The sequence below is a fragment of the Impatiens glandulifera genome, chromosome 4, assembly GCF_907164915.1.
Source record: "Impatiens glandulifera chromosome 4, dImpGla2.1, whole genome shotgun sequence".
Taxonomy (NCBI): domain Eukaryota; kingdom Viridiplantae; phylum Streptophyta; class Magnoliopsida; order Ericales; family Balsaminaceae; genus Impatiens; species Impatiens glandulifera.
This window is the reverse complement of record NC_061865.1, coordinates 7,554,541-7,626,629: the sequence shown is the minus strand read 5'-3', so window position 1 is coordinate 7,626,629 and position 72,089 is coordinate 7,554,541. Positions and strand designations below refer to the sequence as shown.

The window sequence follows — 72,089 nt, the reverse complement described above, 5'->3', positions numbered from 1 at the left end:
AATCTTTGAAAAATTAGAGATAAAATCTGTTCTTATCATGTTCGTTGGATGAAGCATAGACGCTCATCTGATAGTTGTAGGGTTCGTTGCACTGAATTCTTCTGATTTCGGCTCTTTTTACTCCATTTTCAACTTACCGAATATTTTTAATAAATATGACATTTATTTTGCTCATTTATTTTATTTTATTTTGTATATTTTTGGAGTTTAATAAATAATTTATTTGGGATAAAATAGATAAACATTTATCCTAAATTATTTATTTTAATTTTTCTTGACTTTTTAAATTTTATTTGAGTTAAAATGTATAAATATTTATTTCAAATTTTGTTTGTAACCATTATCTTAATAAATTAGGATTTAATTATTACAATAATTAATTCAATTAATTATTTAATCATGTTTTAATTTATAAATTAGGATAGGTAAAATTATAATAATTACAATTATGTTTTTGTTAGCTAGTGTAATTTTTCTTTCCAAGTGTGTATTTCCTAACTATAATATTAATAACAAACTTAACTAGAAACACAACCTCATTTATATTTTCAAACACTTGAATATCTCATTCGAATGAAAACATGGAAAGACAAATATTTATTTTGTTGTTGAATTAATCTTAAAGATTTGATTAATATTAAAATTGAACAATTAGTGTCAAGATTTGTTTTTTTTAAACTGAAAAGTAAATCAAAATTCTTTTTTTTTGTTCTAACAAAATCTGCATTAATGCTTGTTCTACAAGAGTTTCCTCTAATTATTTTATTTTCCTTTAATCCCGAATTTCATTATTGATTTGTTTGAATCAACAATTTCTGAATTACAAAAATTTTAAAATTTTATTATATTTTATTTTTTTTACCAGATCAAACTATAATTCACAAACTATCACTGAGCTTAACATCCAACATTCTTAAGACCAAAATCCAATTTGAATTTTCAATTTCAAATACCAGTTAGAAATTATTTTTCCCTAATTTGGTTATTTAAATCAATTCATTCTTTGATTTCAAATTTTGATAATCACTCATACTTTCGAAATCATAATTTACAACATAATTCAATTTTTATGTCATTCTAATATTTGATTATCAAATTTAATTAAATTATGAGTTATTGAAGTAGAATTAAATATAAACTTGAATGGAAGTGTCAAATTTATCAGTTTAACAAAATAATAGTAGTCCATAGTTAGTACCAAACTGATTTTTATCCATCACAATACCAAATTCATTTCAATTATAAGATATTTTTAATAATATAAACTAAATATTTTAACTTCATAATTTATTACAAATAAAATGTAATAAACTTTTTTGAATTTTTGAATAAGATTAATAATTTAAATCTGTATATAATATCTATTTATAATCTTAAAATTAAAATAATTCTTAATAATATATTTAGCCCATTCTCTATATAAAATGAATGCAAGGGAAAAAAAATTCACCGGAGAAGAGATCAACCAAACAAAACAGAAAAACATGCTCATGATCGATTTATTAAGTTTTAATTAACAAATAAAACTAATTTAAACACGATATCGATGAACTAAAGAAAGAATTGGGTCAAATTTAATTACTATATTCACTTAAATTGCTAGCGTAAGATATGATAATTACAAGAGTTCAATATAAATAACATAATATATAAATCTAACAAAGACACAATAAACATTTTAAGTGGAGTACTCTATTGAGAGAAACCAATTGATAATCGATCAAAATATGACTATTAACCTAATCATTAAACACCTATAAGGTCTCTAAGTTCTCTCACTACGAATACGTCTCGCAAGTTGAATATCTTTAGGCGTAATAGTCACCCGTTTGACGTGGATGTCGTAGAGATTAATGTCTTCAAATAGACTAACTAAATAAGCTTCAACTGCCTCCTGAAGAAAAACTATGACAGAGCATGGAAATCTCATATCTGTATTAAAGTCTCACGGACAAATATTTGGAATGAAAGTTTACGGATCAAAAACTTCATATTCTTTTGGTACTTATGGATCTCTCTCAAAGCAACTGTTCCTGTCGAAACTTGTGAGGCATCTTCACACCTCCGATAGCTGGAGAAGATTTATAGCTGCCTTCATCGCTAGTTACTTCCTCAACTTCTTGTCTTCAGTCGATTTCCTAGCGAGGTCTGTTTTGTGCGCGTCATTAGAATAAATGAGAGATAATATGTAGAAATAAAAAACTTTGTAAATGAGTGAGAGAAATTAAATAAATGAGAAATAATATAAAGAAAACTGAAGAATTATTGTGAATATGAAAAGTCTACAATATAATGATGTATTAGAGAATTATGTTTTTTTTTATTAACTTTTGGGCCATAAGATATATACATATACACATATACATACACACATATACATACACATATACATGTACATATACATGTACATATACATATACATATACATATACACATAGAGAGGAGCCAGGATTTCACATCTACCCGGGCTAAAAATATTTTCACAAAAACTAATATATACAACACAATGATTTTTAAATAGTCCACTATATATTAAAAATATTAACTGTTTAAGAACAACGAAACAAAGTATAAAATTAGCTCATCGTCAAATATCACGTTCATCATCAACAATAGAACGATCAATTTCATTTGTTTGAGCTGACTGTAACTCGATAATGCGTTTTGAAGATGATGTAATAATATTGATAATAGTCGTTAGATTCGAAAAGAAAAGACATATAGAGATCTCCTATCAGCTGCGATCGTCGATGAGCAAAGCAATGCACATCATATCATACGCATAAGAACAATCTTTAAGAAATAAAGCATGCAAACCATTAAAAGTACCACTCATATTGCTAGCACCATTATATCTCTGACCTCGCATATTATTAGTTTCTAGATTATATATAGTGAAGACATTATATATTTTTTTTATTGAGTGTTATAGTTGTTGTATCATAAACTTACAGAATTGAAATTATACAAATCCGGTAAGAGAATAAATTTCAATTTAAGTCGACATAATGTGGTCTTCAATTTTAGCTTTACAAATTATAGAGACATAATGATTAGTGAGAAAAAAATTAAATTTTCAAAGTAACTATAATAGTTAGAAATATATTTTTTAATTAAGCTGAATAAATTATATATAGTTTAATGGTAGGTAACTATTTTTAATTAGAAATGAATAAGTTGGATGTTTTTTAATTAGGAAGGGATTGATTATATATTATTTAGTGGGTTATTTATTTAAGAATTAATAAATTAAAATTTTCTTTAATTATGAATAAATATAATATATAATATATTAGTATTGATTAGTTGAATTTTTATTTATTTATTTAAGACTTAATAAATTAGATTTAGATTAGTTAGATATAATAAATATATTATAGAATATATTAGTTAGATAGATTAAATGTTTAAAAAGAATATATATTATATTAATTAGCACGTGGGCCTCCGGGCTATTAGGTAGAAATTATTAATTAAATAGTTAGATAATTATTATATTACATAATATTAGAGTACTATAGACACAAGTCTCTCCGGGCTACAGTCTGGTTGTAGTTGTTAATGGTTCCGTCTCTGCGTACACGTACACAGCGGTGGAGCTACGCTAGGGTGGGCTCCAGTCCCATCTAAATTAAAATCCTAAAAGAAAATGTTTTATATATTTGTTTTATATGTGAGTCTTAGCCCAGTTGGCCATTTTTTTTTTGGAAAAACGACTTAGCGTCATTTCATTAAAAATTCCCAAAAACGAAAAAAAAACCACGAATTTAAGAGATCATTCTAGACAGGCCTATAATGATTTTGAAGTCATAACATTCTGAATAAAAGCTAAAAACGTAAATGAATTATCTGTTTATAATGCTTTCAATTTTAGTGAGTTTAAAACACGGTAAATTCCAGTTCCTGCAGATATTCCAGTTCTGCTCCGTGCTTGGAATTCCTCTCCACGTTCCCGTGAGGGCGCTGCAATCCGATACAATATCTTTCCATAACTCGTCAATGCTTCTGCGGGTTCTATCATATACCCTTGCATTCCGTTCTTGCCAAATGTTATACACCACTACTCCAAAGCCGCACTTGAACACGCTTGTTGCAAATCTATTTCCCTTGGCTTTGAGTAGTGCCACTTCTTTGATTTCATTCCATTCGCTCGGGAAACTGATCAGCTCCAGGCTTTTATAGAATCTGTCCCAAAACTCCGAAGCAATACAACAGCTCTCGAATAGGTGATCTATGGTTTCTTCATTTCCTATGCATAGAAGACAGCTCGCGTCCGGGATGCTCATATACTTACTGATACGATCACGTGTGTTGAGTCTTTCCCAGAAGGCGAGCCATAGGATGAACTGGTGTCGAGGGATAATCTTCGTTGACCATACAAGAGGAGCCCATTCTACTTTCTGCGCCTTTTCCCGGATTACCTCCCATATTTTCTTCAATACCAGCTTCCCATTGTCCTCAGCTTTCCATTCATGAATATCCGGTCTGTCGTGTAGTTGTATGTTACTTATATGATCAAGTATCCTCTTTCCTTCTGGAATTCTTCTCAAGAGCAAGTTCCAATTCCCGTATTTGATGTCTCTGATTTTCGCTTTTGCGCAGTCCCTTCTGATACGAGTATTTTGAAACTGCTCCTTGTCGATGATGGGCTGGTTTTCAAACCAAGGGTCGTGCCAGAATAGAGTGCCTTTCCCGTCCCCTAGTCGGATGTCATAAAGATCTGCAATATCGCTTCTTAGTTTAAGAATCTTTTTTAGAGACCAGCTCATACCTTCGTGAATTTTGCAGGTCCAGATGCTGGTTTCGTGTTCCATAAATCTCGTATGCACCCATTTGATCCATAGTGACTCCTGATTGCGCTCCAAAGCCCACAGATGCTTGAAGGTTAGAGCCTTGTTCCACTCGATACAGTTCTTCAAGTCGATGCCTCCCTCGTCCTTCGGTTTGCATAACCATTTGACTTTCTTTCGTCCTCTTCCACCAGTTGGCCATGTTATTGAAATGTGAATATGAGGTGAGGTGATCAAACCCTGGCCTCACCTTTAACTTATTTTATTTTATAATATATAAATAAATAAGATTTATTTATATATAAAATTTTGTAAATCATATAATAATATTATTTATTTTAAAACTATATTTATATAATAATTATACATTATTTTTTATTTATTTCAATATAATTAATAATACAAATTATTTATAAGGGTAAAATATAAAAATTAAAATAATAATAATAGTGTTTTATATTTCTTAATTTTAAACTATTTCAAAATTTTATAAGAAAATATAAATTTATATTAATAAACAAGTTAAAATAAAGAATTTGATATCCCTACTCAAGAACTTAACAAATCTCTTAAAATTGATGTTGATGTAAGTTCTCTTAAACTTGATCCAACATTACGTATTCCGATATGGAAATATCCTTTTAATCAAAAGGATGAAATTAGACGAGCTTATATCAAGATGGGGTCATATCAACCTACTAAGGATGAGTACCCACCGACCAAATTTGGAAATCAAAATCGACGATTCCAAAGTCATTGGTTTAAGAAATTTACTTGGTTAGAATACTCTCCTTTGAAAGATGCTGCCTTTTGTTTTCCATGTTTCTTGTTTTAACATAAGAACCCCAAAAACCTACATTTACAATAGATGGATTCAAATATTGAAAGCGAGTTAATGATGAGGATAGATGCTCTTTTGTTATGCATATAGGATATAATATTTCACCACATAATAGAGTAGTTGAATATCTTGATAATCTAATGAATATCCTTATCATATGGACAAAGTACTAAATGCACAGTCTTCAGATGAAAAATAAAATAACAGATTACGGCTTACATCAACTATTGAAAGCACTCGGTGGCTCACTTTGCAAGCGTGTGCATTGAGAGGGCATGGTGAGTTTCCATCTTTTAATAATCGTGGAAATTTTATTGAAAAAAAGCGGAACATGGAAATTTAAATCTGAGATGCAAGTTGGAGTCAGCCCCAGGTAATTTTTCATCCTGGCTCCGCCCCTGCACGTACACGTACACGTACACGTACACGCACACGTACACGTACGTGCACACGTACGCGTACGCGTACATGCACACGCACACGCACACGCACACGCACACGCACACGCACACGCACACGTACACGTACACGTACACATACACATACAAATACGCATACGCATACAAATACGCATACGCATACGCATACGCATACGCATACACATACGCATACACACAAATACACACACGCATACACACAAATACACACACACATACACACGCATACGCATACGCATACGCATACGCATACGCATACGCATACGCATACGCATACGCATACGCATACGCATACGCATACGCATACGCATACGCATACGCATACGCATACGCATACGCATACGCATACGCATACGCATACGCATACGCATACGCATACGCATACGCATACGCATACGCATACACATACATTTGTACGTATACACACACATGTACGTATACACACATGTACGTATACACACATATACGTATACATATATATATACATATATTATTAAACTCGAAAAAGCTCGATAAACATTAAGCCAATATTATATGAGCTCGACTCGAATATTAAACAAATCGGTTCGAGTTTGACTCGAACTCACTAAAAGTCAAACTTTGACTAAGTGACTTGCGAGCAGCTTACCGACGACTTGACTCATTTGCAGCATTTGCAACCCTATATTTCAGTATTATTATTATGTATAAACCATAAAGTATATATTTATGTTTCCTCTTCTTACTTTTATGTTTTGTCATTTTTTTATATTTTCTGTCATGTTTATACAATTTGTGCTTAAGTAATTCTATTATTCTTTATTATAAATAAAACAATTAAAAAATATATTATGTATATCAATTTTTTTAGTTGATAATAGGTTAGAATTAGAATTGAAATTAAAATTTTGTTTTATTGAAATTAATCACTCAATCTCTTAAACTAACTATCACCACTATAATATTTTTGTTGAGAATATAAGGTTAAAAGTGAAAAAAAATGATAATTTAATTAATAAATTTTTATTATTAGAAAAAGGAAAATAAAAATAAAAGTAGTGTAAAGATGGGAATTGATTTCTAAAGTATTTATTTAGGACTGATTTAAAAAATTGTATTCTCAAACTTATTAATCAAATACTTGTTATTTCTATCATTTGATTTATTCCTAAACCACTCAATCAAACTCCCCTAAATCACTGTGATATTACCTTAATATATATTGCATTCAGATTTTATACAACTTTTAAACATTTTGACACTACTATATATTTAAATTTCATCTATTGACTAGTCTTATCTATATTTCATCATGACTAGCAATTTTTTCTACCCTACAATAATTTTAGTTTTGTATGTCTTGCTACAATTTTCAACCGCTCTTATAACAAAACCAACCAAACTAATAGGTTTTTCTACCCATCTTATCCATCGAGATTCATTTGAATCGCCATTGTACGATTCATTGATTAACCAAAGTAACATTGTAGAAAGAGTCATCATTCGCTCTAGTTCCCGTTTATCTTATATCAAGTCTCTATTAAAGCTCCCCAACAATAACACAAAAGAAATTTCTTCCCTAGACTCAAGAATTATGGGAATTAGAGGGGATTATCTCATGGAGATTTCAATTGGCACACCACCTGTCATGCAATGGGCAATTCTTGACATTGCTAGCGACATCGTGTGGACTCAATGCCTGAAATGTGTCAAATGTTTCAAACAGACTCAACCCAAATTTAATCCGATAAAATCATCGTCTTATCAACCAATTCGATGTGGTGCAAAGACATGCAAACAATTGGGCAATGATATTAATTGTATTGGTTCATCGAGCAATTGCAAATATCGATTAGAATACCGAGACGACTCATACAGCTTCGGAGAACTGGCCACGGAAACTTTTAAATTGGGAAACACTTACCTCCCAGGAATGGTTTATGTGTGCTCAAATTACAACGTTGGCTTGTTCGAAAAAACCAATGCTGGCATTGTAGGGCTTGGAAATGGGCCACACTCATTAATTAGTCGGCTCAACCCTAGCATCGGTGGTAAATTCTCGTACTGCCTAACCGATCCTTCTAAAGGAAATGCAAGAAGCAAGATAAACTTCGGAAATAACGCAAATGTGTCTAGCTCTAGCAGGGGTTCAATCTCCACCCCGTTGGTCTTAATGGAAACTCCAGACTTTTATTACATCACATTGGAAGCTATCAGCATCAAAAATATGAGATTTCCCTTCACTGGAGTAACTAAAATATTATCATTGAAAGGTAACAAGTTTAGTGCTCACAAGGGTAATGTCATGATAGACACGGGCACAACACTAACCTATTTGCATGATGATATGTACTATGAATTGGAAAAAGAACTAATAAGCAGTATTCAAGATAGGTCAATTCCTTCACAAAGCAATCTAAAACTTTGTTATAAGAACAGGAAGAACTTTCAATTTCCGACGATCATTTTCCATTTTTCGAAAGGTGCTAACTTGGCTTTGCAGATGAAAAATACTATCATTCAAGATAGAGGCCAATCGTGTCTTGCGATACTCCCAACTAATGATACTCTAGCTATACTGGGTAACATATTACAAATGGACCACATGATTGGATTTGATCTTATGAGACGAAAAGTTTCTTTTCGGCTAAATTATTGCTAAGGGAAATAACTAGTAATTGCTACTCATATTTATTAAATGTTGGAAAATAAAACTTCAATTTGAATAATTATTTTATATGTATTAATAAACTATAATACCATAACATAAAGAAATTTAAAACATCTTTGTTTCGAAACGGATATATAACGTCTGTATGCAAATTTCGAGTTTATATTTGGTTGGTTTATTTTGCTTGGTGTAGGGGTCTCTAGACGAAACTACACAATTAAAAAAAAATATATATTCTCTATTGTATAGAATATAAATAATGTTTAGAGTAATGTTTTTTTTTAAATTATAATATTTATATAATTTATTTTATTAAAATTAAATTAAAAAATTATTTATATTAATTATTAAAATAATATTATTTTATTTTTATAAATAATTAATTAGATAACACATAAGATAAACTAAATATTAAAAAATATTAGCAATCATATATGCCTTTAGAGATTTCACAAATTTGTAATTATTACAAAATATAAGGAGATTAATACTATTATATTTTGTTTGTTCTATAATTATTAAAAATATGAATAGATTAGGTTTTATAAACTCTTATAATAAATAGATTAAATAATAGATAAAAATTAGACAAAGAAAAAAAGTATATAAAAATATAACATATGGAAAAGTAAATAAAAAAAATGTATTTTTGTTTTATAAAATGAATATTAAAAACCATTTTTAAACTTACTTAGATATGTTTATATCACATCCATACTCAACTACACTACATTATACCTAATTACACCAATTTTCATATCAAAAAATAAAAAAATAATCACATTTAGTAGTTATTTCATTTTTATGTGAGACCAAGATTTAACTTGAACTTTAGACACACAAATGTTTTTAAAAAAAAAAATCCATTAAAAAATAAATAAAAATAACTGAAATATTTTAAATTTAAAATGTTTTTTCATAATTTATTTGTCCTCTAATTTTATATATATATATATATAATAATAATAATACTTAATTTTTAAAATGTCCGAATTGTCGGATCAAAAACTGTGGTTAATTTGAATATATATATGAGAGTAAATGGATACTAGGTTAAGAATGTGGGTCGACCCGTCCATAAACTTAAAATGGTTAAAAATAAAATTAAAAATGTTATAGGTATGTTTCGAATTTGTAACATAACAAAAACAAGTACAACTTTTTAACCAACTAGGCTAATAAGACTTTATATTAAAATTCAACACCAAATTTGATAAATGCGGGACATTCTTAACGATATAAGTTCAATTTTTAAACTAACTAATATATATTAATTTTTAAAGTGTCCGGATTGCCGGGTCAAAAGCTGTAGTTAATTTTTATCCGTTGGCAACGCACGTAAATTTTCCTAGTTGTTTTAATTTTGTAATTAGAACTTTTTAAAATAGTCTAATATTGAGATATTTTTTTACAATTTAATAATTAAATATTTTTAAATTAAAGTTATTTTAAATTAGTTGAAATTTTGTTCAAACTTTTGTTTTATGTTGTTATTTAGAAAACTTAATCTCATTGTTGGAATAATAGTATATTGGATTCCCATCTTAATGAAAAAACTTAAAGAGTAAATAAATATATAAAAAGGCAAAACAAATTAACACAATAACACACAATTATTCACGGTGTAAAACCTCTTAAAATCAAGGAGTAAAATTATGAGACTAAAGTTCAAAAACAATATCCATCATAACCAAATGTTCAGCTTCTTTTTTTAGTCATTCATTTACCGAATCTAACATCAGAATGTCTTTATCAATAAGTAGTATGTTATCCACATATAAGACTAAACAAATTATTTTACTCCAACTAAACTTCTTGTAAACACAAGGATCCTCTTCTTATCTAATGAAATTAAACTTTTTATTATTTTCATCAAATCAAAAGTTTCACTCCTTAATGTTTGCTTAAGTCCATAAATGGACTTCTTAAACTTACATATTGTACGCATTTTTTCTATCTTCTTTCCTCCTAAAAAAATTACCTCGTCTTTAAGGGCAGTTCGTGCGATTCGGAAATTATCGATCCCATACCTTACCATCCTCACATGCTCCCGCGGTAGAAGATGATGATTTTTTTTGGTAGGTTTGACCCGTGCACTGTTTTTTAAGAGAAAATGTTTTTCGTGTGTTAAGGCGAGCTATGTTAAAGAATCCATTGATTTACATTTCTCTGCATCCCGTAAAAGGTGGAAAGGGATGAGGAACCAAAAATAGAGTTTTTTAACATATGCCTTTTGGATTTGCCTGTACATGTTTTAAATCGATCCATTCACAAATGTATCGATTTAATGGACTTTAGAGTCGCCACTTTAGTTTTCTTCTCATAGAAACTATAGAAAAGAAAATTAGAGATTCGTTTAAAAGTCAAGTGTTTGGTTACGTATTAAGAAAAGGCCTATGACGATATGTCATCTACGTCTATCTTCACAAACAGTCTCTACTCATAAGTATTTGACCAATTGATGTTTGAATGATTGTTATGTTTTTTGTTCTGAGTTCTAAACACTTTTTTGTTTGTGTGAGAAAATCTTAATCATTTTTCAAATGGGTTAATCCTATTCACAAGGCATAAACAAGGTTAGAGCGATAACAGAGTGTGGGACACGACTCCCGAGAAAAAATGATCACAATTAGAAAAGATGAGGATTCGAAATAGAAAACAAGAAGAAATAATAAATTAATCAAAAGTTCCGAGTGTTTCCCCTTTGAAATTTTTGGGGTTGAGAAAGACTCTGAATACAACACACATTAAAACGAGTTATTTTAAAAAATGATTCCCAAAATTCTCGAAACTTCACATGATGATCAGAAATAACGTAATAAAATTACTCGATTCTATATTTAAATAAAAGACAAATATATATATATATATTTAAATCTCTTACGATAAATGTAGCAACACTTGCTCCATTTATAACACGCAAGTCTATATCTCTTTCTTCACTTGGCTTTTAATAAAGTGAAGAAAGTAAGATCACGAATTTGACCATGCATGACACTTGTGCATCAGAAAGAAATAAAAATAATTTCCCGAACGAATTTTTCTTTCCTACACATGACCACAAAAATCTCACGATACAAAAATTTCCCGAACATGACCATTTTCCCAAATAAATACTTTTTTCTCTTCTTCTTCACATGGCCATATTCGGGACAAAAATCACTCGAACATGCTATTTTCCCGTATTTTTTTCTCTCTTCTATATATGTGGATTCATGACTTTATATTCGTTATAACTTCAGTTTTTAAATCATTTCTCAGTATAGAATAATATATAATATATTATTATTCCAAACACAATGGGTTAAACGCCCAAACAAGTCTCAATATTCTCGGTCGTCTAACTTTTTTTTTTCCGATCGGCTAAAGAAAAACACGTTGGTCGCATTAAGAACACCCCTTTTCATCCTAAAATTCGATTTAATGGACCGTTAATTTTTTCGTTTCTCAACAAAAATAGGAGTTCAAGTCACCGAAGTGATTACCAAACCTACAACAATCATTATCGACTACCGAAACACATATTCGAACATTAACAAGAATAATATTCATTAAAAACCGAAACCTGTACAAACTAATATTTGATTTTTTATTTTTATTTTTGAAAATATCAATGAAATGAAATGAAACATATACAATAATACTTATATCAACTCCAAAAACATGTTTAGATACTCCAAAAACAGAGCTACTCGTGAGCTATTCGAATCTCAACTCGGTAAAAAGATCGTTCGAGCTCGTTCGTTAGTCTTAACGAGTTGAGCTCAGGCTCGTTTAAAAACTCGAAAATTTAAACGAGCCGAGCTTGAGCCTCTCGATATTTGTCTTATAAGCTCGCGAACATGTTCATTTATAGGCTCGCTTATGGGCTCACGAACATGTTCGTTTATAGGCTCACGAACACGTTCGTTTATAATATTGTTTAAATATTTGTAAATCATTAAAAAATATTTAAATATATATATATTTTAAAATAGTTAATATTATTACATGATTATATATATGATCTGATTAGAAAGCTCTCATATCTCTCTTACGTTTAGCCAATGTCATATCCTTTATTTTATTGTCTAGTGTTAAATATTTATTTATTGGTAATCATATTATGAAATGGAAATAAGGAATGTTAATGATGTGTTATATATATGCTGTAGGTATAATGATTTTGCGATAGTAATATACAATGGTAAGACGTTGCTAGAGGAGAGCAAAATGTTTTTTTTTTGATAATATATAGTGTCTTGGCCTTTTTTTAAGTATACACTGCAACTAAAGCAAAATGCTTTATGTTATTGGATGACAGTAAAATACTTTTGATAATATTTTTTGTGTTATGGCCTTTTTAGAAATATTCTAAAACTAAAGCAAAATGTTTTTTTTTATGTTATTGACTAGTGTTATCATTTTGAAGGTTTAATTACACTATGAAAAGTATATTTATAATTCTAATTTTAATATTTCATTCATAATTTATAAATTTAACTTTTATACAGCCATGTAAACAATCTTTCACTACACGAGCTCTAGAGGAGTTCGAGCTTTTTAAAAGAGCTCTAAACGAGTCGAGTACGAGCGGCTAGTGAGCTCAACTAAATTCATACGAACCGAGCTCGAGCTCGATTGTAATTGCTCAAAACGAGCTCGATCCCGAATATATATTAGACGAGCCGAGCTCGAGCCTAACACTATTTGACTCGGCTCAATTACATCCCTATTCTCTGAGTTGTTGTTCAAGAACTCAATAAAAACAAGGCTCGTCTGTTTGAGAAAGAATGAGACAATTTTAACCAAGTATAGAGTTTTATATATCGAATAATCAAAGAAATGATGAACATAGAAGAACCCAAGTCAAACAAAGCTCTCAAGAAAAAATAATAATAATAAACTTGAAGCTTTAACAATGGTAACCAAAATTTTTAAATATGCTCCTTATTCCCTCTAAAACATTCACAATGCCATATCATTCTCTTTCTCATTCATTTTCCAAATTCTCTCTCAACCACTCCTCTATTATTATAATTGTTTACGGGAGAATTTGAATACAGTTTTCGACTTGTTTTTCGAGTTTAAGTTTAAACTCGAAAATCAAACCGAAAACCAAATTTATTTTTTATTATTTATTTTTATTATATCATATATAATTTATTACATATAATTATATTTAATTAACATGGGTCTTCTAATATATCCATAATATTCTTAACCAGCTCAATAAAACCCTAATCTCTCATTTTTCCTTTCCCTTTCTTCTAGTCGTCCAACTTCCAGCCGTTCACATTCCCGTCTTTCTGATTTTTTCGGTTGCTCACCTCATCTCTAACTCTAAGATTTTCTAAAATTCTTTCACATATCAAACTATCTCACCAGTAATATATTGATAATTGCTAACATTGACTTACTTCTGTGGTTTAACTGCGAAACATTAAAGATTGGTAAGTCACTAAGAATAATTTTGGTGATTTTTATTTTTTTTGTATTGTTTTAGACTTAGTAAATAAAATCTCTATAATTCAAATTTGAATTTAGTTTGAATTCCAATAATTCAAATTTAAAATTGATTTTGCAATAAAATTTTAAAAAAATGAATTTGGTTTGAATTCGAATTATTTGAATTCGAATTGAAAAATCGAATTCGAATTTGGTTCGGTTTTAATATAATTTATTTGAATTCGTTTCAATTTTCGATATGGCTAAAATTAAAAAATTCGAATAACCCAAACTGAGGAACTCGACAATCCGAAAACTAAAACGATGAGCCCTCTCAACAAATGAAAACTCAACCAAATGAAGAAAAGATAAATGTAAGGGGATCCAAATGAAATATTTGTTCAATACCTCTCCAATAAACAAATGATTAATAAAAGCTACTCAAATTTGAGTTCAAAATTGGTAAAAATAGTTTTTTTTTTGTTTTTCTCATCAAAACTTAGTTGTTGTAATGAATAAAAAAATTTGGAATTAATTTTAAAGAACAAATTATTCCATTTATCTTATAATTATATATGTATGTAATTTATAATTTTAATTACTCAAACATAAGATTCAAATTATTCATAATCTAGTTTAGCGGTAAAAAGAGTTGGATATCCTATCTTACTTGAGATCCTGAATTCGAGCTGTCCTGACTAATTAGTTAAATGTGTTTGTTAATTGGTTAAAGGTACTAACTAATTGGTTAAATGTGTTTGTTAATTCGTTAAATCTGTTTGTGGGCTTTACACTCCGAAGGAGGGGTAAAACTTAGCGTTCTAAAAAGAATTTATATAAAAAGATAAAATAAAAAATCAAAAAGTTTGATTTGAAAGGAATCACAAATTAATAATATATTTAATGGAAGGTTGTTTAGTAATTGCTAAAATTTTAAAATATAATTTTCATAAGTAATTTTTTTTTTTAATTCAAAAGTCTAGTACCTATGATCTTTTAAATGCGACTTTACCGTTTTCGGTACTTTTAGGTTCAAATACAATTTTATAAAATAAAACATAACATAAACTATATTATATATTAAGGCCAAATGTCTTTTAAATGTTTATAACTTTCATTTACCTAAAACAATACAAACCGATAAGAAAATCATAATTTTTAAAAGAAATTAAATAATTGATTTTCTATAATTTAAGATTAATTATCTTATAAATTTGATATCAGAATTGATCTCAATCTAAAAACGAACCACACATTTGCATGACTATAAATACCATAAATAACATTCATAAATTTAAAATTTATTAATTTCTTATCTTTTATATCATAAATCTTCATTTATTTATTTATTAAACCCAAATATTTTGGCTAAATTAATTATTAAGTATGGGAGGCTTTGATGATTCTGAGTTTTTTGAATGTGTTTGTTGAAATATTTAATGGGTAAATGTTGAGAAATAATATTTATAACTTATTTTGTATTTATATATTATTTTAATAATTCTGATGCAGTTTTTGGGTGAAAGTAAAAAATCACTTTTTTTTCTTACAAGAAATGATACTTTTCATGAGATTGGTATGAATGGCCACAAAAGAGGGCATATGAGAAAAGACTCAAACTAGCTCAAATATATAAATAAATTATTTTTATAATCTGTAAAAGTAATATTTATTAAATATTTGGACAATCAAAATATTTTTTTATAAGGAAATCAATAATACATTTTATATGTTTTATTTGAAATACTATACAAATTTTATTTAATGTTTGTAGCTAATTTTCTTTAGAGTTATTCACTCGTACGTGGAAAAAGTCCCCATCATCCAACATAATTGAGAAACATGTCAAAGTCTCACTATTAATTATGTCGAAATCACAAAACCACTCAATATATCGCGAGATAGTTAGATTCAATTTACGACTTATTCTTAACATTATAATATAAAAATTAATTTGGTTTGAAAATTTCAAGTATGTCAAGTCAAATGTTTGTTTTTCTATTATATTATTTCCCTCCTTTTGATCATTTTAAATGAATAAACTATAAGTCACTTTTCTAAAAATAAATAAATAAATAATTTATTTTCATTTTTTTAACTTTTGAAAAAATTAATAAAAAAAACTTATTAAAAAGTTTGAAATACCTTGTAGTCATATTTTCCACCTTTTAATTCAAAACGTTTTAAATAAGAATACTTCCACGTTAAAGTTGTGATAATCAAAATGACAATAAGAGTTTAAGTGCATTATATTAAATTATATTAAATGTTGCTCGAACATTGAAAATAGTTAAACAAATTCAAGATTTCATTAAATAATGGGTCAATTGTTATTTGAAAAATAAACTTGCTTAGGTTTTATCATATGAGATTCAAATTGAACTCATATTGCCGGCCAAATATGGGTCTCCTTAATTAACTGAGCTTAAATTAGTGATTAACTAATGATTTTCAAAATTCTACTAATCAATTTTATTTTATGATTCTTGCATACTGATATGTATTATAATTTAAGTTCCAATTTTGAAGAAGGTTTTCAATGTTGTATATTTATGCATAAGTTTAAGTTATCATTTAAGACTGTGAACTTGATTTCAGTATTATTATTACATTTAACAATAAGGAAGGTATTTATGTTTTTTTTCTTCTTATTTTCATGTTTTGTTATTTTTTCCCTCAGTTTTGTATCGTTGTGTGCTTATACTTATTATAAATAAAACATTTATAAATATATTACATAAATCAACTCCTTTTTATCTTGACTAACATTATTTTAAAATGTGAGAGGCGTTCAATTTAAATGCTAATGTTTGGTTTGATAGAGGTATACCAAATTTAATTTATTTTTAAAATAATTATGATAATTCTATACCATTTTTTATACACCAAAACTATTTTAAGGTAATAGTTTGATTAATAAACTTTTATTATTAAAAAAAGGAAAATAAATAAAAGTAGTGTAAAGTTGGGAATTGATTTCTAAACTCAACCCTAGGATTGAGTTTTTATAATTCACCCTAATATTACCTTAATTTATATTGCATTCAGAATTTATACATGTTAGCTTTGACTATTGGATCTTTCTAAGAACAACTATGAAGATATGAAACTTTGGAAAATAGATATTTGCTAAAGAAGAAAAAGTCTTGAAAAAACTTGAGTGTTGTATATTCAACATTTACAACCAATCCTTATATAGGAGTAATTAGCCTAGAACCCTAAATTACTTATACATATAGGCCCAAGCCCATTAATAATTAAATATACCTTAATAGTATAAAAGTCAATATAATAATATAATATATTATATTGTATAATATAATAATATATCAATATAATATATTATTATATTATATACACTAACATAATAAAGGCCAACAACTTTATATTTTCTGACAATCAATGCTTAAACTCACAATCTCCCCCATAAGCTTGATTTGGTTCGAGATACTTCACGCCGAGCATCTCTCGCATCTCTGCAAATTTGACTCTTGCTAGTGCCTTAGTGAGAATGTCTGCACGCTGCTCTCTAGTGCCTACAAACTCTACAACGATCTGTTGATTCTTGACGCATTCACGGATGAAGTGGAACCGAATGTCGATGTGTTTTCTGCGTTCATGAAACACCGAGTTCTTCATTAATTTTATTGCAGATTTGTTGTCGACATAGAGGGTTACCGGCCTCAGCTCGCATCCGAGCACCTCGCTCAACAAGTTTCTTAGCCAAAGTCTTTGGCACGACGCTGCAGTAGCTGCCATAAACTCCGCCTCACATGAAGATAAAACAACAGTTCGTTGTTTCTGAGATTGCCACGTGATCAGATTCCCGTTGAGATAAAACACCATCCCTCTAGTACTTTTTTTGTCATCTGTGTCACCGGCTAGGTCGCTGTCAGTAAAACCAACGAGTTCTTCAACTTCTCGTCCTCTTCTTAACTGAATCCCATAATTCATCGTTCCCTTCACGTAACGAAGAATGTCTTTTACGGCCTGTTGGTGTAGAGTGGCAAGTTTCTCCATGTATCGACTCGCTATGTCAACTACATAAGAGATATCCGGTCGAGTGTGTGTCAAGTACCTAAGACACCCGATGATACGCCAATACTCCTTCGGATCCACTAAGCTTCCTTCCACATCCTTTCTGAGCTGCATCTTTGCTTTCATAGGATACTTGCTCGAGTTACAATCCTCCATTAAAAACTGTTTCAACATCTTCTTCGCATAAGCTTCCTGCTTTATCTTAATGCTATCTTTCTTCTGGTCCACCTCGATACCAAGAATTAACCTGACTGTGTAATGTTTCGTCACCGGTGCAAAGTTCTCCTCAAAATCATTACATTGCTTCTGCACATAGCCTTTTGCTACCAATCTAGCTTTGTGCTTGAAGATGTTGCCTTCGCAGTCTCTTTTCAACTTGAAAAACCACTTTAACTCGATGGTCTTGTGACCGGGTGGTAAGTTGGTGAGCTCCCATGTCTTATTCTTCCTGATAGATTCGAGCTCTTTGTTCATGGCTTCATTCCACGACTCTTCGACTACCACCTTGTGATATGTTATTGGCTCATCGGTGGTGAAGAATAACAATCATCAAGATCCATCTCTACTAGTGGTGCCTCCACATAGACATCTCGTAGGATTCCGAACTCCACGGGATTTTGTACGAGCTTGTTGTTGTTGTTGCACCACTCCCACTTCTTCTCCTCCTCGAATATAGAGTCTCTGCTCACATAGATTTCCCCGTAAGATGAATTAGGAAACTTGTGCGCCTTGTTTCCGTCTTCAAACTTCACATTTCCGGTAATTTTCTCGTCGAGCTCATTGAGCTTCTCTCGATGGCCCTTCCTATGGTTGTTTGCTCCATTGTCAAGGTACCACACATTAGTGTGATTACACTCATCGCCACTTGCGAGGAGTTTCTCCATGACTTTCTCTTCACTGAACAACACCACATCTGGTTCCTCCTTGGACGGTTCTTGCATAAACTCTTCAAGGTTTGTCTTCTCGTCTCCCTCAGCAAACATTAATACTGGCTCCTCGTCATAGAAGCTAGCGAGGTTTGCATCATCTTCTTCGGGCAAAGCTTTCGTCACTACCTCAGAAAACATTAATGATGGCTCCTCATCATAGAAGCTAGTGAGGTTTGCCTCACCGTCAGACCTATTGTTAGGACACTTAGACGCGTAATGCCCATACTTTTGACAAGCGTAACACTTCACTGTGCTCTTGTCTTTGCGGGGCTTGGTACCTTCTTGTCGAGGTGAGCTTTCTGCACAACCTCGTCCTTGACCTTGACCTTGCCCTTTGCCACGTCCTCGGTTATCTCCACCGCTGCCACTACGACTCGATGATCCAGAAGAAAAATCGGCTTCTCCGTTTTTCTTCATTCGTGACATCCATTCATCATGCGTGAGCAATAGATGCTCCTCCTCTTGGTCTCCGTATCCGCGAAGTCTCTCCTCGTGGACTTTGAGACGGCCGACGATCTCTTCGACGGTCATATTCTCGAGGTCACCAAATTGCTCGATCGTTGTAACGATCTGCATGTATGTTTGTGGTAAGGCTCTAAGGAACTTCTTGACAACGGAGATCTCCTCCACCTTCTCTCCTAACGAGCGAATACCAGTCACAATGGATGTCAATTTCATGGCGAAATCATCCACCGATTCCCCATTCTTCATACGAATCGCCTCAAATTGTGTCTTCAAGGTTTGCACTTTTGCCTCCTTGACTCTCTCCACTCCAACATGCATTGTCTTTAACGTCTCCCACGCTAGCTTAACGGAATCTTTCTCAGCCACCATGAGAAGAACGTCCTCAGGGAGTGCTTGATAGATGGCAGCGAGAGCCATTCTATCCATCCGTTTGTCGACATCTTCGAGCATCACGGCTTCCCACACTCCTTGTGCTTGTAAGTTTACCCGCATCTTCAATGCCCAAACCGAGTAGTTACTCTTCGTGAGTAACAGATAGGAGAGCGTCACATTCCCTTATCTTCCAATCTTCATTGCCGCCGCATCTTTAGTTGATCTTGTCGACGACATGTTCTTCAATCTAGCTCTGATACCAAATGTTGGCTTTGACTATTGGATCTTTCTAAGAACAACTATGAAGATATGAAACTCTGGAAAATAGATATTTGCTAAAGAAGAAAAAGTCTTGAAAAAACTTGAGTGTTGTATATTCAACCTTTACAACCAATTCTTATATAGGAGTAATTAGCCTAGAACCCTAAATTACTTATACATATAGGCCCAAGCCCATTAATAATTAAATATACCTTAATGGTATAAAAGACAATATAATAATATAATATATTATATTGTATAATATAATAATATATCAATATAATATATTATTATATTATATACACTAACATAATAAAGGCCAACAACTTTATATTTTCTGACAATCAATGCTTAAACTCACAATACATCTTTTAAACATTTATGACACCTCTATATATTTAAATTTCATCTATTGGCTAGTCTTATCTACATTTCATCATGGCTAGCAATTTTTTGAACCCTACAATAATTTTAGTATTGTATATCATGTTACAACTCTCAACCGCCCTTGGAACAAAATCATCAAAACTAATAGGTTTTTCTACCCATCTCATCCACCGAGATTCATTTGAATCGCCATTGTACGATTCATCGATCAACCAAAGTGAGCTTGTAGAAAGAGTCATCCTTCGCTCTAGTTCCCGATTATCCTATCTTAAGTCTCTTTTACAACTCCCAAACAATGACACGGAGGAAATTTCTTCCATAGACTCAAGAATTGAGGGAATTAGTGGGGATTATCTCATGGAGATTTCAATCGGCACACCACCCGTCATGCAATGGGCAGTTCTTGACTTCGCCAGCGACATCGTGTGGACTCAATGCCTCAAATGTGTCCAATGTTACAAACAAACTCAACCCAAATTTAATCCGATGAAATCATCTTCCTATCAACCAATTCGATGTGATGCAAAGAAATGCAAACAATTGGGCGAATTTATTAATTGTATCGATCCATCTAGCAATTGTAAATATCAATTAGTATACGGAGATGAGTCATACAGCTTCGGGGAACTGGCTCGGAAACTTTTAAATTGGGAAACACTTACCTCCCAGAAATGGTTTATGGGTGCTCAAATAACAACGATGGCTTGTTCAAAAAAACCAATGCTGGCGTTGTTGGTCTTGGGAATGGGCCAAACTCATTAATTAGTCGGCTCCACCGTAGCATCCCGCGTAAATTCTCGTATTGCCTAACCGATGCTTCTAAGGGAAATGCAAAAAGCAAGATAGATATCGGAGCTAACGCAATCGTGTCTAGCCGCAATTCGATCTCTACACCTTTGGTCTTAATGAAGCCTCCAGACTTCTATTACATCACATTGAAAGCAATCAGCATTCAAAATATGAGATTACCCATCACTGGAGTAACTAAAATATCATTGAAAGGTAACAAGTAGGGGTGAGCATAATATGGGTTTACCCAAACCCAACCCTAACCCAAACCCAAAATATTAATTTGGGTTGGTTAATATGGGTTGGGTTGAGTATGGGTTGGGTTGAGTATGGGTTGAGTTTAATTTGGGTTGGGTTAGGGTTACCCAAATTACCCAAATTATATAAATTTAGTTTAATTCTCTATTATTAATTCAATATAAACTAATCATCTTCCAACTTTAAGTCGAACACGTTTTTGACATGTTTAACATATTTTTCATACGTTTAACACGTTTTCCACACATTTAACACGTTTTTAATATTTTTAACACGTTTCACTTATAACATGTTTTTCACACGTTTAACACGTTTTTCACACGTTTTTCATACGTTTAACACGTTTTTCACACGTTTTCACATTTTTGACACGTTTACACGTTTTTGATACGTTTTCACGTTTTTGACACGTTTAACACGTTTTTGACATGTTTAACACATTTTCACACTAATAACACGTTTTTCACGTTTTTGTCACGTTGAACACGTTTTTGACATGTTTAATACGTTTAACGCGTTTTTGACAAGTTTAACACGTTTTTTACGTTTTTGACACGTTTAACACGTTTTTAACATAATTAACACGTTAACACGTTTTTGATAAATTTAACACGATTTTCACGTTTTTGGCACGTTTAACACGTTTTAAACGTATTTAACACGTTTTTGATAAGTTTAACACAATTTTCACGTTTTTGACACGTTTAACACATTTTTGACATTTTAACACGTTTTTGACATGTTTAACACGTTTTTCACACGTTTAACACGTTTTTAATATTTTTATCACGTTTTCAAACTTAAAACATGTTTTTCACACATTTAACACGTTTTTATGTTTTTGGCACGTTTGACAAGTTTTTGACATGTTTAACACGTTTTCATACTAATAACACGTTTTTATCATGTTTAACACGTTTTTGACATGTTTAATATGTTTAACGCGTTTTTGACAAATAAACACTTCTTTTTTACGTTTTTGGCACGTTTAACACGTTTTTAACATAACTAACACGTTAACACATTTTTGATAAGTTTAACACGGTTTTCACGTTTTTGGCACGTTTAACACGTTTTTAACATTTTAACACGTTTTTGATATGTTTAACACATTTTCACACGTTTTTCACACGTTTAACACATGTTTCACACATTTAATATGTATTTCACGTTTTATGCATGTTAAACACGTTTTTGACATATTTGACACGTTTTTCACACATTAACACGTTTTTCACATTTTGGTACGTTTAATACGTTTTTGACATGTTTAACATGTTTTTCACATTCTTAACACGTTTAACATGTTTGTAACATGTTTAATACGTTTGTAACATGTTTAACACGTTTTTCATATTTGGGCACGTTTAACACGTTTTTGATATTTTAACACGTTTTACACATTTAACATATTTTTGACATGTTTAACATATTTTTTTGCACGTTAACACGTTTTGATAAGTTTTAACACGTTTTGTCATGTTTAACACGTTTTTGGCATTTTTCACACGTTTAATATATTTTTTCACACGTTTGACATTAAACGTGTGAAAACGTATTAAACGTGTCAAAATGTGAAAAACAAGTTAAACGTGTCAAAACGCGTTAAACGTATCAAAATGTGCCTAAAACGAGGAAAATGTGCCAAAAACGTGGAATATGTGTCAAAAGTCAAAACGTGTTAAATGTGCCAAAAATGTGAAAAACGTGTAAAAACATGTTAAACGTGACAAAACGTGTCAAAACATGTTAAACGTGTCAAAACGTGTTAAACGTGCCAAAAATGTGAAAAACGTGTGAAACATGTCAATAATGTGAAAAACGTATTAAACGTGTCGAAAACGTGTTAAACGTGTCAAAACGTGTCAAAAACGTGGAAAACGTGTTAAATGTGTCAAAACGTGCCAAAACGTGAAAAACGTGTGAAACGTGTCAAAAATGTGAAAGATATGGTAAACGTGTCAAAACGTGTTAAACGTGTTAAAAACGTGTTAAACGTGGTAAAAATGTGTTAAACGTGTCGAAAACGTGAAAAAAAAAACGTGTCAAAACGTGTCAAACATGTCAAAAACGTGTCAAACGTGTCAAAAATGTGTTAAAAAACGTGTTAAACATGCCAAAAACATGAAAAACGTGTTCAACGTGTCAAAATGTGTTAAACGTGCAAAAAATGTGTTAAACGTGTCAAAAACGAGTTAAACGTGTGAAAAACGTATTAAAAATATCAAAAACGTGAAAAACGTGTTAAACGAATAAAAATGTGTTAAATGAGTCAAATACATGTTAAATAAAAAATAAAAATAAAATAATTTGGGTTACCCAACCCATACTCAACCCAACCCATACCCAACCCATATTAATAAATAATATGGGTTGAATTATGGGTTGGGTAAATTTAATTTGGGTTGAATATGGGTTGGGTAATACGGGTTGGGTTTACCCGTTTGCTCACCCCTAGTAACAAGTTTGGTGCTCCTAAAGGTAATGCCTTTATAGACACAGGCACAACACTAACTTATTTGCATGATGATATCTACTATGAATTGGAAGAAGAACTAATAAGCATGATTCAAGATAGTCCAATTCCTTCACAAAGTAGTCTAAAACTTTGCTACAAGAACAGCAAGAACTTTCAATTTCCGACAATCATTTTCCATTTTTCTAGAGGCGCTAACTTGACTTTGCAGATGAAAAATACTATCGTTCCATATAGAAGCCAATTGTGTCTAGCGATACTCCCAATTGATGAAAATCTAGTTATATTGGGGAACATATTACAAATGAACCACATGATTGGATTTGATCTTGAAAGAAGAAAAGTTTCTTTTCTGCCAAATTATTGCTAAGGGAAATAGTAACCCTATGAACAAGCCAATTTGAATAATTACTATAATACAATAAAAGAGACCAAGAGTTCACGAGGTTTCATTCCATCTGAAAACACATAGTTATGGGGTGTCTATATGTGAATTTCAATAGTTTATATAATTTTGGTTTGTTTATTTAACTTGGTGTGGTGGGTCTGTAGGACAATCTCAAGCTATATTATATACAATCAAAAATTAATATTCTCTATTGCATAGATTATAAATAATGTTTAGCCTAATGTTTATTTTAAATTATAATATTGATTAATATTTATATAATTTATTTAATAAAATAAAATTTAAAATACATTTATGTTTATTATTTAAAATAATGTAATATATATTATTTTATTTTTTTATAAATAATTAATTAAATAACACATAAAATAAACAAAATATTAGAAATTATTAGCAATAGAAGTTATTACTAAAAATAAGGAGATTAATACTGTTATATTTTGTTTGTTATATAATTATTAAGAATAAAAATAGATTAAGGTAATAAATAAATTAAATAATATATACAAATTAGACAAAGAAAAAATATAACATATGAAAAAGTAAATAAAAATGTTATTTTTTTAAATGAATATTAAAAACCATTTTCAAACCTAGTTAGATATGTTTATATCACCTTCATATAGTCAACTACATTAAATTATACCTAATTACACCAATTTTTATATCAAACTAATAAATAAAAAACATTTAAAATTATTTCTCTATTTTTTAAAATAACAGATATTCTTCAGGTATTTCCTCCCTAAGTAATTATCAGCAACATTTACCAGCTTTAATTATTATTATTTTAATATTTAAATAATACACAAACCTCATGCATGCTTAGTACCGGAAAAATAATCAGTAAAATAAAACATTATACAGCGAAAACCATTTTCCGAGTATCACCAAACTACGAAGTAAAAGAAAACTCTAGTCGATACGTTTGTATACGCATACAAAAAAAAAATTATTTACAAAAAAATCAATTGGCGACTTTATATTTCAAAATAAGTAATCTTTTAAATTAATTTTGTTTAATTAATTTAAACCATCGGATTTAAAAAAAATCAAATTATAGTTTGATTACCGTAAGTCTCCGGATTATTTAAAATTAAACCCGAAAATTAGTTATTTTTAATTGATTTAAAAAATCTGTATGGAATTGACGACATATTTTAAAAATAATGTTTTATTTTAAAAAAGAAAATCCTGACACGCAAATCAAGGTTGAAATTTTCGAACCTCGAATTTTTTTTGTTGAACTATAAAACTAAAAGAGTTTTTCCGGAGTTACACATATGTAACTCAAAATATATCATTCAATTAGGGATGACAATGGGACGGTTCGGAACGGGGAATGCATTTACCATCCCCGTACCGTTTTTATTTCGGGGATTTTTTAATACCATCCCCGTCTCGTTCGATTTTTTTTCGGTTTCGGGGAATCCCACGGGGTACCGTTTTAATAAAATATTTAAAAAAATTATAAAACAATATTATATAAACAGATTTTTAATATAATATATTATAATATATTAAAATTGTATATTATTATAAAGAAATAAACTTATCATTCTTATAAAATATAGTAAATAAATAAATATATTAATGATTTAATATATTTAATATATTTAATTATATTTTATAGTGTTCGGGGCATAATCGGGGTGAGATCGGGGTGAGGGACACAAATACCATCCCCGCCCCATTCCCGTTCGGTTTTGGGGAAAACCCGTCCTAAACGAGGAAATTTGGTTCGATTTTTGCGGGGCGGTTTCAAATTGCCATCCTTACGTTCTTCTTTATTCTAACCTGATATATATCATTCAATGTAATTTCTCTATATTCTAACAAATTAAATGGAAATGATAATTTAGGCAAACAAAATAAATGAAATTTAATCCAAATGAATATGAATTTTTTAATTGTTAATTAACGTTAATATTTTGAACAAATAATTTTTTAATTAAGGAGAACTAGGATAACACCACACATTCATGCCCTTCACTTCTATTTAAAGCGCGTCCGGTGAGAATTGAACTCATGACATTTTAGTCTCTTAAGTCGACTATTTCCACCGGGCCACCCTGGTGGGGTGAGACAATTAAAAAATGTTGAATACATTCAATATTGTTAATTTCTAATGTAACACCAATGAGTTATTGTTTCTATCAATTGTTATTGATAATGAAGATGTAAGAAAGACCAACAGTTCGATGAATGAATTAGTGACGGTTGGATTTTGATGGTTTAATTTTCAGCTATATATATCTCTTCACTCTAATTTCTTCAAATAACTTTTCCTTATTTTCGTGAGTGTTCTTTGAGTTCTTAATTCGATATTTTTTTCTAAAACGCGATGAATGTGATTCATGTAATTTTTGTCAAGTTCGTTGTGTTGGTTTCATTGTACTCTGTAAAGCATCTAGCGACATAAAACTCTTAAGCAAAGTTAAGGAGAAAGTGGAACTATTTTAAGGAATTTGTTTTTGGTCTTACTTAAAACTTTTAGTATATTTTTATTAAATTATATTTTGGTTGTATTGTCACGGTAAATTTATGTGTATTTGTAGTGAAATAAGATTAACAACATTATTTTAAACTTATTTTTAATTATTCATGCAGGTTTAGAATGAAATTAAAAAATCACCTTTTTTCCTTATCAGAAATGATGTTTTTATGGAGATTGGTATGAATGACATTTTGAAAAGTGTTGACAAAGGAGGTCTATAAGAAAAAAAAGACACAAATTATTATCTCTTTTATGTACTACTAGTAGGATACCCTACGTTGTACGGGAACGGGAAATTAAAATATTCTTACATAATTATCAATTATAAAATAATTCATCCAAGTTACTTCTTTTTTTTTCAAAATAAAGTTGCAGAGAGGTTGAAAAAACATTTTTTCTTTTGGCTCTTCAATGACTTTTTTTAGCACTGGAGTGTCATATTTTTTTAAATTACTTAGATTTGAGTTTATGTTATATTTTTTTTATCCGAACAATTCTTATAATCTTTGGTGGATCGTTTACTATTTATATATATATATATATATGGAAAAAAATTATGAAACAAACTTTTATGAATCAAATATTTTTATATATATATATAAACATAAATTTGTAATATTTTTTTTTTATAATTTTTTTTTTAATATTAAATAATGATTTTTTTTAATGTAAATTTAGTGGTGTTTTTTTTGAATTAATAGTCATATATAAATATATATATAAATAGTGGGAAAAATTTTTGTGAGGAAAATATATTTATATAAAATTAATTATGAAAGACAACTAATTTTACTATTTATTTAAACTATTGAAAACAAAATAAAAAAATTAAGTTAAAATAGATTATTCAATATGAATTATTTTATAATTTTAAAAGATCATATATAAAAATTGAAAGACAATAGTTTAAGATATCATATATTATCGAAAAAATAAGACAAGTTGAATTATATATTAATAAAAAACAACTTCCACTAAACGAAATTAGAGAATGTAAAATAAAAAATAGAAACTAAATCTTCTGTCCTTTTCGTCCTAATAAATTGTCATTCGAGTATCTCCAAATTTGTTTGTATTTTTAACAATCTAATTAAGACAATAAAATATTAAACAATAATAAAAAACAATTTATTTGATAAAAAATTGAAAAAATACATGTTCAACAACTTTTGAAGTTGATGTTCTTCCTTAATAAAATTTAATTTAATATATAAACACGTTTTAAAAATCTAAATAAGACATTAAAATAGATTAAAAAAAAACAATTTATTTGAACTAAAAAAATTGAAAAAATACAACCTAATTAATATATATATATATTTCCATTAAACAAAGGACCAAAATAAGAAACAGAAAAGAAGTTTCTTATATAAAATTTATTTAGGATAATACAAAATCCATAAACTACAATAATAATAAATTGGAGGATTAAATTATTAAATATTACCAATATCCTCAAGCTTTTCTCGGAAGATTGACTTCAATCTTATGTTTATTAAAAGCAATCCCGTCGTCATCTCTAGCATCACAGAGGAGAGAAAACTCCAGCAGTGTCAATGGAAACCATCTCCACCTTCACCGACTGGCTCCATCCAAAATCCGTCTCATACAACTCAAAACGCGGCAACCCACCAATGCCATACAATTTTGGACCGACAAAGGCTGAATCCGCATCAAATAACCATGCATCAGATAACCAGTTCTCTACCCCCTTCACAACTCCTTAAGCCGATCTTACAATCGCCTCTAGAATCGCAGTCGATGCCATCGTCATCGCCAAACCTTCTCCCCTTTCAAAGATGCAACCTTTATCGTTGCTATCTGAAACTTTATGCAGTTTCCAATGTAATTTGGCCAGAATCGGAGGATCCAATCGTGCTCAACAATCCATAGGTACTCCGAGTTGAATATTCTCGATTGTAATATCTCCCACATCTGCTTTAACCATACAAGCAAAATTTTTAAGAAAAGAAGTAAGAGAGAAAATATTTGGTTGGAGAAAATGAAAAGGCTGATTTAATTGCAAAGGTTTTATAAGGTTAAATTAATGAGAATTTATGTTGTTGGAGATTTTATAATTAATATTTTATTATAAAAATAATTTAATTAAGAAAAATAGAATAGGAAAGAAAGTAACTATAAATTATATTGAATTTTTATTATTAATTTAATAAATCATATAAACAAATTATACCGAATTTTTATTGTTAATTTAATAAATTATATAAACGTTATTATATATAAAAATAAATAAATATTTATTAATATATGATGAGTTTGTATATAAACCTCCATATTAATACATTAAGCATTATTATATATATTGTTATTATATAAATATGTATATATATATTAGGAGAGAAAATAATTAAGATAAATAAATTAGGTAGGAGAAATTAACTGATCTGTGGATCATCGCCTAACCTTCTCCCGTTTCGAAGATGAAACTTTTTCGAAGATGCAACCTTTATCGTTGCTATCTGAAATTTTACGCAGTTTCCAATGTAATTGGCCCGAATCGGAGGATCCAATCGTGCTCAATAATCTATGGGGACTTCGAGTTGAATATTCTCGGTATGAAAAGTCTGATTTAATTGGTTTAATTGTAAATGTTTTATATTTAATATTTAATGTTAAATTAATGAGAAATCTGTTGTTGTTGGAGGTTTTATAATTAATATTTTATTATAAGTTTTTGTTGAGGGTTTTATAATTAATATTTAATGAAAATTTTGAATTAATATTAATATAATTTAATTAAAAAAAATAGAGTAAGAGAGAATTATAGTGAATTTGTATGGTTAATTTAATAAATCATATAAACGTTATTATATATAAAAATAAATAAATATTTATTAATATATGATGAGTTTGTATATAAACCTCCATATTAATACATTAAGCATTATTATATATATTATTATTATTAAACATAAAAATAAATATGTTATGTAATATTATACCTTTTAATATAAAAATTATTGATAAAAAAATATTTTATATTATTAGTTTGAAAAAAAATATAAATATATATAGTAAGGTGAGAAAAAAAAATACTGAAATATATATAATAGGAAAGAAATTTATATATATAAATATGTATATATATATTATGAGAGAGAAAAAAATTAAAATAAATAAATTAGGGAAGAGAAATTACGGATCATTGCCAAACCTTCTCCCTCTCAAAGATGCAATCTTTATGGTTGTTATCTGAAACTGTACACGCATTTTCCAATATAATTCAATATAATTGACCTGAATAGAATCGGAGGATCCAATCGTGCTCAACAAATATCTCCCTCCCTATATCTGCTTTAATCATGCAAACAAAATTTTTAAGAAAAAAAAAATAAGATAGAGGAGGGAGAAAATGTTAGTGCTTGTAATCTAAGATTATTAAATATCTAAAAATTTTGAATTAATATTAATATAATTTAATTAAGAAAAATAGAGTAGAAAATAAGTAACGGTAAATTATAATGAATTTTTATTGTTAATTTTATAAATCATATAAATAAATATTTATTAATATATGATGAATTTGTATATAAACCTTCGTATTAATACATTAAGCATTATTATATATATTGTTATTATTAAATATAAAAATAAATATGTTATGTAATATTATATATTTTAATTAAAAAATATTGATAAAAAAATATTTTATATTATTAGTGTGAAAAAAAAATATAAATATATATAGTAAGAGAAAAAAATACTGAAATATATATATATTAGAACAAAAATTTATATATATAAATATGTATATATATATTAGGAGAGAGAAAATAATTAAGATTAATAATTATTATATATATTGTTATCTGAAACTTTACACGCATTTTCCAATATAATTCAATATAATTGACGAGAATAGAATCGTGCTCAAAAAATATCTTCCCTCCCTATATCTGCTTTAACCATGCAAACAAAATTTTTAAGAAAAAAAAGTAAGAGAGAGTTTGTAATCTAAGATTATTAAATATCTAATATTATTTATAAGTAAAAAGAATATTTGGGTGGAGAAAATAAAAAGTCTAATTTAATTTTTCAAAGGTTTTATAATTAATATTCTCATTAATGAGAATTCATGTTATTAGAGGTTTTATAATTAATATTTTATTATACGTTTTTTTTTTTGTTAAAAGTTTTATAATTAATATTTAATGAAAAATTTGAATTAATATTAATATAATTTAATTAAGAAAAATAGAGTAGAAGATAAGTAACGGTAAATTATAATGAATTTTTATTGTTAATTTAATAAATTATTTAAATAAATATTTATTAATATATGATGAATTTGTATATAAACCTTCATATTAATACATTAAGCATTATTATATATATTGTTATTATTAAATATAAAAATAAATATGTTAGGTAATATTATATATTTTAATATAAAAATTATTGATATAAAAATATTTTATATTATTAGTGTGAAAAAAAATATAAATATATATAGTAAGAAGAGAAAAAAATAATGAAATATATATATATTAATTTTTTTTTTATATATATAAATATGTATATATATATTAGGAGAGAGAAAATAATTAAGATTAATAAATTAGGGAAGAAAAATTACCTTAATTATGGATGATTATGGAAAGAGCGTGTATTACACCTACAACATTTTAAATTAAGTCATTAGATATATATATATAAATATAATTTAATTAAGAAAAATAGAGTAGAAGATAAGTAACGGTAAATTATAATGAATTTTTATTGTTAATTTAATAAATCATATAAATAAATATTTATTAATATATGATGAATTTGTATATAAACCTTCGTATTAATACATTAAGCATTATTATATATATTGTTATTATTAAATATAAAAATAAATATGTTATGTAATATTATATATTTTAATATAAAAAATATTTTATATTATTATTGTGAAAAAAAAATATAAATATATATAGTAAGAAGAGAAAAAAATACTGAAATATATATATATTAGAAAAGAAATTTATATATATAAATATGTATATATATATTAGGAGAGAGAAAATAATTAAGATTAATAAATTAGGGAAGAGAAATTACCTGATTTGTGTATGATTATGGAAAAAACTTGTATTACACCTACAACATTTTAAATTAGGGAAGAGAAATTACCTGATTTGTGGATTATTGCCAAACCTTCTCCCTTTCAAAGATGCAATCTTTATGGTTGTTATCTGAAACTTTACACACATATTCCAATATAATTCATTATAATTGACCAGAATCAATCGGATGTGTATGATTATGGAAAAAACTTGTATTACACCTACAATATTTTAAATTAGGGAAGAGAAATTACCTGATTTGTGGATTATTGTCAAACCTTCTCCCTTTCAAAGATGCAATCTTTATGGTTGTTATCTGAAACTTTACACGCATTTTCCAATATAATTCATTATAATTGGCCAGGAGGACTCCAATCGTGCTCAACAAATATCTCCCCTCCCTATATCTGCTTTAACCATGCAAACAAAATTTTTAAGAAAAAAAAGTAAGAGAGAGGAGGGAGAAAATGTTAGTACGTTTGTGAATATCTAATATTATTTATAAGTAAAAAGAATATTTGGGTGGAGAAAATGAAAAGTCTAATTTAATTAGTTTAATTGCAAAGGTTTTATAATTAATATTCTAATTAATGAGAATTCATGTTATTGGAGGTTTTATAATTAATATTTTATTATACGGTTTTTTTTGTTAAAAGTTTTATAATTAATATTTAATGAAAAATTTGAATTAATATTAATATAATTTAATTAAGAAAAATAGAGTAGAAGATAAGTAACGGTAAATTATAATGAATTTTTATTGTTAATTTAATAAATTATTTAAATAAATATTTATTAATATATGATAAATTTGTATATAAACCTTCATATTAGCATTATTATATATATATTGTTATTATTAAATATAAAAATAAATATGGTAGGTAATATTATATATTTTAATATAAAAATTATTGATAAAAAAATATTTTATATTATTAGTGTGAAAAAAAATATAAATATATATAATAAGAAGAAAAAAAAATAATGAAATATATATATATTAAAAAAGAAATTTATATATATAAATATGTATATATATATATTAGGAGAGAGAAAATAATTAAGATTAATAAATTAGGAAAGAGAAATTACCTGGATGATTATGGAAAGAGCGTGTATTACACCTATAACATTTTAAATTAAGCGTCATTAGATATATATAGATTTGGGTAAAAATGAATCCGCGTGCATTCAGTGCATTGATTGAATTCGACTTATGCGTATAATTCATAATATCATTAATATTACACTATCTAAAATTAGTTCTGAAAAGACTGTTGAGTCGGTTGGGTAGATCATCTTCTTTCTTGAAAATATTTGTGCACGTTAATTATTTTGTTGTAAGGGGCCTACCTTCTTTATTTTTTTTGTCTTTATTTTTTTTCTTTCTTCCATTTTTTCTTTTTAATTTTCTAATATCATACTTTGTTTAGTTGTGATTAAACTAATCACGTTTATAATTTATTGTGGACAATTTTAAAAAATAAAAAAATATATATAATCAGTAAAATAATATTAAATATTTCGACCATCAAACTCTTTCTAACTATGTTGACCATTAATAATACATTTTATATGTTTTATTTGAATTATTATACAAAGTTAACCTCCGCACTAGTATATTTTGAGTTATTGTATACTAAAATAAATAGGATTAGAAAGTAATGTAAGAATTTTATCATGGATGAGAGGACTTAAACAAATTTGGTGAGATATTTGAAATGATGTGCACAACATCACTCGCATGTAAAAAATAGTCTCTATCACCCAAGAGAATTGGGAAAATATCAAGGTATAAATATTGTATGTCGAAAATTATAAAAATCACCCAATATAATGCCATCTAGTTAAATTCATAAATTTATGGATTTTTCTTAACATTCCGGTATAAATTTGCTTAATTATGTTTTTCCTAATGAAAACGAATAAATTATTTTCATAATTTTAATATTTTGAATGAATTTTTTTATGTAAAATAAATAAACAAATAAATGATTTTCATTTTTTTTTCCCGAATTTTTAGAGTTAAAATGATCTTATAACTATGATTTTCATGACTTCAGTTAAAATGATCTTATAATGGTGAAATGTTATTTGAAAAAGGAATTTTGCTTGTTTTTATCCTATTAGATTCAAATTGAACTCATTTTGAGACAAGGAAAAATATGGGTCTCCTTAAATTCTACCCATCAATTTTTATTTTATGTTTCTTGCATACTGGCATGTATTAAAATTGGAAGGTTTTAATTAACATAAGTCAACTTTAAATTTCAATTTTGAAGAAGGTTTTCAATGTTAAATAGGTATAAATTTAAGTTTTGCATAAGTTTAAGTTATCATTTAAAACTGTGAACCGGATTTCAGTATTATAATTACATATAAACCATTAGGAATGTATTTATGTTTTTTATCTTATTTTTATTTTTTGTGATTTTTTTTTTCTCTCCTATTTATGTCACTTACTATTACCATTACCAGAGGCATCCTAACTTTTCGATGCACCAAGACATATTATTCTTTTTATTTAATTTAATAAATATTTCCCGATGAGATGTTTTCACTTAGTAGATTACTTTTTTTTATTTGCAAATGATTGAATTCTTAGTAAATTAAAAATATATATTTTTAACATATTGGGTTTACTTTAGCCTATTAAGTTTACTATTTTTTTATGTGCTACTCTAGGATTGGTTTTCCCTAATTTATAGGTTTGTTGTTCTTACCCTATGTTAACTAATTTGGTATTACTTTTTATTAGATTGATCAAAATTAAAAAATATGTTTGTCAAAAAAATTAAATAAAACAAATTTTCAATGTTGGCTTGTTCTAAAACAGACCACGAGCTGACATTATTGGGCTCTCAAATGGGCCACATGTTGAGTTGAAGCCTACACTTATAATAAACTCTACATTGTTAATTAGAGTTTATTGATTTTTTTTTTGTTTTGAGTTTGTGCCTGACCAAAGTTATTTATGTTTATTACCTGAATGTTTACCCTATAAATATGTGATTATTAAGGGTTTATATCTAGAGAGATAAAATGTGAGGCAAAAAACTTTTTATTCCTTCTTCTTCATAGTGAAATCTGGTGGTGGCTGAAGTGGATGTAGCTCAATTTGAGTGAACTAATATAAATCTGTGTCTTCTTGTGTTATTCTTTTTACAGATTGTTTCAAACAAGTCGGATTTGGGAGATACAAATCCTAACACCACACTCACTAATTAGTCGGCTTCCCTTAGCATCGGGTAAATTCTTGTATCAGCTCAATTGTATTTAGTCGCGGTTCAATCTCCACGCGTTGGTCTTATTGGATCCTCCAGACTTCTATTACATCACATTGGAAGTGGTCAACATCCAAAATACGACATTTCCCTTCACGGGATTAACTAAAGGTAACAAGGTTGGTGCTCATAAAGGTAAGGTCATGATATACACGGGGCTCAACACTAGAAGTTGACACCATGTTGTTTAGGTGTGCCCTCATCTTCATCTTTCATAACCCAAAATCTTTCATCCCATCGAACTTCTCGATATTCACCCTAGAAGTTAATCTCATCTAAGGTTAAAGAAATCGAACCGCGACCGCCTTAGACCAACCTTGTTGTGATACCAGTTTGTTGTGAAAACTATCACCCAAAGAATAAAAAATGGAAATATAGCAATCGTAATGGATGTAGAACAATAACGTAAAATTAAAGAATAAACAGAATAACGACACAAGAATTTTATCCAAGTTCGGACCAACAATGTCCTACGTCTTGCTTTCGGAGAATCGATTAAATAGAGTTATAATTACAAATTCTAACTCTCTGTATGTTCTTGGTTTTAGTCTCATCACTCTCTACAACTCGTTTACAATGTAAATAAATATAGGCTTTTAGATTTCATAATTAGAAAATAATCATTCTCTTTATATATTATATTATATTATAATATATATATATACTATTTCCCTTTTAGAATATATATCATTCTCTTTCCATATAATATAATATACATGGATTCTTTCCTTCTTTTGTACCTAACATTGAGGCACACTAAATTGGGCCTCATAACCCTAGGCCAAATTCCACAATATACACAAAAGCTTTACTTGAGATGACGATGCTATTTGGGAGGCGCATATTAAGGTAAACAATGTTATATTGAAATTTATTTTCATATTTTAGTTTCATACATTATAATTTTATTTTGAATAGGTTGATCTCAATGCACATGGATTGAGAGACAAGTCTCTTCCATTTTACGAGGATTGGTGTATTGTATTTGAAAAAGATCGAGCAACTGAAGAATTTGCTGAAGGACCTGTAGAAGCAATGGTAGCAATAGAGAATGAAGTGTGAACTAATGATATAGAGTATGAAAATGTTAGAAAAGAGCCTACATCGAGGTTAGTTCATGCAATAACTAGTGATGTAGAAGATGGAAGACTGGGTAAGAGAAATAAATATGAACCTTTAATGACATGCATGAAGGAAATGAATGCCACAAAGCGAGAATTCTTTACAAAGTCAACAAACAATTTGTTTGCACTAGTTGCTAAAACTAGTTACCATCATGATCTATCAACGAAAAGAGTGTAAGTATGTGAAATAATTTCTCGTCTTCCTCTTGATCTAGTTGAAAAGATAGATGTTGCAATTACAGCCAAGACACAATTTGTTGACATATTTACATCCTTAAATGATGATGCGGTTATTATTCATCGAAAAACTATCTCGTATTGGTGGTTAGTAAAGGTAGACACATATACTACTTGCTTTGGATAGTACCTCGATAACATATTTCTTGGGTGATTTTTTGCATGCAAGTCTTCTTCTTCCTTTATGGAGCTTTTAATAGTAGGATAGATAACATGTTACATTTGTCCTTACCTTTAAGTCGTAAATACTTTATATTTGACATGTTATCTTAATTATACTTTTTGTAATTATACTTTGCTAAATCTTTTAACTTTGTTATCAAGAAAGATAATATATGGTGACAATCTCATTAATTATGTGAGTAGTGTGAACAACTTGATTGTCAATCATTTTTTTTATCAACTAGATGTATTCTTAAATGAGGTGAAAGAAAATTATTTATTATTATAGTAATAATTTAATATAATGGTTAAAATTTGATTCTTAAATAAGATCTAAATAGTTTAAAATTTCCCATAAACAAATAAGTAAAAAACTGTGAGTGAGAAGCAAAGTTTCAATATTCAACATGAATAAAGAACTACCTCTATTAATATCATTTTAAAATAAAACACATGAATAAAAAGAAATAATAAAAACAAATAAGTAAATATTAATTTAACAATTAAATTAAATTTATATAAATATAAAGGGCAAAAATATGTTTTGCATTTTATACTACCAATCAAACACAAAATTATAAAATTTATACAATTTATAACCCTCTTATATTTTAACCAAATACAAATAACATATATAACTTATACCTTTTAATACCCGTTTACAACTTATAACTCATATAATTAATACTTATATAACTAATACTATATTATTTTAATGAGAAAACTTCCATAAAATTGTAGCTATATTTTTTTAATCCAAATTCTTGAATAAAATGCTTTAGTTTTTACTATTCAAGATTATAAAATAAATTAGATTTAAAAAATGTGTTAACAATAAAATTACAGGAATCTAAAATTTTATTTATATGTTCCTTTATTAACCTTTGGTGCCAACTTTTATACATTTTGACTCATTATTCGAATAAGAAAATAGTGTCTTGATAATATGAATAATGTTATTTATACATTTAATTTAACAGACTTTTAAATATGTTTCTAAATGATTTTGAAATTATTTCTTATATATTTACTTTTGTTTGAAATTGTTTCTTATACATTTATTTTTGTTTAAATTTAGTTTATAAACATTTAAAATAATTTAAAACATTATAATACTGTAAATTTGTAAACTTGTGTTGAAAATAAGTACACATATCTCGTATATGTGGTATATTCATTTTTGAAGTTTTATTGTGGACAAAATTTTCACATTCATCTTCAAATGAATTATTGAACTTCATTCTCAAACTACGATGCAGTTGCTCCGCTTACTAAGACGACGACGAGATTGTTTCTTTTTAGACCTCCATATTAGATGTTGTTTGTTTCTGTTGAGCAAGAACATCTTCATTGTCTTCGTCTGTAATATCATTGTATGGAAATTGAGCAGAACACCTGCGTGTCGTTTGAGAATGGAGTTGAAGAAGTAATCTTAAACGAATGTGAAAGCTTTGCTAGTAGAACTTATAAAAATAAAAAATGGATGTCACATATATGAGAAATTTGTATCAATTTTCAACACAACTTAACAGTCTTATAATATTTTAAATAATTTTAGATATTTATGAATCAATTTCAAACAAAAATAATTGTATAAAGAGCAATTTTAAACAAAATCATATATAAGAGCATTATACGTATAACCACAACGAAAATTTGGAGTTATTTGTACAAATTCAATTATTGGTTGTTTTGAAAAAAGTTAATGCAATATTATATAAATGATAGTCATTTGAGCACAATGACAAATATACGAGTGTTCATATATAGTCACCAAACACATCTAAAACACAACGAGATCAATTATTTGAGAGCAACAATGAAAATATAAAAAAATGCTCACTAACGAACAAACTAAACATAAAACTAACAAATTCACCGACCGCCTCCACCGAATTTTTAGAAGAGTCCTCCTATATAGTTATAATAATAGCATTGTGGAGTAAACGTATTGGTCGACTGCGATCACTAAACGTCATACGGTTCATTTTGAATCAAATAGTCTACTAGAAAATAATCAAGATAAAGACTCATCGACTCAATCCAACTGAGCTCACAGTTTCTATCCTAACATCCCAATAACCGATGATTAAGTCATGTATCACCATCAAGGCCAAGCATGTTCCAAATCAGACTCCAAATTACAGTCACTCATTTGCAATGCAAAAGAAAATAAAGTGTCATCTCCACCTTTTCACACCACATTCTGCAACGACTAACTATAATGCACATTTTCATGTATCTATCATTCATCAAGATCCTTCCATGCATGACACTCCAAACTAAAACGAGAAATTTGAAGGAAAATTAGAATCACACAACTTCTCTCATAAGAAGTCATATGGGGCAATCTCCGCAAATAATGTGTAACAATGACCTACCTTACAAGAATCTATATCTTGTAAACGTAAGATATCACGCAAAGAAGAAATCACCACCACGTGATCCACTAAAATCAACAACCTTTCATGTAAGGTTACATCTTTATCATTAAGTCTTCTCATTTATCTGAATATTCTACCCACGAAACTATTCAAATGTTGATCGAACATGTCTTTGACCGAAACATTTTTATAGATCGCGATCGAAATAAGTGTTGATAATGAAAATTCATGACTTTTGAAACTTTACCAAATATCGTCACATAAGTTGATCGATGAGTCGTCGTCTATTAAGAATTTGCACTGCATACGAAAAGACTTCCACATAGTATAGATGTCTCTTCAAACGCTACAAATTCAATTATTTTTATTAAATTTAATTATCATTCCTCCATTATTGGCACATATATTTAGTATATAGTTTTATTTCAAATAATATTATTTATTAGTATTATTTATAAACTTCTTTTATGTCCTCATTCCGTCAAATATGGGATCATGATCGAGTATAAATAACTTTGTGGTAGTATCTTATTTAAATTTATCAAAAAAACTGAACGAACCCAATTTGCAACCATCCAAATTGTTTAGTGGCAATTTAAACAATTTTGTCTTACATTACTTTTAAAACTCTCTCATCAAAATTCTATAATATCTTAGGTTAAAATGGAGCTAATAATAGTGGGATTTAGCTAGTTTCTTACATTAAATAAATTATCAATATATATATATATATATATATATATATATATATATATATATATATATATATAACGATGCTTAATTTTGAAAGTGTCTAGATTGCCGGGTCAAAAATTGTGGTTAATTTGGATATATATGTGAGAGTAAATGGATACTTGGGTCGAATTTTGGGTTGACCCACCCATAAACTTAAAACGGTTAAAAATAAAAATAAAATGGTATAGATATGTGTTAGACTTTAAATTATGACCGAGTCTTTCAAGTTCTTTAATTCAAGAAACGGGTTCTTGATGTTCAGGACCGATGGTAGAATTCAACACTCTAGTGCAGCGGACATAGAATTAGAGGAGAATTCGAGGTTAGGGAGAGAAGAGCCGAAGGGGAGGAGAGAAATACCACTAGATTACACCTAGCAGTCCAAGAAGGGGGAGGAGGGCCGAGAGATAACTTAAACACCAAGTTCCAAAATATTCAATTCATAGTCCCAAAAAGTGGGGTGGGCATCACCATTTAAAGAGACTGGTTTACCCAAGAGTATTCGGTTACAACAAACTTTCAAAATAACAGAATTCAGTTCAAGAGAAATAAGAGAGAAAGTAAACAAAACAAAATTATTCCTTAAAAACATAAACTGGCCCATATGGACACTTGGGCAGAGAGACGGGTGCATAAAATATTTTAGGACCGAGGTTTTTGATGAGCTGCCCGTAACATAATTCCCCCCTTCGAGGTTCGTCGCCCTCGACGAAAAGAATGTGGACTGGTCAGCCTCTAATACGCATCTTCAACTTCAAAACTATTTCTTCGGTCGGGCTTCGGCACATTCAGCAAGGGTCGCAACATAAAACTATATTTTCTCGAAAAACTTTCGGTAGAATCGCTTCAGTAGTGGAACTGGCCGGGTCCTTGCGGTCTTTTGCGCTGCTGGGTTGCTTGCCACTCCGCCCATGTGAGGAATTTCTGTGCACCTAAGGTCGAGTTTTTCAGTATTTAGAGCTGGCCTTGGTTGCTGCAATGTCCCCAGCGCCTGGTGCAAAAATAATTTCTTCCAACTTCGATTAAACTTCATACTTGGCTCAAAAATCCAGGCCAAGTCTTTTTCCCGAACCAGCATAATAGCAGCATCGAATGAGCCATAGCTTCTAATTAGATCATTAGGAATATCTTCCAAGGTCATTGCAGCGAGTGAAACAGTTTGGCCTTCGGGCTTACTCTTTACTTGCATTTTGGCAGCAACAATATATTCATCTAGGATCTTTTCCAGCTGGTTTCCATGCATCAAACTGGCCTGCGACCGAGGAATCCCTTTAAGGACCGTGGTTCTGTCTTGCTTATCATAGGATAGTGTTAGCTTTTCAAAGTCCCAAGAAGACGGGCCTAGAGTAATCAGCCATTCAATTCCCAGCACAATATCATATCCGTCCATGGAAATTACCTTCATTTCTGTTTGGTATCCATTGCCTTCCATCGACCACTTCAAGTCCTTGCAAACACTAGAACATAACACATTAGACCCATCAACCACTCTAACCGATTGCACCTGGGTTGCTATGCTTTTGTGGTCTATTTTCTCCAAAATCCTGCTATTGATAAATTTGTGGGTGCTGCCTGTATCGATCAAGATCATCACCGGCAGGTTTCCAACTTTGCCAAGAATTTGGAGCGTTTGGAAAGCTTTAGACCCGGTCAAGGCATGTAAAAATATGGCTGGTTCATCCCTTGGGCCGAGCAATGAAGGTAGATCATCCAAAACAGATTCTTGGTCGGGTTCTTGATCTTCTTGATTGGTCGAGACCATGAATAACTTTGATTTACACCTATGGTTTGGTTGCCATTTTTCATTGCAAGAATAGCATAGGCCCTTCTTTCGCTTTTCATTCATTGAGGTTGAGTCTAATTGCTTAACATGACCCTGATTTGCATTTGAAAAAGACCCATATGATGAATTTTTGAAGTCGGTATTGGTGCTCGGCCCGGCTGTGTTGATATTGGACGGCGTGGGCAACAATGATGCTTCAGCGCTGTACAAGTTACCACTGCTCATTAAGGACCGATATGTTGCTTCTTGGACTTTAGCCATGGCCATTGCTTCGTTTAAAGAATCTGGGAATCGCAACCTGATGCAGTTCGCAATCTCTTCCCTTAGACCGGACAAGTAACAATCTATGATATATTCTCTTGGCATGCTGTAGTGCTTTTGAGAGATCGACATGTATCGCAGATTATATTCTTGAACCGACCCAACCTGTTTCAGATTCATCAACTGTCTCATTGGAGTGTCGTGTATAGAGGGTCTGAATTGTGTCATAAGATCTCTCTTGAACACATCCCAAGATAAGGCTTCCATATGATTTCGGTTTTGAAGATATGACCCGTACCACATTCTTGCTTCGCCGGAAAAATGAATGGGGGCGATTTCTAATTTAGTGGCATCCTTAGTTTTATCCACTCTGAAAAATTGCTCGGTAGAAATTAGCCAGTCCTCGACATTCGACCCATCAAACCGAGGAAAATCGACCTTGGTTAGCCGAGTAGGAGGAGCATAGTGTTGGTCGCGGTTCTGGCCAGGGTGCGGGGGCCTAAATGGTGAAGGACCGTGGCAAGAATTATCATCATAGGGTCTGTGGTGGGGTTCTTGCACGTTTCCAGATGCCCCGCTCTCAAAGGCTGCCATTCTTTCTTCAGCCGCATCAAATCTTCGGTCTATGGCAGCTTGCATTGCTGCTGTTTGTTGGGACAGGTTTTCAATGAGGGCCTTGAGCGCATCCATTTCCGATTGCTGGCGAGTTTCTACCATGTTGAGAATCGCCCAGCTCTGATACCAAGATGTTAGACTTTAAATTATGACCGAGCCTTTCAAGTTCTTTAATTCAAGAAACGGGTTCTTGATGTTCGGGACCGATGGTAGAATTCAACACTCTAGCGCAGCGGACATAGAATTAGAGGAGAATTCGAGGTTAGGGAGAGAAGAGCCGAATGGGAGGAGAGAAATACCACTAGATTACACCTAGCGGTCCAAGAAGGGGGAGGAGGGCCGAGAGATAACTTAAACACCAAGTTCCAAAATATTCAATTCATAGCCCCAAAAAGTGGGATGGGCATCACCATTTAAAGAGGCTGGTTTACCCAAGAGTATTCGGTTACAACAAACTTTCAAAATAACAGAATTCAGTTCAAGAGAAATAAGAGAGAAAGTAAACAAAACAGAATTATTCCTTAAAAACATAAACTGGCCCATATGGACACTTGGGCCGAGAGACGGGTGCATAAAATATTTTAGGACCGAGGTTTTTGATGAGCAGCCCGTAACAGTATGTTTCGAACTCGCAACCTAACAAAAACAAGTACAACTTTTTAACCAACTAGGCTAATAACACTTTATATTTTAAATTCAACACCAAATTGATGAATGCGGAATAATTTTAACTACTAATCTATATATATATATATATATAATGATGCTTCATTTTGAATGTGTCCGGATTACCGGGTCGAAAGCTGTAGTTAATTTGAATATATATGTGAGAGTAAATGGATATTTGAGTCGGATTCAGGGTTGACCCACCATAAACTTAAAACGGTTAAAAATAAAATTAAAAATGTTATAGGTATGTTTTGAACTCGCAATCTAACAAAAATAAGTACAACTCTTTAACCAACTGGCTAATAACACTTTATATTTTAAATTCAACACCAAATTTGATAATCGCAGAACATTTTTAACTAACTAATATATATATATATATATATATATAAAATGATGCTTAATTTTGAAAGTGTTCGGATTGCCGGGTCGAGAACTGTGGTAAATTTGAATATATATATATATATTTTAAATTCAACACCAAATTTGATAAACGACGTTGTAACACTATATTTTTATACGTGTGCATCGCACGGGGATCTTCCTAGTTTATTTTATAATAAGATAATTTCAAAAATAAAATTAATTATTGAATAAGCGAAAATAAAGTTCAACCCAATGTCATGAAAAATAAATTACAATTTTAATATTACCGTAATATACTATCACCTTATTATTACGATAATATACATTGCATTAAGATTTTACATCACCTTCATATTTTTTTAGTCACATATATATAATAAATTAATTGATTGTTATACATTTTTAATTCCATCTATATTTTATCATGGTGAACATTTCTTTTTACCATGCAATATTTTTTGCATTATATGTCACGCTACAACTTTCAGTTGCCTCTCAATCCAATGATACAAATACATTAATAGGGTTTTCTACCTATCTTGTTCATCGAGATTCAGTTGAATCGCCATTTTACAACCCATCTGTGAATCAAACCAACTTCCTAACCAGATCTATTCATCGCTCTAGGTCCCGCTTATCACGTTTCAACTACGGCTCGAAGGTAATGACTGAGAGTTCGACAATAATGTTGTCTGACTGGGAGTACCTCATAGAAATTTACATCGGTACACCGCCGGTCAAGCAATTGGCGATCGCTGATACCGCCAGCGAAATTACCTGGACTCAATGCCAACCATGTTTAAGTTGTTGCAAGCAAATTCAACCCATATTTAATCCAATGAAGTCATCATCCTATAAGGTAATGTCATGTCGTTCAAGTGACTGTCAAAGTAAGAGACGAGATCCAAATATAAATGTTAAATGTAACCGTATGTTTATTAATAGCAAATGTCATTATGGTATAACCTACAATGATGGTTCCACCAGAAATGGGGTACTAGGCTATGAAATGTATAAATTGGGGAGTCGTTCGATCTTGAAAATGGCTTATGGGTGCGCGTATGACAACCGAGGTGAATTTCATGAGACCTCGGCTGGCATAGTTGGGCTCGGAAGTGGGAATCTCTCTTTCATTGGCCAGATTCGCAAATTGATTGGTGGGAAATTCTCATATTGCCTAGTGGATCGGTCGAAACAAAATGCTAAAAGCAAAATCAACTTCGGTTCTAACGCAATCGTGTCTGGACCCGGAGTGGTATCCACTCCATTGGTCACAAAGAGTCCTAGGGAGTGGTATCATGTCACGTTGGAAGGGGTCAGCGTAAGAAATACTAGAATTCCATTCAATATTGGAGTAGCTAAATACATGAAGGATGTTGTTAAGGAGGGTAATATCGTGATAGACTCGGGAACCACGATGACTCATTTACCGACAGATATGTACCAAAAACTTGAGAATACGCTGAGAGGCGCGATTAAAGCCATACCAGTCGAAGATCCAACTGGGGAATTAAGCCTTTGTTATAAGAACGTCAACAACTTTAGAATTCCGACAATCATTTTCCATTTCGCGAGAGGTGCTGATGTGGCGTTGGAGACGAATAATACTATTGCTCCATACTCGGGTCTGTTGTGTCTAGCCATAATCCCATCTGATGATCTAGCCATATATGGGAACTTGTCCCAAATGAACCGGTCTTAATTGGATATGATCTTGATAAAAAATTTGTTTATTTCAAGCCAACTATATGTTAAAATAATGGTCTTTAATTAATTGCTGCTCATATTTAAGGGTTGGAGAATAAAAGGATATGAGCAAAGTACTGAATTTAAATAATTATTTTGTATGGAACGAAATTAAACATATATTGTCTTTAATCAAAGTTTAACCATTGCGCTATACTAAAATTTAAACAAGTTATAAATAATTACATTAATTTTTAATTTAATTCGTACATTATAATTACCATTTTTAATTTTTTATGACGGTTAATTATCGGTTACACAGTGTAACAGTGGATAAGATAAAAAAAACTGTTAAATAAACAAAAGTAAAGATTTTAAAATTAAACATGTGAGGATGGTCTATTACCGACACTTTTAAAGAGTCGGCAAAACAATTATCATGCTTGAACAGAATTGAATCCCTCCCTACAAAAACTTTGCCATGCATTTGCGGCGTTTGGGTGCTACTTATAGATTAAATTTATTTGTTTTTTACTAAATTGTTCCACTTCGATTTCCAGTTGATACTGATAAGAAATTCAATAATTTTTCTTTGAGTTCAAATAACAAACAACCGAACATTTTAACGGCTTTTCTAGCATTGATCAATGTAAAAACTAAAAAAAAAATCCCATCTAAAACATGTACAATTTCTAATTCTACAATTTACTAACAAACATTCATTCTAGATTCAAAGACTATCTTATTTTATACATTTCAGTTGGAAGATATTAAATCAATTTAGCATTAAAAACTACTTCAATGTGGATTACACTTTTTAGAATATGGGATGATGATATATATGATTGGGGATGGTGATAATTTTAGTGATGGTTTATTTCCATTTACAAATTCTCCTTTATTAGAATAAACATTGGTTTCAATGCTGTCAAACTCGTGAGTCAACTCGTGAACTTGTTTGAGTTTTCAATTCAACTCAAAAAAAATGAGTCACGAGTTGTAATAACTCGTTAGGGAGTAAAATCGGTATTCGCGAGTTGAATCAATCAACTCGCTACAATCACCGAAATTGAAAAAATCGTATCGTGCTGATGAAGAGAAGGAAACATGAGTTATTGTTCTTTACCGTTGTCCCTTCACTCTCTTGAACCTTCTTTTTTTTTTTCCTTCGATAGTCGATTGAGATAGAAAGATAAATATAGATACAGATAAGAAAATGGATAGAAGATTGAGGGAGAAGAAGGAAGATGCAAATTTAGAGAGAAGAAGAAAATGGAGATGCGGCCGCCAATGAAGATGGGATGTGGGTTAGGGTTTCTAGATATTTATATTATATATTTATATTATATATTTATATTTGTAGATAATATTGTAATTAGGGATATAGAGTTATATATAATTATATATTGAAGAATAGATTGTTTAGTTATATTTTATTTTGTATTAATATAAATATATAATATTATTATATGTTTATTGTTTTTTTATATATAAATAATTTAATATTAATTTTATAATTAATATATTTAAAGTAAAATTTTACGATTTTACAATTCGATTTTGATTTCGAGTTTACAAACCTCTAACGATTTTACGTAAACTCTGGATTTTAAAAGCCTTGATTGGTTTACTTCTACTAAGAAAATAACATTTACAAAAAAAAATGTATATTCCTAATAATATTTCTATTTTTGTTAGAGAAGAGACTTATACCAGATTGTAGTTGACCTTACTATTAATAATTACCTGGAAAATAATTTAATTTCTCATATTAGTAAGAGAATATTTCTTGCTCTATTGGAGCTGGCCAAAGAGAAATTAAATAGAAGAAGATAGTCTAACTTCCTATAGCTAGAAGACTTGCATTTTTTTTTTATCTAAGATTCAGCTGGTAGATCTTCAATAACAAGTATTCAAATTGGTTATGCCCTAATTTGTAGTTAGGATATTAATTTCTGCAATTCTAGTTTTTGGCCAATATTAGAAAATTATTAAAGCCATTACTGAAATCTTGTTGAATTGATTGAAAAATTCAATCTGAGATTGAATCTTTGTTGTGTTCCTGCATTAAATAATGGATAATGTATTAAAATGATTTGAAGTTATAATTCAATTTTGAATTTCCTGAAATAATTATTTTAATTTGATCCTTAATATAAGTTGATTGAATTATTCCTACAAATATTTGAGATGGAAAAATTATATATAATTATGTGGTTTAATTCATAAAAATTGAATTTGTTTAATATGATTATGGACATTTATACTTTTGTTTATTTTAGATGATTAAGATGTATTATAATATGAAAATATCATATTTTTGTATGTGATAATTTTACAGGTACTTTAGATTAAATGGAAAAACTACTTACATAATTAAAACGAGTTAATGAAATAGTAACAATAAGATTTGACAAACACACTTAACCAAGCACAGAACTTGCCGTCTGACAGACTCAAACTCAAGAACTTAAGATTAATATACATCTCTTATTGTCGTTACACTAGAAAAGCGAACTATTCTTTCGCCTTTTACCTACTACTTATAGTTCATTGATCTAACATTTATTTAATTTTAATTTTAAACAAATGGAACATTATAAAGAACTATGTTTTGTAGATATAGTTAAATGGATTTGTGAACTAGTTAGTTAATGACTTTTTAGTTTGATAATTCATTATAAGTATCAGATAATATTATTAGAGAATTTATTCTTGTTTTTATTATATTGTTAGTGATAAATTAAATCTAATGAAATGGTCATTTTAAGCCATCTGTTATCATGCTTTTTTAAATAAAAAATTTAAAGAAAATTTTGGTTTTAAAAAGGAAAATTAAAAAAAATTATTAAAAGGAAAATTGATTAAAAATAAATCAAACTGAAATATCTTTGGCGGCGCTTAAAATAATATTACCGGCGTATAAATAAGCGTTGCAAAGACCTGCAAAATCCCTGCTTCTCCGACGCATATTTAAGTATCGGTGATAATGAAATGATCATTTTAAGCCATCTGTTATCATGCTTTTTAAATATAAAATTTAAAGAAAATTTTGGTTTTAAAAAGTAAAATTGATTAAAATTAAATCAAACTGCAATATTTTTGGCGGCGCTTAAAATAATATTACCCGGCGCATAAATAAGTGTCGCAAGTACCTGCCTAAATCCTTACTTCCAACGCTACTAAGCGCTGGAATATATCATTTTAAGCGTCACAAAGACCTGCAAAAACTCCTTTGTTAAAAGTACGTCAAAAACCTTAGAATTCCGACAATCATTTTCCATTTCGCAGGACGTGCTGACGTGGCTTCGGAGACGAAGAATACTATTGCTCCATACTCGGGTATGTTGTGTCTAGCGATAATCCCATCTATTGATCTAGCCATATATGGGAACATGTTGCATATGAACTTGAATATGATCTTGAGAAAAAAAAAATAATTTCAAACCAACTATTCGCTAAAATAATAGTCTTTAATTGATGCTCAAATTTTGGGGTTGGACAATAAAAGGGTGAATTTAAATATATTTTTTAATTAAAAAAGAACTAACATGACACTCACCGCCATGGTTTCTCACTTAAACTCAAAACGTTTTCAGTTAGAATTGAGCACGTGACTTTTTTTTGTTTTGTTTTTTAAGCTTAAATAATTATTTTGTATAGAATGAGATTGAACATTTATATTTAAATGTTTTACATTTAAAATTTGTTTTCTATTTTTTAATTATTTTCTAATCAAAGATTAGCCATTGCACTGTACTTTTAAATAAGTTATAAATAATTTCACTAATTTTTATTTAATTCATAAATTATAATTACTATTTGTAATTTATTGTGACGGTTAATGACAATTATCGATGAGTGTGTATTAGATAAAAAAAAAATTGTTAAATAGTCAAAAGTAAAGATTTTTAAATTAAACTTGTGAGGATGGGATATTACGACGCTTAATAGAATCAGCAAAACAAGTATCGATGCTTAAACAGAAGAGAATCTTTTCCACATAAAGTATTTCCGACGCATTTGCGGCGTTTGAATGCTACTGATTTTGGGAAAGCTAAGTAGCACACAAACGCCACAAATGCGTCGGAAACGATTTTTGTGGGAATGATTCTCTTATGTTTAAGCATCGGTACATGTTTTGCCGATTCAATTAAGTGTCGGTAATATCGCGCATTTGCGGCGTCTGGGTGCTGCTTATTAGATTGAACATATTTGTTTTTTACTCAATTGTACCACTTGGATTTCCAGTTGACACTAATTAAGAAATTCAATAATTTTCTTTTGAGTTTCAAAGACAAACAGCCGAAACGTTTTTATGACGTTTCTAACAATTATCAATGCAAAAGCTGCAAACAATCCCATCTAAAACATGTACAATTTATAACTCTACAATTTAGTAACAAAATCATACAATTTAGTAACAAGCATCCATTCTAGATTCAAAGATCATCTTATGGTTCATCACTCATTGTGGTGCATGTAACAAACGCCCTCCCTCCGTGAATTATTCTATTCCAAAATCTTATGAATCGACGGACCAGTAAATATTTGCAAAATCTAAGATCGAGGAGACTCGCGATGGATCCCGCAACTGCATCTCTATGTCAATACAAGTGAGGCAGTTGTTTTTGGATCAAAAGGACATGAAAGCAATATGCATCTACTCCAAAAACCGCCGCCTCGATCGCCTTGTATCACTTTGGAGCTGTATCGCGGGATCCATTATCATAGTCTCTCATATCCTAGATTTTGTTTGAATCCAAATGAGGAAGTTCTTTCTAACATGATACCTAGACCATGGAATTGATCCTCCAATTGGTTGATCTCTTGAATAAACTGTCATGGTTTTATACAAAAGAATTTGTAGAAAAATTAAGTCTATTTGATTTGATTAAAAAAATCAGGGTTCACAATTTATTTGAAAAAAGTAAATAAAAATAGGAAGCATACACTTGTAAAACACTCAACATATGCTGAAAATTTAAAGGCATAATCGAATCTTAGGTGGTTTATAAACTTATTATAAGTGGGTTGTTGTAAATATTGAATTTAACCAAATTTATTAATTCTTATTCCATATAAAATAATTATTCAAATTCTCTTGCTCTTGCTCTTTAAATTTTATTCTTCAACCCCTAAATTTGAGTAGGAATCACTATATCTTTGAACAATCTGTTGGCCGGAAAGAAACTCTCTCTTTCTTAATATCATATTCAATTAAATAGTCCATTTGTAAATTGCTCCCAAGTACGCCTAGACCATCGATTTTGCTTGGGAGTATCCCTAAACACAATAGGCCTCTTGTATAAACCATGGAAGTTTTTATCGTAAAAGCTAAGTCAAGGCCTCCAGAAAAATGGAAGATGATCGTCGGAATTTTAAAGTTTGTGTAGTCCATATAACAAAGTTTAAAAGTTGGATGTTGAACCGGTGTGGCTTGAATCGAGTTTCTTAGTGCATTCTCCAATTCTTGGTACATATCCCTCGGTAAATAAGATGCTGTCGAGCCCGAGTCTATCAAGAAGTTACCATTTTTAATAGGCTTGTCACCATGCATGGATATTTTAGTTACTCCCAGGCTGATCGCTTCCAAGGTGATAAAATAGAACATCAGAGGACTCCTTAAGAACAATGGGGTATAAATCGATCCACACCTATAAATCCATCCACATCCAGACATGATTGCGTTGGAGCCGAATTTGATCTTACTTCTTGTATTTATTTTTGAGGTTAGGCAATACGAGAACTTACCACCAATCTGGTCGCCAAGCTTAGTAACTAATGAGTTAAACCCTCCTCCGAGCCCAACGACGCCAGCAGACGAAGGGTCGAACCTGCCAGTGTTGTTATTCCCGCACCCATAAACCATTCTTTGGAAGGAAGTCTTTCCCAATGTAAATGTTTCAAAGGCTAAATCCCCACTACTAGAGGAATTGTCCATATAGTTTAAATTATATTGACATTTGGTATTCTTACCTTCACACCTAATATCATATTTACCCAATTCTTGGCATTCTTTTGAATCACATGGCAATACATGATATGATGATGACTCCATTGGATTAAATTTGGGTTGAGTTTGATTGAAACAATTGACACATGGGAGGCACTGAGTCCAGACGATTTGACTGGCGGTGTCAGCGATTGCCAATTGCTTGACGGGTGGTGTTCCAACAAAAAATTCCATGAGGTAATTAGTAGATGCCAAAATTGTTGAGTGTACAGTCATTTTGTTTGCAAAGTTGTTGGGTAGTTTTATGAGAGAATTGAGATGGGACAAGCGGGTCATAGAGCGACTTAGGGCTCTTTCTACAATGTCACTTTGGTTGAGAGACGAGTCGTAAAATGGCGATTCAGGTGAATCTCGATGAATGAGATAAGTATCAAAACTCATAAGTTTTGATGCATTTGTAACTGAGTCAATTGAAATTTGTAGCAAGGCATATATGACTAAAACTGTTGGAAGGTATAACATATTGTTGGCAATGAAGAAAATATGGGGAGACCAGATAATTGATGAAATTAAAATGCATGACTATGGAATTTATAGATATGAAAATGTTGAAAAGGGAGATTGTAAAATCTCAACACTATATATTAGTGAAATATTATGGTAATATATAAATTAGAATTTTAAAATTGAAAGGCTTTGTAATTCTTTCAAATTCTGTGTATATTTTTTTCACCCTTTATCAAAAGACAGATAAGACAGATATATGTTTAGAGAATAATTTTCACTTAATTTAAATTTTAGAAAAGGTAATAATAGATCTCGCCGTAGATACTCTTCATTTATTAGGAAAGGAAATTATATTTGTTTAAATTGTGTTGTTAAATTGCATCAATTATTTAAAAATTGAAGAAAAAAATTAATTTGATTACACCCATTTATATCTATTCTAATATAATTCAATTAATTTGAAGAAGTTAAAATACTAAAAAAATAAGTCTTATTTCTTAAATAAATAATAAATAAAAAAAGGGATTCTTATTTTAAAATTTGTTGGTTATGATTTCCTACATTTAATTTATATAATTATATATAAATGTTAATTAATAATTAACTTTTTTTTTTAAGTATTTATTGTATATTTTACAAGTTTGAAGAATATTCTTCTTTTTTTTTTTTCTCTTTTAATCTATTTTTTATTTCCAAAAAATACAAATATTATTTTGTACAGATTAATATAAGAATAATTTATATTTTGAAGTAGTTTATCATATTAACCTATCTAGTGGTGGGAAATTAACTATTATTTTGATATATGGAAAATAACACACGCAAAATTTTAGAAATATTATTTTTTTTTTTGGTATAAAAAATGGTAAGGTATAATATTGATATTAAAATTATCGGTACGGTAAAAATAAATAAATATATTGATATATACCGAAATATCAAAATTTATAAATTAAATATATATATATATAATATTTATAAATAAATAATAACTAATAAAATTATAAATAATTAAACTTTAATTTTCATTTTAATAATTAAATTCACCTAATTATTATGATTATTTTAACAATATCAGATCGTCATTAAAATAAACCAAAACCAACTAAATTTATTTCATTATTTGAATATATATATATATATATATATATATATATAATGTTTTAATATAGATGTATTTTTTTAATCTTAATAAATTTATTTTCTTCTCTAAATATATTGTATGTTAATTCAATCATATAAAGCCATAGTTTTGAAACTTAGACCGACCGTCGGTCGAACGTCAAACCGGCCTAGGTTGATAAAAAATCGGAAGCAATCAACCTAGTTAAACCTGACCAACCCGTCGGTTGGATCGGAAATCCTGTAGTCCGGGTTAACCAACGAGTTTATTCTTTTTTTAAAAAAAAAATCACTTATTTTCTTTATCACTTATCACTCTCTTAGTTGCACTTTCTTCGATTTTAATTCTTGTATTACTTATTAATTTATCAATAATATAAGTTACTACAATTTTATTTTGTAAATTTTTATTGTAGATACAAATTTTGAGATTGTAAACTTGGATGAATTAAATACCGGAGAAAAAGATGAAGTAAACAATATTGATGTCTATATTGAAGACAATGAAGTGGCTTATGATGTTGGTGATGATTTTGGTGTGACTGATTTTGTTGAATGGTATGAACGTTTTGCGAATAATTAGTAGTTGATCTTTATTTTAATTGTGTTAATACATGACTTAAGAGTTTGAGTTTATTTTAATTGTGTTGTCTATAATAGAGGCAATGGGCAGATTGTAATTGCGAAACAATATTTTAAATTTTGATCTCTACTTTGATTATTATTGTATAAAAAAAATGATGAATTTATTTTATTTTGTATTATTTTATAATTATATAAAACTCATTGGTTGAACCAGTTGACTCACCGGTTGAATTAGGAACCAGTGACTCAGTCCTTTCACCATGTTGATGACCGGACCGGGTTTCAAAATTATGTATAAACCTAACTTTTAAAAATCAAATCAAAATATAATTAAATTGTAATAGTATTCAATATATGCAATAGATTTTAATTTATGAAATATGAAATTAATTTTATTTTAATATAAGTGTTTCATTTTTTCTTAGAATAGACCCAATAGAATTTAAATATGTTTTTTTATATGAATGATGTAATAATGATATCGTACCGAAATCTCAGTATACTGTCGATATTTAATATAATGGTACAATACTTGTTTTATACCAAAATTTTGATATACTAAAATATCAGTACGATATCTTTATGATTTTTCTATTCCAAATTTTCAGTATTACCTATGAATAAAAAAATTATAGTATACGACCTATCTTAAACTTATACATTACTTTTCAAAAGTGGTATATGTAGGTTCTAACGGTTACATGTAAATTGTAAAATAAATATTAATTTTGAATTTATTTATTGATAATATAAATATTAAATATTTATGAATATTATTATAAAATTTGTTTGATATCTGATATTAGAGATATGGGTATTAAGAGTATAAATTGTAATATGGTATTAAGATGTATAAATTATATAATTAAGTTAATAATTTTGATATAAAAGTATATATACTTGAGTTATACAGTTTATAATTTATATTTAGTTGGTTTTATAAAAATGTAGAATAAATTGAAAAATAAAATTAAACTTTAATACAAAGTTATTTTTAATTATTATGTTGTATTATTAATAATACTTTAATAAAACAATTAAAAGATTAATGATCATACAAATATTTTCTTAAAAATAAAATTAATAATGTTATATGATATTATATATAAACATAGTTCCTAATTTTAATCTATGATATATTAAAAAAAAACTTGAAGGTATATTATAAGCGCTTTTCATAATAAATTAATTTTTTCTCTACTATATCAATTATCTTTCTTAATTAATTTATATAAATATAAAAGAGATTTTAATAATTTTATGGGTGCCAGAGATTTAATAATAATTTTTCTTTGTTTTAAATATTAAAATTATTAATTATATATATATATATATATCTATACCAAAAAACTATAAAATATAATAAATATTTGTTATTTTAATTTATAATGTTTATATATATATATATATATATATATATATATATATATATATATATATATATTAAAAAAATATATAAACTAAAAAAGAAATTTAAAAGGAAATTTAATTAAATATGTTAAGTTTTAAAGTGATAAATTAATTTTTATTTATTTATTATTATACAAAAAAATATTATATATGTATTTGAAATATATATATATATACAAAAATCATACAAAAAAATTATCACTCATAAATACTCGAGTGGTTAAAGTGTTAACATTTCATATTTAAGAACAACGTTCAAATCTCTAAAAAGTAATTATTATTTTTGAGTGCACAAACATTGGTAAATTAAACAGAAGCAAGAATGTCGACGAATATTGGTAGTTGAAGCGGAAGCAAGAATGTCGGTTTTAGTGATGCAAACATTGGTGAGAAAACTTGAGGGTTCGCCCACGGAGAGAATGTCGGCTTGAGTCACACATTTATGATAAAACCTAAGTGTTCGTCCACGGAGGGAATTACGACTTGAGTAAAACAAACATTGGTGAAAAAACTTAAAGATTCGTCCATAAAAGGGTGATTTAGTGCTTAAGATCATGCTAAAATGTGTAATCGAATGTTTAGAATGTCGGTTTGAGTAAAGAAAACATTGGTGAGAAAAGTTAAGGGTTCGTATACGAACGGTGATTCATGTCTAAGATCATGTCGAAAGATGTAATAGAATGTTTAAGAATTGGCCCTTAAAATTTGCAAAGTTCTCCTATGAAAGATGAGTTGAAGGCAAAGATAATGCCAAAAAGTATAGTAGAAATTGAGAATAGTTAGGATTAATAACGCATCATTAAATATTTGTTATTTAATTTATAATATTATTATATATATATTTTTTAAATATATAAATTAGAAAAAAAAAATGTTAAATTTTGAAGCTATAGAGAAATTCTTTTTTATTTATTTATTATACAAAAACAGAGAACAGATTAAATACTTAAAATAATATTTTAGAATTAGGAAAAAAAATTTTAAAAAAATATCAATATGTATATTCATTATGATTAAAAAGACTGAAATAGAAGAAATAAAAAAAAAAATTTGATAAAAAAAAAACTGTAAAAAAATATTTAAAAACATTTATATTACAAAGATTAAAAATATATTTGATTAAATAGGTTAAGTTTTAAATTGATTGAGAAATATATTTGAGACTTATTTATTATTGTAAAATAAAAATAAAAATATAATTATTTTTTTATTAATACATATTTTTTTAAATTTAATTATATATATATATATATTTATTTTTTTTTGATATGTGTCCAATTATATATCATAATAATATATTATTATAAAAAAATAAATTAATACATGAACTTTTTTATTAGCACATATTTTTTTAATTTAATTATTAATTTATTTTTAATTATTTTTTAATATTTGTTCAATTATCTATTATAAATTTATTATTATAAAAAAACAAATTAAAATATTTTATATACCAATTTATTATCACATATTTATTTAATTATATATATATATATATTAATTTTAAATATTTTTTATATTTATCAAATTATCTATTATAACAATTTATTTATTTTTAAATAATTAATTATATTCAATTTATTTATTTTTCTATTTTTGATAAACGGAATTTTTTACTAAATTTAGTTATTAAATAATTAAAATTATTATAGATATAAGTAAATATAAAAACTTAAATGAATTCATTAGATAATTTCTTAATATTTTTATTTTTCAAATAAGTATATAATTTATAAGGAATATTAGACCTGAATATAACTTTATATAATTTGATGGAAAATTTAATCCAAAATTAATGTAATGATTTTTTTCTAAACTATTTTTCTTACCAACTAATGTATATTGTCAATTTAATTATAGGATTGATTCGCATATATTCTATTTTCTGTAGATGTTTTTTAAACTTGATATGTTCAATAAATTTAAAAATATAAATAAATAATAAATTTAAATTGAACTTAACTTTTACAAATTAAAATCAATTAAAATATTTATATAATTATATTATTTTTTTATTTAAAATATTATATATAAATAATATTTTTTTGTTAAATTCTTATCCACAACCACGTTAGTTTATATAATTTCCTAAATTTAATCTGTCTAAATAATTTCTATGAAAATAATATGGTATTCATCCTTCTAAAATCGTGGTTAATAGTAATGAATATCAACGTCGGCGTTATAGGACGTCTACGTTGATAATAATCAGTATGAATGTCGACGTCATCTATCTAAATAATTTCTATGAAAATAATATGGGTATTCATCCTTCTAAAATCGTGGTTAATAGTAATGAATATCAACGTCGGCGTTAGAGGACGTCGACGTTGATAATAATCAGTATGGACGTCGACGTCGGTGTGCTCCTAACGTCGACGTTGATTTTCATCACTATTAATCACGACTTCCTCCCTTAAAGCCGTGGTTAAAAATCAAAATATTATTAACGTCGGTATTAGACCTTTTATCGATGACTTTCGCCGTCTTTAATATTAAATATTAAAATATTTTTTATTTATAATAGAAAATTAATTTTATAATTATATATTATAATTTTATTTTCACTACAACAAAAAAGACTTTCGGCAACGCTTAAATAAACTTCTGTCAACCTTTAAAAGCGTCGCTAAAAATATTACCGACACTTATTTTAGCGTCGCCAGAAGCAGGGTGGGCATAAGTTTTAACAACGCTTATTTAAGCGTCGGTAACATTAAAATTAGCGTTGTCAAAAGTCTATTTCATTTTTAACAATTTTATTTTATATTTTAATTTTTGTAATAATTTATTATTTATTTTAAATTAAATAATCAATAAAAAGAACATTTAAAATATCAATTTTTTACTCATTATTAACATTTTAAATAATAATAAATAAAATATAAATAATCTCAACAATATTATCTCATAAAATCATATTAATAGTTAAATAAAAAACATTAACTAACATATTACAAATGTTCTAATAGTTTAAAAAACAATTTTGTACATCCCATTTTTTTTTTCACCAACTCCACAGCATCTCTTAACACAATTGGAATTGATATTTGACCACCAGACAATTAGATGACAATTAGATTTTGCATTGCAGCTGAATGGTATGTTGCCTGCAATGAGATCCAAAGAAAAACATTTCATTGCCCCAACATAAACAATTGATAAATACAAAGTAAATTTCCTTTAACTAAATGAGAGAAAGAAAGTAAATTTTCTTTAACTTAATGCGAAAAAAAATGTCAAACACACTACTTCTATTCTTAAATACTCTCAACAAAAAGTGTTTAGATAATTTCTCACACCAATGCATTCCAAAAGAGACTTTAATACTAAATTTTACAAAAGACAATTCCATATCCAGCAATTAAGTCAAGTAAATCTCTTTAACTTACTCAATATTCACACACTATAAAGTAAGAGATACCAATTAATAGAGATTTACTCAACTAAAGTTTATATAATGCTAACCTGCATAAGTAGCTCCAACACCAATCCCAGTAAACCTAGTCTTTCATGTTCCAATGGAAGTTGTATGTTAGATTTTTCTATTAAAATTGGAAGTAGAGGAAATAAAACTCAGTAGTTCCACTTATAATCAACATCTGTAACTGGTATCAACAACTCTCTTTGGACCATACTTTGCCAAAAGACCTTTTAACAGTGAATACATAAACTTCCTTTCATCGAAATCAACAAGAAAATAATGATAAGAATTACAATAGTAACAGATAAGTTCACAGAAAGCTAGTTATGGACTTATATGAACAACAACATTTTCAATCATTGATTATCCCATTGCAGATCTGAGCTCATTTTAAGCATCCTAAGTAGAATCAGTATCAAATGGACAAGAAATATAAATGCTAAGAGTTCATAAGGAGCATTCTGAAAGCCAAAAAATGTCCATCATCACAAGTACCAATAGTGATGACCAAAATGAACGAAATCAAAATCAAATCAGCATTACTCCAATAACAAATTAACAATATACATGAAAAAGACAAAAGATGCAGGGAAAGTCATGCATACCGCTTCTTCAGAAATAATTGCAAACTCGCCTGTTCTACACCCTGTGTGTAGAACTCTCTAGCAACATAACCCTACAATAATAATACAATATTGCATTAATTCATTTTGGTGGGGTTAGCAAAAATTAGGGTGGAAGGAAAGAAGTTTTCAGTCATATAAAGCTAAAATGTGCAATATGTTTGACATTAGTTGGAAGCCCAATTTCAATCTCTCGTTCCTCCACAACTGCAACGCAAATAATGATATATGATAGCGCCTGAGCATAACATAATTAAGGTATACAATGGATTCGGTATCTTCGTCCTACATCAAACTTCGATTAGAGTACGATAATATCGGAATTGTGCAACTTACACTAGCGTTACTGGCTAGGATGACATATTTGAAACTTTTCTCTGCCGATTGACTACTTGTTGGCTAGCTTATCGATTCAGATAAGAAAACAGACTGAAATGCAGCACAACATAGCTAATCAATTTTATTGTAATTCTGTTATAATATGGAACGCATGATAAACTTGAAAATCACCCTAGCGTGGATCTGCAAAGGCTTGTTCGATCTTGGGTTATTTGAATAACCAACTGGTTATTTCAAAATAACCTTGCTGGGAATATATATGTTTTGTAAATTTGGGTATATATTTACATGAGATAATCTGGCATGAATTATTGACTAAATTTAGTACCTGCTGAGCCAAGATGTGTGAACTTTGCATAAAAAACTCTTTTGGCATGTATACACTATGTTCTTTTCCTCCTGCTACATTATGGAACCTTGGGCATGCCTTACCTGTTGTATACAATACATAATAATTAACCAAAAAAATAACATGTTTTCAGATTGCAAAAAATATAATAAACGTGTTCAAGTTATTAACAAATAAAATGAGATGTTAAAGAAAAACTCCACTAACTAGGTGAACTGTTTAACAACTATAAAGTGAGTATAAATTAGTTATACTAAAAATATCAGCCATGTCTGCAACTTAACAGAAAATGTCCATCACAACAACAACAAAAACTTAAACATATCTTAAGAATTATTAGTGTAGAGGATAATAAATCTCCTGTGCCTCTCTCTTTTCATTTTCATTTGATTGAATTGAACTGTATACTAGTATTTTAAAACAACTCTCACTTGACCTAGATTTTGAGCTAAAGATAAGGATTACGACAGAATTTTAATCTTCTGGTCTGCTTTCAGATCTAAGAACAATACAAAGAATATAAGTTCAAGTCTAATATAGCCCAATCAATCAATATTAGCAAGTTATGCAGATCAGAACGATCAAATCAAACAAAGACGATACGATGAACTGGAAGTTGATAAATACGTGAAGAAGAGGAGATTGACATGCAAAATGAATAGTTTAAATGATATAGCAATGGCAAATAAAGAAATAGAGAGATTACCGGAGAAGAGAATACAAAGGAGAAGTAAACAGTAGGATAAAAATGATGCAAATTTACAAAGAGAAGGATTTTTCTGCTCGGTAAGCACCAACTTTATGAATCCACCCGTCATTCTGCAATTTAGCTTTCGAAGCTCTGTATCCAGATCCTTAATCATACATTGCATCTCTCCCTCTCCAAGTATATCCACAATAAAATTAAATAACATGAACATCTATGCAACATTGTAATCAAATTATAGTTTTGTGTAATAAGAGAACATAGTAAATCCATCGAGGTGTGGATGTAGAGAATCTAGGTCAGTAACTAAATCAATTGATGAATATAAGTGCAGAAAATGTTAGAAAACCAGTAAATATTAGATTCCCACTTCAGTATAGTGAATCATGCGATTAAAGTTGAGTAAATGACATTTACCCTAATCACATTATTGTAATAAAATAATATAGATTAAAAGCATATACCTTATACACTTTACTTCGATCATGAAGAAGGTGTTGTTGTTTCAACTCATTCACAAGAAAGGGCCTGAAAACAGAACAACCTCTCAAGCCATAAAAGCGTTTAATATAAAAGAATAACAGTAACATGCTTATTTTCTCAATGCAGCATAGGCCTCAGCTTTTTTTAAGAGGAAATTCAGAAGGAAATCAATCAATCACATACAGGCCATCTGGAAATTTAGATTCACAAACAGATTATGCTGACATACATTATAGGTTTATATCAAATTCACTCTCAAAAGTGCCAAATATACTATGATAATGCCGTAGAATCAAATATACCTTTCAATTGGATCCCCAGAATAACTTTATCCCCAAATATACCATCTACAGAAACACCAATAATACAGAATAAGACTAAATATAGCATATCAAGAGATCATGCAACATTAAATGATGTGAATACCTTAAACTCGCCAAAAGCCTCTAATCGACTCAAAATCCGTCCCATAGGATCTGAGCGTGTCTGTAAAAATCATCCTATAATCATTACACATAAATCAGTTTTAAAGAGGTTACTCCAAAGAAGCGCATTCATTTGCTTAAAACTAGTAAAAAATTTGATGATTAATGAAAGATCCAGTAGAGAAGATGATAAAAAAGAGGAAATATATGCCTTTGCATCACCGACGAGGGTAAAAGTGCGAACTAGAGTCAGATGAACTCTAGGCGGTTTACCTTAATGATGCACATAACTTCGCTCCTCATGAACTCCCTCAAGCAAGACTAAACCTACCAAGAAGATTCAACATCCTTATAAACAAAAAAATTTACCTGGCCCCTTGTGTAGCTCTGCCCCTGGTAGTCATGAAAGTTTAGATTAGGGCTTCAGAGATAGAAAGAAAACAGGCGGATATGTAGCTGACCAGGAGAAGTAGTGATGATATAAATGCATAGACCACAATAGCAACACATCCATCGAATTTCAAGCCGCAACAGCAGTAACAGCAGCAACAGCAGCAACACAGCTAGCGATCAACAAAGAGTGTGATCGATAAAGAGTGATACATAATTGAAAAAACTCAGAAACGTTACTAGGAATGGAAGTCAATTGAAATGGAGCAGCATCCGTTTCGCGACCAAATGTGGAGAGTCGGAGAGGAGTTTGTTGTTTCGCGATGAAGTTAGGTTTACGGAGAGAGAAAAAGGAATTGGGCGTCCGATAGAAAAATGGAATTGTTCCAATTTAAAAAATTATATAAATTCAATTTTTTTCATAAATATAATATAATATTTAATTAATTTAATTTTTGTTTAAATTATTTTTTACTTTTAATTAAATTTAAATAATAATTAATTTAAAGACAGCTATTAATAAAAAAAAAATTAATAATGTTATAAACAAAATTAATAATTATGTTATATAAAAATAACAATTAAATTTTAATGTTTATAAAATTTTAAGTCAAATTTAATTTAAAATTTTTAAATAGTGAAATAAAATATTTATAAAATAAAACAAAATAAAAAGGTAATTGAATTATAAGATTGTAACAAGTATGTATATAAAAAAAATAATAAAGGTTGTTAAATATATATAAAGGTGGGCAAAAATTTGTTTTTTTTTTAACTTTTACCGACGCTTAATATGTGTTGGAATATAAGGGTTGCCGAAAGTCTGTTTTGTTGTAGTGTTTATTTATCAATCAAATCAGTATTTATTAAATTAAATATTTATTTATTTATTTATTTATTCAGATAAATAACTTAAAAACATATTTTATTATAAAACATATCAAACAAGTTTTTTAAAAAAAAAACTCATATCTTACCCTAAAAAACCAAATTCTATAATTTTATGGATACCTTATAGCCGTTTTTAGTTTTATACAAACTGTTGTGATCATTTTTATTCTTACCTTATTATATTCAAACACTTCAAAAATATTTCATCTACTAGATCTATATATTTTGAGGTTTCTAACTGAAAAAAACAGCCATCATCAAATATATATTTATATTCTCAAACACATTACTCTTTTAAAATGTAAAAATGTTTGAGCAGTTGGCTACAATTACAATAAGAGCTCGTTTAATGTTTAACGACGAAATGGAGGTGGATGAATGAAGCGATGAATGTCACGAAGAACGACACAAATGGACGACGACAGGGCGGAGAGAAAGAAGAGAAAGAGGAAGAGAAGAAAGAAAGAAAGAAAAAGAAGAAGCCGGAAATTTATTTGTCATTATTAACATTAGTGTTGTCACGACAATGTTAATGTCATTATTTATCTAAAGCCAACACTAATATTACAATATATTAATGTTCGCTTCCCTTAAAGTCAACGTTGATACTATTTTTCAAAAAATGTTTTAAATTCGGAAAAATACTCAAGCATATCAACGTCGGTGTACCTTAACGTCGTCATTGATACTGCTTTCTGAAAAATGTTTCGAATTCGGCAGAAACTCAAGCATATCAACATCGACTTTATAATAGGGAACGCCAACATTGATAATCCTTTCTGAAAAAACTTATGAGGTGTTTGGTTAATGGTTTTAATTTCCATTTGATTCGGATACTCAAGAATCATCCATTCCTTTATAAATTGGAGAGGAATGAATCTCATTCCCTTGGAATCCAATTTCTCTTCTATTATCTCCACTCTCATATTTTCACTCTCTCTCATATTTATAATTATAAATAATTATAATTATAATATTTTATATATTTTTATTTTCATAATTATATTACACGTTCTTTTATAATTAAAATAATAATTATTTTTTAATTTATTTATTAAAAAAATAATTTCAATTATTTAAATAATATTAATAATTTATTTAAAATATAATTAATAAATAAAATTATAATAATAATTAAAATAAATAATAATAATATAATATTTTTATATAATTAATTTTAAATATTATATATTAATAATAAAATTATAATAAATTAATTAAAATATAAAATATAAAAACTAAATATAAAATAACAATTTTATATAAAAAAAATATTTATAAAAATATTATAAAAATTAAATATAAAATATTTAAATAAAATTGTTATTAAAACAATTATACCATATTATATATTATTAAATAAAACATTATATTTAACTAAAATTATTTATTCACTATTAATATATAATATTTTAAAATAATTTTTTCTTATATTATTTATATTTAATAGATAATTTTTTATTTATATTTAAAAAAATTAGAATCTTTCAATTTTTTGTTATAATAATTTTTGTTTTATGAAAAAGTTACTTAATATGAAAAAATATTAAATTTTTATATATTTTAAATATTTATGTTAGAAAATTAATAATATTTTATGTTTTTAATTAAATAAAATATAATAAACAATATAATTGAGATATTAATTTTTAATGACAAAATAATAATATTTTTTCTTTGATAGATCCAAACATCATCAATGTAGGAATGATTAATAATTCTAACCAAACACTATATTTATTTCAATCATACACATTCTCACTCTACACATTTATCATTCATATTCCCTTAATTGAATCAAGCACCCCTTAAAATTTGGCAGAAACTCAAACATATTAGCGTCGGCGATACCTAAAACTGACACTAATTTTATCGCTAATTAACGCAGGCGTCTCCTAAAGCCGACGTTGATACTATTTTATTAATGTAAATGTAATGTTTTTAAATAATGAAATTTGTGAAATATTGAAAATTTTGTGACCTCACATTCCTCAAATTTAAATAATGAAATTTGTGAAATATCTAAAATATTGAATAGTATAGATATTTCAAATTTAAAATATAAGAGTTTTTGTTTAATATTATAAATACTTCAAATTAAAAATAGAAGAGTTGTGTTTTGTTAAATATTTCAAGATCTAATGTTACTAGTACACCTCACAATCCTCAATGATTTGTTTTGGAATAATAATTAAACACTTGATGGACGACTTGAATACACAATAGACAATCAAGCTCATCTGAGATATTTTTATTTTCAATTTCTTTTAAACAACTGAAGATGATCGAAGATATCTTAAATGAGATTTATGATCATTGAGATTCCTTAAAGAGAAGCGAGAGAGGAGCGTGCTAAGTGACTGCAAGAATTATTTCTCCTCGTGATCTCAACCAATGTCCTTCTAACCAATAAATAGTCGCGGTCTTCTAAGAAATCTTCAATTTCCTTTTAACAAATTGAAGATAGAGATATCTTAGAAGAACCCTGAATGCATATTGGTTAGAAGAAATTAATAGTATAGGATAATTTTCAATTTCATTGTGCTGACGTTAATAATGTTTTAATATTCTCCTATGATCTTCAATCAATATGATTCTAACCAATATCCAATCGGGGTCTTTTTTGAAATCTTCAATTTCTTTTTAACAAATAAAAGGAAATTAAAGATAGATATATCTCAGAAGAGATTGAGAGGACCCCAATTTGATATTGGTTAGAAGGAAATTAGTAATTTCACTTATTTGGCAATCTCAAAATTCTTTCAGAAAGAAACGAGAGAGGATCGTGTTATTTATAGGCCTTATAAATTATTTGAAAAAGAATATCAGTGACGACATTTGTCGATGGGACGTTGATGCGATTATTGGGGACGATAATATCATAATGTTGTGGTTAATAATATATAATATTAGCCACGACATTATACTATCGTCGTCTTTAATAATTTTGGAATATCAGTCACAACGTTATGTTAGCGTCGTGGCTGATATTATCGATTATTAGCCACGACTTTATGTTATAGTCGTGGCTAATAATATTTTTTAAAATGGTGGGGAAATGCGAGAAATTTGACTTTTCGCTACGACAGAAATGACAAAAACCGTGGCTGATAATAATGGCAAGATAGTAGCAGGAAAACCAGAATATTAGTCACGGCACCCACAACGAAAGTTGTGGCTGATATTGTTTTATCAAGGTTGGCGTTACACCGCTGACACTAATAAATATTAATAACCACGACGGAATGATCGTCGACACTAATAATATTTATTATTCACGGCGTATGTTTTCCGTCAACCATGTTCGCCCTTAAAAACCTTATATCTACTAATGTTCAAGTGTTCAAGTTTCTTGAACGGAACAACTAACTGCCTGTTTTTTTAGAATGGAGTTGAAAAGGATGTAAGAGCTTTGCCAGCAAGACTTATAAAAATAAAAGTACATGTGTCATTTGAAGTTAACTGTATTAAAATATCTTAAATTTATAAAGTGTAATTTTAAACAATAATATTATGTATATGAATATATTTCAAACTCAGTTAAACGTACAAAGAATATTATTCTAATTATCCCAAAGAAAATAATAAAATATGCATTTTTTGAAAGAAAATAATAAAATATGCATTTTTTGAGTTATTTGTACAAATTCAATTATTTTTTTATTCAATTGAAGCATCGTTCCTCAATATTGGCACATTTATTAGCGTAGAATTTTATTTCAAACAAATATTATTTATTATATATATATATATATAATATTTGATACATTAAATCAATTTAATATTTGATACATCAAATTCGTTGAATATAAAATTTTATAATATATGATTAATGTAGTGGAATTTGATTTAAATTTATGCAAAACTGAAACAACTCAATTTGCAATCATACAAAATTGTTAAATTAGAAGTTAAACTTTATATTGATTGTCGATTCATTGTATTTGGACCGGTCCTTGTACCATGTCATTTCACTCTTTAAGACAACCTATTTAATAAAATATATAAGATATTTAAAAGATTTTATTAATTTTTAAATATAAAATGATATAGCTTAGTGATTCAAGATAAAATTTTAAAATTTTATTTGGTTATAAGTTCAAATCTCACCAAAAATAATATTTTTTTATTAATTTTTAATACTAGACTTAAAAAAAAAAATGAACTTTTATTTCTCTTATCAAAATTTCTATAAAGTGTTAAGTTGAAATAAAAGTAATTTTGTGAATATTATTCTAGCTTCTAACATTAAAAAAAAAGTATGAAAATTTATCTTATAATAAGATAGTTTTCAAAAAGATATTAATAGTAAATTTAGCAAAAATAAAATAAAATTACGCAATGTCATGAGAAAAATCTACCCATTGATAATAAAGATAAATTGAATTTCTAATTAATATTATGATAATATTCTATCGATGATCTTATATTACCAAAATATACATTACATTGAGATTTTACATCAGCATTGAAATGATCCTCCAATTGGTTGATCTCTTGAATAAGAAAAAAAATTATAGAAAAATTAAGTTTACTAGCATTTAGCCCGTGCATTTGCACGAGTAATTATATAAAAATCGAGAAAAAAAAATTACTATGAAAATGTGATAACATTTTAAATTTACTCTCACATGTATATCCGAATTAACCACAGTTCTCAACCCGGTAATTAGAAAACTTTGAAAATTAAGTATCATTAATTATATATATATATATATATATATATATATATATATATATATATATATATATATATATATATTAGTTAGTTAAAAAATTGAACTTGTATTATTAAAACGTCACGCGTTCATTAAATTTGGTATTAAATTTAAAATATAAAGTCTTATTAGTTTAGTTGTTTAAAAAGTTGTACTTTTTTTTTTGTTAGGTTGCAAGTTCGAAACATACATATATCATTTTTTATTTTATTTTAACCGTTTTAAGTTTATGGATGGATCAACCTACAATTTGACCCCAAGTATCCATTACTCTGACATATATATATCTAAATTAATCACAGCTCTCAACCCGGCAATCCGGATACATTGAAAATTAAGCATATATATATATAGAGATATTAGTTAGTTAAAAAGTTGAATTTATATTATTAAAACGTTTCGCGTTCATCAAATTTGGTGTTGAATTTAAAATATAAACTCTTATTAGCCTAGTTGATCAAAAGTTGTACTTGTTTGGTTAGTTGCAAGTTTGAAACATGCATATATCATTTTTAATTTTATTTTTAATCGTTTTAAGTTTATGTGCGGGTCAACCCACAATCCGACTTAATTATCTATTTACTCTGACATATATATATATATATCAAATTAACCACCGCTCTTAACCCGATAATTCAGATATTTTGAAAATTAAGCATAATTATATATATATATATATATATATATATATATATATATATTTGATTTAATTTAGGGCTCAAAATTTATTTGAAAAAGGTAAATAAAAATAGGAAGCACACACTTGTCTAACATATGCTGAAAATTTAAAGGCATAATTCGATTTTAGGTGGGTTATAAACTTATTATAAGTGGGTTGTTGTAAATATACAATTTAACCCAATATAAAATAATTATTCAAATTCTCTTGCTCTTCGATCCCATTTTATTCTTCAACACCTAAATTTGAGTAGCAATCAATCACCATTTCTTTGAACAATCGGTTGACTGAAAATAAACTCTCGCTTTCTCAAGATCATATCCAATTAAATAGTCCATTTGTAACAAGCTCCCAAGTACGCCTAGAGCATCATCGGATTCGGCTGGGAGCATCCCTAGACACAATAGACCTTTGGTATCAACCATGGTACTTTTCATCGAAAAAGATATGTCAAGGCCTCTAGAAAAATGGAAGATGATAATCGGAATTTTATAATAATAATAATAATAATAATTTTTTTTTTTAAATAGATTATATTTCACCATATCTTACCGATAATTTTAGCAATTTAAATTAATTTCAATTTAGTCTCTTTCTATTTAATTTTTATGAGGGTTGAACTGATTATTTTGAGATGGTATGCATGTTGTTCCTCAGTTTAAATTGATTCGATAATTCTTTTAACCTAAAAATATATTTTTTTCCTTCAGCATTTGCTTAAACCATTGTTTTATTTAAATCTCCAAATCAAATGACAATACTATATTTTTATACAAATCATTCTTTTATATAATGTTTTATTTAAAAAAAATTATATAATTTTATACATTTAACCAACTCAGTCCGATTTTGACTTTTAAGTCAGAAACCTTCCCGAATCCGAAAGGAGGGATTTAGGAATGAGTGTAAAAGGGCGCGTACAGATATCATAATTTTTTAAAACCAATAATTAAATAATTTATTTTCTATTATAAATTTGGTATTATAATTTATCTGAATCTAAAAATGCACCACATATTTAAATTAAAAATAAGAATCACAAAACAATTTTTACATTTATAGTATCTAACACTTACAAAAATTATAAATAACATATACATAAATTTAAAATATATTATTGTATTATTTTTTCTGTTATAAATCTTCATTTCGTGTTATTTGACTCAGGCTTATCTCGAAAAAAACAATTAATTTTATTGTAAGAGGTTAAATTACCCACTAATTTTTAAAATTTTTTAATATAATTCACTATTTATTTATTTAATTATTAAAAAAATGTGTTAAACTTATTTTTTATCTTAAAAAAAAATCGTTATTTTTTTAAGTGCATTCAAAATTATTTTCAGTTCATCCTAACTCTGAATCTTGTATTCGTCTATGAATGGTTGTATTAGCGGTGACAAATAATATTATAAATTATTCATTCAGTGTTTTGGGTGAAAAATCTTACAAGAAATTATGGTTTTCTTGAGATTGGTATGAATACCCTTTTGTACAGTGTTGACATCCGTAGTATATATGAGAAAAGACTCAAACTATATCTCAATATTTGGAATATTTTGGCAATACAACTCTTTTTTAGTTAAGTTCACAATAAATAATTTTATTTTTCTGAGAAACCAACTTTACATTTTATATGTTTATTTGAAATAATACACAAATTTTATTTCATGTAATTTGTTGTTAACGTTCTCAAAGTATACTAGCAAAAAGTCCGTGCGTTTGCACGAATGTAAGTTAACACATATATTAACTAAAAAAACATGGAAAATAAAATTAAAAATCAACGTCGAAATGCCACTAAGTACTTGTAGTTACTACTTAAATCTACCATTCAAATTAATTTCTTTGTATTATTTTTGTAAATTCTAATATAAATAGATATTATAATAATTAGTCTAAGTTGTAAATATAAAAAAAAAAATATAAGATGAAATAAGAAGTGAAATGAATATCGATAATTTGACAAAAAATTTTATTACATTTTTTTTAAGGTTGTAAGGATCGTAATTGGACACAACACAAGGAATCAGAAGTTCTAATTTCTCAAAATTTATGACTATAAATATCATTTAAAAGTCCTACCAATTTGAGACTATAAATATCAAACAAAACTCTTATTCATAATGTCGATCATCCGATAAGAATTTAGTGGTTCTACACATTCAAACAATAAAATTGTTGTTCGAAATTTCACTTTTTATGTTTTGCAGATAATTTCATTTTAAATGGAATAGATGAAAAAGTAATAGAGAATAAAAAGTATAATATCAAAAGGCTAAGAATTTGATAATATTCTCAATAAACATTTTATTATTTCAATTTCATATCACCAAAATATAGAATAGTGACAAAAAAATAAATAAGTTTATTACCAAATGTAAAGACAAATACATATATAAATATCAAAATAATGTAGATATTGAACGACCACCAATATAACATTAAAGTTAAAATATGTCAAAAAATAATAATAATAAAGTTAATAATAATAATAATAATAATAAAAATAAAGTATCAATTGTTTATGAATTTACTTGTACCACCTAACAATTTGTCTAAAATTTTGTAAAATGAAACTCATTTTTTTGTTGGTGTCCAAATACTATAATCCAATTTCCATAATATTTGCATTAATTAGTTATAAATTATGATTGAAGGGGTTTGTTTTATTTTATGTTAATTATTTGAATAAATTAATAATATATATGAATTGAAGGTTGTAATAATATTAATATCAGTTAATTTTATTTATATTAATTAGTTATAAATTAGAATGAGGGTTTGTTTTATTTGATGGTAATTATTTGGATAAATGATTAATATATATGAATTGAAGGTTGTAATAATATTTATTATCCGTTCATTTTATTTCTAATAATTTATTTTATGTATGGGAGGTTATAATATTCACTGTTAAAACTAAAATATACCATAAAATTAGTAGATAAAAATAGTAGTTGCACAATAAAATTAAATTCATAAAATACATATTATTTTATTAAAATTATGAGTATTAAACAAATTATTCCAAGTTAGTGTATACATAAGAAATCTAAAGCTAAACACAATTATCTCAAAATTAAAATATTTTAAGTAAACAAACATTTAGACAATAGCTTGCATCTAGAAGTATAATGGCTGAAAGTACCTGAAATAAACCAAATAAAATCAAGAATTAATGTAATAGAAAAATTAAAAAATCTTTTTACAAATGAATTTTATGATAAAATGATCTAAATTTCACTGTTAGTATACTTTTTTACCATTTAAATCTCCTAAATAGTTTTCATAATTAATATTAATATTTAATACAAATCTCAATAATTTTAGATGAGAAGGGTTTATTTTATTTGGATTTATTTATAAATAATCAAATTATTTAGGTTATATTTGTTAAGTTTATTTTTACTAACATTTAAAAAAAAATAAGAGTATCAAAAATTAAAATATATTAAAAAATAGTAGTTGCACAATAAAATTAAATTCATAAAACAAATTATTATTTCATTAAAATTAGGAGGATTTATTTTATTTGATGTTAATTATTTGAATAAATTATTAATATATATGAATTGAAGGTTATAATAATATTTATTATCAGTTAATTTTATTTATAATAATTAGTTATAAATTAGAATGAAACTGAATTAATTAGAGGTTATAATAATATTTATTATCCATTTTAATGTGAACATATTCAATGTAATGTAAGTATATTTTCTTACAATTTAAATCTTATGAATAGTTTTCATAATTAATATTAATATTTAATACAAATCTCAAATGACTTTTTAGATTAGAATGGTTTATTTTATTTGAATTTTTTTTATAAATAATCAAATTATTTAGATGAAATATTTAATAAAAAAATATTAATATATATAGATGGTAGGTTATATTTATTGAGTTTATTTTTATTAACATTTTTTTAATAAAAGTAAGAGTATCAAAAACTAAAATATACCATAAAATTAATAGATAAAAATAGTAGTTGCACAATAAAATTAAATTCATAAAATACATTATTATTTTATTAAAATTATGAGTATTAAACAAATTATTCCAAGTTAGT

The 72,089-nt window shown here is 28.1% G+C and overlaps 5 protein-coding genes and 1 pseudogene across 29 annotated transcripts; 3 read left to right on the top strand and 3 right to left on the bottom strand.

Annotated features, from left to right (window-relative positions):
* Positions 1 to 1,765: 1,765 nt before the first annotated feature.
* Positions 1,766 to 2,166, bottom strand: LOC124934207 (annotated as a pseudogene).
* Positions 2,167 to 7,641: 5,475 nt separating this feature from the next.
* On the top strand, positions 7,642 to 8,709 carry LOC124934609 (aspartic proteinase CDR1-like). Its single transcript, XM_047475135.1, has one exon. It carries the CDS (start codon positions 7,642 to 7,644, stop codon positions 8,707 to 8,709), a length of 1,068 nt encoding a protein of 355 aa, XP_047331091.1.
* An 11,987-nt stretch (positions 8,710 to 20,696) lies between these two features.
* On the top strand, positions 20,697 to 21,610 carry LOC124934608 (aspartic proteinase CDR1-like). Its single transcript, XM_047475134.1, has 2 exons — positions 20,697 to 21,020; positions 21,215 to 21,610. The coding sequence occupies exons 1-2, from the start codon at positions 20,697 to 20,699 to the stop codon at positions 21,608 to 21,610; spliced, it is 720 nt and encodes a 239-aa protein (XP_047331090.1).
* A 22,775-nt stretch (positions 21,611 to 44,385) lies between these two features.
* LOC124934606 (aspartic proteinase CDR1-like) lies at positions 44,386 to 45,423 on the top strand. Its single transcript, XM_047475133.1, has one exon. The coding sequence runs from the start codon at positions 44,386 to 44,388 to the stop codon at positions 45,421 to 45,423; it is 1,038 nt and encodes a 345-aa protein (XP_047331089.1).
* Positions 45,424 to 50,565: 5,142 nt separating this feature from the next.
* LOC124934605 (aspartic proteinase CDR1-like) lies at positions 50,566 to 51,885 on the bottom strand. Its single transcript, XM_047475132.1, has one exon. The coding sequence runs from the start codon at positions 51,883 to 51,885 to the stop codon at positions 50,566 to 50,568; it is 1,320 nt and encodes a 439-aa protein (XP_047331088.1).
* A 5,987-nt stretch (positions 51,886 to 57,872) lies between these two features.
* Positions 57,873 to 62,083, bottom strand: LOC124933600. Of its 25 annotated transcripts, XR_007099013.1 has the most exons (11): positions 61,798 to 62,083; positions 61,610 to 61,729; positions 61,338 to 61,411; positions 61,214 to 61,258; positions 60,893 to 60,956; positions 59,702 to 59,805; positions 59,545 to 59,620; positions 59,371 to 59,463; positions 59,017 to 59,087; positions 58,456 to 58,532; positions 57,873 to 58,097 (listed from the first exon to the last, which is right to left on the bottom strand). XR_007099013.1 is itself a non-coding variant. In XM_047474026.1 (10 exons), the coding sequence occupies exons 6-10, from the start codon at positions 60,640 to 60,642 to the stop codon at positions 57,961 to 57,963; spliced, it is 561 nt and encodes a 186-aa protein (XP_047329982.1). In that variant the 5' UTR covers positions 60,643 to 60,956; positions 61,214 to 61,258; positions 61,338 to 61,411; positions 61,610 to 61,729; positions 61,798 to 61,899; positions 61,967 to 62,083; the 3' UTR covers positions 57,873 to 57,960. The 25 variants fall into 25 exon arrangements, 9 of the variants coding, with proteins under 9 accessions (XP_047329982.1, XP_047329981.1, XP_047329988.1 ...); XR_007099017.1 differs by lacking the exon at positions 59,545 to 59,620 and having other exon boundaries at positions 60,429 to 60,956; XR_007099008.1 differs by having other exon boundaries at positions 59,545 to 59,805.
* Between the last annotated feature and the right edge of the window lie 10,006 nt (positions 62,084 to 72,089).

Excerpts from the sequence above, each read along its gene's own strand:
- LOC124934609 (XM_047475135.1), top strand. The coding sequence starts at position 7,642 with ATGGGAATTAGAGGGGATTATCTCATGGAGATTTCAATTGGCACACCA.
- LOC124934608 (XM_047475134.1), top strand. The coding sequence starts at position 20,697 with ATGTTACAACTCTCAACCGCCCTTGGAACAAAATCATCAAAACTAATA. Across the intron at positions 21,021-21,214 it reads TTGACTTCGCCAGCGACATC|CTTCGGGGAACTGGCTCGGA; the intron begins GTGTGGACTCAA and ends TGAGTCATACAG.
- LOC124934606 (XM_047475133.1), top strand. The coding sequence starts at position 44,386 with ATGACTGAGAGTTCGACAATAATGTTGTCTGACTGGGAGTACCTCATA.
- LOC124934605 (XM_047475132.1), bottom strand. The coding sequence starts at position 51,885 with ATGTTATACCTTCCAACAGTTTTAGTCATATATGCCTTGCTACAAATT.
- LOC124933600 (XM_047474030.1), bottom strand. The coding sequence starts at position 60,642 with ATGTTCATGTTATTTAATTTTATTGTGGATATACTTGGAGAGGGAGAG. Across the intron at positions 59,806-60,428 it reads CCTTTGTATTCTCTTCTCCG|GTAAGGCATGCCCAAGGTTC; the intron begins GTAATCTCTCTA and ends TGTATACAACAG. Across the intron at positions 59,088-59,701 it reads CACACATCTTGGCTCAGCAG|GGTTATGTTGCTAGAGAGTT; the intron begins GTACTAAATTTA and ends TTATTATTGTAG.